The sequence below is a fragment of the Salvia splendens genome, chromosome 16 (assembly GCF_004379255.2).
Source record: "Salvia splendens isolate huo1 chromosome 16, SspV2, whole genome shotgun sequence".
Lineage (NCBI taxonomy): Eukaryota > Viridiplantae > Streptophyta > Magnoliopsida > Lamiales > Lamiaceae > Salvia > Salvia splendens.
The window spans coordinates 10,102,041-10,171,806 of NC_056047.1; the positions used below are offsets into that span (position 1 = coordinate 10,102,041).

General features: G+C 38.7%; 7 protein-coding genes and 1 pseudogene across 10 annotated transcripts in view; 3 read left to right on the forward strand and 5 right to left on the reverse strand.

Annotated features, from left to right (window-relative positions):
- LOC121772062 (serine/threonine-protein phosphatase 2A 65 kDa regulatory subunit A beta isoform-like) overlaps positions 1–7,522 on the forward strand; it is a 7,534-nt gene extending 12 nt beyond the window's left edge. The window contains exons 1-14 of one of the 2 annotated variants that reach the window (XM_042169006.1): positions 1–103; positions 677–1,109; positions 1,978–2,224; positions 2,510–2,622; positions 2,957–3,036; positions 4,062–4,203; positions 4,311–4,391; positions 5,075–5,179; positions 5,253–5,435; positions 5,830–5,922; positions 6,290–6,397; positions 6,804–6,943; positions 7,031–7,097; positions 7,190–7,522. The exon at positions 1–103 is cut by the window's left edge and continues 12 nt beyond it. In XM_042169006.1, coding sequence (XP_042024940.1) covers positions 717–1,109; positions 1,978–2,224; positions 2,510–2,622; positions 2,957–3,036; positions 4,062–4,203; positions 4,311–4,391; positions 5,075–5,179; positions 5,253–5,435; positions 5,830–5,922; positions 6,290–6,397; positions 6,804–6,943; positions 7,031–7,097; positions 7,190–7,306 — 1,869 coding nt within the window. In that variant the 5' untranslated portion in view covers positions 1–103; positions 677–716 and the 3' untranslated portion in view covers positions 7,307–7,522. The remainder of the gene's footprint in view (positions 104–676; positions 1,110–1,977; positions 2,225–2,509; positions 2,623–2,956; positions 3,037–4,061; positions 4,204–4,310; positions 4,392–5,074; positions 5,180–5,252; positions 5,436–5,829; positions 5,923–6,289; positions 6,398–6,803; positions 6,944–7,030; positions 7,098–7,189) is intronic. The other variant, XM_042169007.1, reaches the window with a different exon arrangement.
- A 12,019-nt stretch (positions 7,523–19,541) lies between these two features.
- On the reverse strand, positions 19,542–20,269 carry LOC121770160. Its single transcript, XM_042166948.1, has 2 exons — positions 19,660–20,269; positions 19,542–19,564 (listed from the first exon to the last, which is right to left on the reverse strand). Exons 1-2 carry the CDS (start codon positions 20,267–20,269, stop codon positions 19,542–19,544), a joined length of 633 nt encoding a protein of 210 aa, XP_042022882.1.
- A 1,701-nt stretch (positions 20,270–21,970) lies between these two features.
- On the forward strand, positions 21,971–34,514 carry LOC121772168 (GDT1-like protein 5). Of its 2 annotated transcripts, XM_042169165.1 has the most exons (13): positions 21,971–22,125; positions 22,225–22,293; positions 31,995–32,054; positions 32,141–32,188; positions 32,444–32,529; positions 32,918–32,954; positions 33,027–33,074; positions 33,394–33,462; positions 33,547–33,591; positions 33,676–33,737; positions 33,823–33,895; positions 33,956–34,048; positions 34,149–34,514. In XM_042169165.1, the coding sequence occupies exons 1-12, from the start codon at positions 22,105–22,107 to the stop codon at positions 34,025–34,027; spliced, it is 690 nt and encodes a 229-aa protein (XP_042025099.1). In that variant the 5' UTR covers positions 21,971–22,104; the 3' UTR covers positions 34,028–34,048; positions 34,149–34,514. The 2 variants fall into 2 exon arrangements, with proteins under 2 accessions (XP_042025099.1, XP_042025100.1); XM_042169166.1 differs by lacking the exons at positions 21,971–22,125; positions 22,225–22,293 and adding an exon at positions 22,987–23,102.
- Positions 34,515–38,475: 3,961 nt separating this feature from the next.
- Positions 38,476–40,806, reverse strand: LOC121772576 (lysine histidine transporter-like 6). The gene is made up of 8 exons (XM_042169722.1): positions 40,660–40,806; positions 40,435–40,574; positions 39,820–40,203; positions 39,344–39,737; positions 39,173–39,278; positions 38,948–39,039; positions 38,792–38,860; positions 38,476–38,692 (listed from the first exon to the last, which is right to left on the reverse strand). The coding sequence occupies exons 1-8, from the start codon at positions 40,690–40,692 to the stop codon at positions 38,594–38,596; spliced, it is 1,317 nt and encodes a 438-aa protein (XP_042025656.1). The 5' UTR covers positions 40,693–40,806; the 3' UTR covers positions 38,476–38,593.
- A 2,020-nt stretch (positions 40,807–42,826) lies between these two features.
- On the reverse strand, positions 42,827–45,459 carry LOC121770796 (annotated as a pseudogene).
- A 2,176-nt stretch (positions 45,460–47,635) lies between these two features.
- On the forward strand, positions 47,636–50,044 carry LOC121772719 (BRO1 domain-containing protein BROX). Its single transcript, XM_042169917.1, has 6 exons — positions 47,636–48,012; positions 48,267–48,434; positions 48,563–48,824; positions 48,913–49,073; positions 49,193–49,342; positions 49,572–50,044. The coding sequence occupies exons 1-6, from the start codon at positions 47,968–47,970 to the stop codon at positions 49,920–49,922; spliced, it is 1,137 nt and encodes a 378-aa protein (XP_042025851.1). The 5' UTR covers positions 47,636–47,967; the 3' UTR covers positions 49,923–50,044.
- Positions 50,045–60,977: 10,933 nt separating this feature from the next.
- Positions 60,978–63,360, reverse strand: LOC121772454 (transcription factor HHO3-like). Of its 2 annotated transcripts, none has more exons than XM_042169573.1 (5): positions 62,868–63,360; positions 62,524–62,798; positions 62,150–62,438; positions 61,962–62,038; positions 60,978–61,464 (listed from the first exon to the last, which is right to left on the reverse strand). In XM_042169573.1, exons 1-5 carry the CDS (start codon positions 63,013–63,015, stop codon positions 61,102–61,104), a joined length of 1,152 nt encoding a protein of 383 aa, XP_042025507.1. In that variant the 5' UTR covers positions 63,016–63,360; the 3' UTR covers positions 60,978–61,101. The 2 variants fall into 2 exon arrangements, with proteins under 2 accessions (XP_042025507.1, XP_042025506.1); XM_042169572.1 differs by having other exon boundaries at positions 62,150–62,447; positions 62,868–63,358.
- A 4,007-nt stretch (positions 63,361–67,367) lies between these two features.
- On the reverse strand, positions 67,368–68,433 carry LOC121769720 (allene oxide cyclase, chloroplastic-like). Its single transcript, XM_042166459.1, has 2 exons — positions 68,133–68,433; positions 67,368–67,998 (listed from the first exon to the last, which is right to left on the reverse strand). The coding sequence occupies exons 1-2, from the start codon at positions 68,356–68,358 to the stop codon at positions 67,475–67,477; spliced, it is 750 nt and encodes a 249-aa protein (XP_042022393.1). The 5' UTR covers positions 68,359–68,433; the 3' UTR covers positions 67,368–67,474.
- Between the last annotated feature and the right edge of the window lie 1,333 nt (positions 68,434–69,766).

Consider the following 69,766-nt stretch of genomic DNA (forward strand, 5'->3'; position numbering starts at 1 on the left):
ATTAAGAGGCCCGCGATAACTACATTTGTTCCGAAAACACACACAGTCTCTCACAACCTTCGAATCTGCGGGAAGCCGGCTGGAACTCATTTCTCCGGTAGCGGTAACTCTCTCACCTTACCCATCCCTTCTACGCATGGATGTATACATTCTGTACACGCACAGTAAATGTTTCTCTATCCTTCTTATCTTTTTTCTCTTTTTCATTTTGCCCTTGTCCGGATTTACATTTTCCAGATCTTCGATTTTCTCGATTTTCCTTTTCCTTCTGTTTTGCCTTTGATTCTCTTTACATGGAGGATGAGGCGACAGTAATTATCTTTACCGATTCACAGATTGCGGCGAGCTGAAATTTTATGGAAATTTTAAATCATAATCAGAAATAAAATGTGGTGTTCTGCATTCGGGAACGTTTCATTATCCTCTGCTACGTAGTGTTACATCTTCATTTAAATTATGGCAATGAGTGTAATCGGAAATTTACGATCAATTATCATAAATCATGTATTTCTCTCTCTGTAACATTTATTGTAGGAGTAGATCTTGTGCATGGCTTACAGGTTTCCTTTCATTTTCTAGTTTTTGTGGACAAAATTCAATGATTCTAAAGGCTTTCATGTCATCCCTTGGTTATGAAGCAGCTCTTTTAAACATTTATTATTTCACGATGCTTCAGTGAAGCTTTTAATTTCAAGGAAGATTAATATTTTGGTTGGATGGCGATGGTGGAGGAGCCTCTGTATCCAATAGCGGTGCTCATAGATGAGCTCAAGAATGATGACATTCAACTCCGACTGAACTCTATACGAAGACTATCCACCATTGCACGTGCACTGGGGGAGGCAAGGACTCGAAAAGAGTTGATACCATTTCTGAGCGAGAACAATGACGATGATGATGAGGTGCTCCTTGCTATGGCTGAAGAATTGGGTGTTTTCGTTCCATACGTTGGAGGGGTGGAGCATGCACACGTTTTGCTCCTCCCACTGGAAACCCTTTGTACTGTGGAGGAGACCTGTGTGAGGGATAAAGCTGTAGAGTCATTGTGCAGAATCGGAACACAGATGAAAGCAAGTGATTTGGTTGATTCTTTTGTTCCACTCGTGAAGGTTAGAAATAATCTGCTTAGCTATGTTAGTTTGTAGCCAAATGTCATAACTTCATTCTTGATATTATCGTTCTTCAGACATATATGATGCCTGATTGCAAAATTTTGTTTCCTTTCTTATATACCTTGTCTGCATTTTATTTAATTTTAAGCTGAGATGTATAATCACTAGAAGCTTATTAGTACTCCCTCCGTCCCAAGATAAGTGAGTCGTATTCCTTTTTTGGGATGTCCCAATATAAGTGAGCCATTTCCATTTTTAGCAAAAAGTCATCTCTCTTACTTTATTCTCCACCTACTTTATTCTCTCTTTATCTCCTCTACTTTTCCCTCTCACATACTTTACTCTCTCCACTTTAACTTATTTAAATACCATTCCTTAAATCCCGTGCCCAAAAGAAGCGCTTCGCTTATCTTGGGATGGAGGGAGTATTTTTTATTACATTTGTTTGCAAGTTTGAAATCCATTTTATGGTTTCCTAGGGGACTTTTGAGCTTAACATTTGAGTAGATCTTGGTTTATTTGATTAATTTTCTTATAATAATCAGCCTTGTCTTCATCATGTATCCAAATTTACTAATTATTTAACTTTTCTTTATAGCTTAATGTATAGTATATTGGAAGCACAACTGAAATCGCTTTGATCATTAATTCTTGATTATCGCCTAAAATGGCTTGCAATGTGAGTTGGGTTTGGTGTTTGAATTTGGATTTTTATTTACAAGTATGCTAGTCCTATGTTGTTTGTATCATCTTATTCTTCTTCCTTGCACGTGCACTTTTATAGAACTTGTTTTTCTGGTAGTGAAGCATTCAAGAATGTGCAATTTCTTCATTTCATTTTTATCTTGCTCTGTTTTGGTAACAGAGGCTGGCAGCTGGTGAGTGGTTTACAGCTCGTGTTTCGGCTTGTGGACTATTTCATATTGCTTACCGTAGTGCCTCAGAGATGCTAAAGACAGAATTAAGATCAATTTATAGCCAGTTGTGTCAAGATGATATGCCTATGGTCAGAAGGGCTGCTGCGGGAAATTTGGGAAAATTTGCTGCCACTGTGGAAGCTTCATATCTCAAAAGCGACATCATGTCCATGTTCGAGGATCTTACGCAGGATGGTAAAATCATACGTCCAGCTAATATTAATCATCTCACAGAACTCGTAGATTGTTAGTGATTGATGGTACAATCATACAACTTGCCCTGGCATAATCTCTAAAGATTCAGAATTTGGTGCTTGGTAGATTGCAGGGTTTAGATATTTGCAGATATTAGTGCTATAATTTTGTTCAGCAAAAATAATATTTTATATCAAAACCTATTAAAAAATTAAAATGTAGTCTTCTTTTTAATATCTGAGTGTTGCATGGTGAAGTAAATTTGAACTTAGTTCATATTTTCAGATCAGGATTCTGTTCGCTTGCTAGCTGTTGAGGGCTGTGCTGCTCTCGGGAAATTGTTGGACCCTCAAGATTGTGTTGGGCACATTCTCCCCGTGATTGTCAACTTCTCCCAGGTACTTACTGAATTGTATTCATTTTACTAGCTATGACGTATGATCTAATAGTAGATATGCTGTGATATTGTTGGTATATTTTCATTAGCTCTTATCTACTTGCTTCATTACATATATGTTGGATTGTTTATTACTAATGCTTCAAATATTGTCTAGAACTTAAGTTTGAATAATCTGTTGGAACCCTTATAATCTTTTATGACTCATCATCCTACTGTTATTCAAATGCTGCATTGTAGGTTACTTTATTTTGGCTAAGCATCAATTATGATTTTTCTGCAAGTGGATGTTGCTCGATTACTTCTGTTGATCTATTTTTTTCTGTATTAATTAGGATAAGTCATGGCGTGTCCGCTACATGGTTGCCAACCAATTGTATGAGCTTTGTGAGGCTGTGGGACCTGAACCTACTAGGTTTGTTCAATATCTGGCTTCTATTTTTTCAATCTTCTGCATCTGATTAAACACTCTATTTTTAGTTCCTTTTAATGTGGATGCTTTATGGATATCTGACGAAGAAATATGTATTCTTACCCTTAGACTTTTTCTTAAAAGTACTATTCGCCCCCCTTTTATGCGAGAAGCCGAGAACACTGTCATAATCTTGAATAATTGTCGGGATGACAAATGTACCTTTTGTGGTTTCCACAAGAAACAAAAAGATAGAATTCACAATATAGTTTAATGGTGGATATAAGGGGTGATTACAAATTTCCTGTTAATATATGACTGCTTTTCTGGCACCTACGTTCCTGGGTAGGGGAGGGGGGTTGCCTTTTGTAAACACCCACTATACCACTCTGGTGGCGGTCTAATCTGTTGAAATTCCCTCATTCAGCCTCAGCCAAAACATTCTGTTTTTTTTTTCAGTGGAATATTCCATAAATATTAATCCATCCGTTTCCTTAAAATATGAACTTTGGAAACAACAAAAGGTTTTAATGCAAAATTGGTAACGTAAGAGAGAGGAAGAGAAAAAATGGGTAAAGTAAGAGATAAGATGAGAAAAAGTAGTGGAATTAGTGTTAGTGGATTGTGGGTCCATTTCCTAAAATGGAGAGTTTCTATTTTTAGGAAACAGACCAAAAAGGAAAAAAAATATTCATTTTTAGGAAACGGAGGGAGTATAACTTGCAGCCATCACACAAAGCTGACCTTTTTTGTGTAGACATAGTAAAGTTAATGATTTGACAAAAACAATTATATGCACAAATACTAATTTGTAGCACTTTGGTGGTGTTGTAATTATCTCATCAACCTGACTGAACTTTTTATTTTTGCCACTTTTGAGGAGTACGAGGTACCAGCTTCTTAAATGTAATGAGATCGTTACTAATGACAATGATCAATCTTTGTTGGCGTATAAGTGTAGACATTAGTTTTCTTATGTGTTTTTTGGAATACAAAATTTGCACAACTGAACTATATGATGTTTCAAGGACGGATTTGGTTCCTGCATATGTCCGAATACTTCGAGATAATGAAGCAGAAGTCCGAATTGCAGCTGCGGGAAAAGTGACTAAGTTTTGTCGAATTGTTAGCCCCAATCTGGCTGTCCAACATATTCTTCCCTGTGTAAAGGTAACTACCAATCTACCATGATGCTAAAATCAAGTTTGATCTTTTTGCTATGTGTATACAAACCTGTCTTTTTGCACCGTCTTACAAGAGGAGGATAATGCTTGCAGGAGTTGTCATCCGATTCTTCACAGCATGTAAGGTCTGCTTTGGCATCCGTCATTATGGGGATGGCTCCCGTTTTAGGGAAGGTAAAACATATATATCAAATTTAAGTTGACAGTGGTATCATATTTATGTTTACTCATGGATGCATTGCTGGGGCATGTTAAGATGCCTTCATAATTGTGCTTTATAAGAATCACAGTTTCAAATAATGGCACATAGGAGGATCTGTTCAATTGACAGTACCTAGTCATCCATTTTACTGATGTAGTATAGTTTTAGCTGTCTTCGTCATAAACTTCTATTTGTAACTACCTCTGTTAGTGATATTTCCTAAAACATTTCTCTGGTTCTCATGACTTGCTGGATCCTTGCATCTCCTCTCATTTTCCCGTGTCTGGTACACAGAATATCAACTCTTTTATTGATGCCATAAGTTTGTTGGATACAGCAGAAGCCTTTCACGAGGAACTAGTAGCTTCTTGTTTCACATAGCAAAAATATTGAAGCTTGTTTGCATTACCGAATCGGTTGTAAATATGTGTAGATGGTATACTGTATTGCTAATGGTGCTGTATTGTAATTATTGGTAATATAAATAGTAGGCTCACAAGTCACTAACCCTTCAGTTGTTTGGTTAAATGCTTAAAAGTGATATCATCTTCACTTCCTTCTCCTGTCCATAGATTATGCATGTCATGATCTAGTGCATGAAGACATAATTTCAGTAGATTTTAATAGAGATTGTGTTGTTAATGTCATAATGCAGGATGCAACAATTGATCAACTTCTTCCCATATTTCTTTCACTTTTGAAAGATGAATTTCCTGATGTTCGCCTTAATATCATCAGCAAGCTAGATCAAGTCAATCAGGTGTGTGGTGCTCGACTCATTGTTGTATTGTGAGGTTACTTTGTCAAATTAATCGTTTTTTCGGCACTTGCAGGTTATTGGAATTGATTTACTCTCACAATCTCTATTACCAGCTATTGTTGAGCTGGCAGAGGATAGGCACTGGAGAGTTCGGCTCGCTATCATAGAATATATACCTTTATTGGCTAGTCAACTGGGTGTAGGATTTTTTGATGAAAAGCTCGGTGCCCTATGCATGCAGTGGCTACAGGACAAGGTTGAAGTTTCTTGACAAAAAGTTTAAATGTTATATTGTCTTACCATATATTGATTGCTACTCTCGTTTTAGATGCCATATAGTGGAGAACACTTGAAAAGGTATATAATGCATATGTATTTGAGCTTTGGAGTTTTAACTTGACTCTGATGAGACATCCAAGAATACCCAGCTCTTTGCATTTCTCTATTCTGCCCAGAAGTATGATTAGCGACTGTTCTTTTGCATTCTAGCCAATTGCAAAATGAAGATTCCTTTTTTCACATGTTCCATATTTATTCGTTTTTTCATGCATATGCACACCCTTTTCTGCTCTTCCATTCACTTTTTTTCCTGGTGGGTGGGGTTTCTTTAGAAATTATTAGTCCATTCATAACCTTTGGCGTTTGTTCAGGTGTACTCCATTAGAGATGCTGCAGCTAATAATCTGAAACGTCTGGCAGAAGAATTTGGTCCAGAGTGGGCAATGCAGCATATCATTCCTCAGGTTGTGGAAAACTTTTTTAAAAAGCTACCAGTTGGGTTATGCTCCAACCTTTCATACAAACTCTTCTGCTCTGGCTATTTATTTGCCTATGAGGATTTTGGATTATAAGTTTTTCTTATGTGTTGCAGAAGTCTTAGAAAATCACATGATATATTATCTTCTGCTTTTGCACTGACCTGAAGTAGGGGGGAATAAAGAGTTTGAGTTTTTGAGAAAACAGGGTGAAAACGGCCATACAATGTTTGCTTTTATTGTGCCTTATTATCCAACCCACTTATCATAATCATGTTTCTTACACTAATAAATGAAAAGGCTGTTGCTAACCTCGGGATTGGTAAACTAAGGGGTTGCTTATGTTTTGTTGCAGTATATGCACCTTTTAATGTTGCAAGTTACATGCTATCTTACGAATTTAGATATATGGCTTTGTATTGCCTCTTTGCTCTACAAACTGTACCAAAGATGTGACAATCAGGTATATTTTGTAAAGTAACTTAGTTTAACTTCAATACTTATTGCTTGTCTCCAGCAGTTGACTTTTATGTTAGGAACCTAGTTGTTCTTACTTCTTATGCCTTACCTTTTAATATTTGGCACGGTTGCATTTTAATTATCTGAAGATTAGAAAAGGTTTTACATTGTTGGAATACAATGCAACTCTTATTCTGCAAGTTCCTACTTGAACTTTGCTTGGTAAGTTTGTAACCTTAATTTATGTTCCTCCAGGATTCCTACATTACCTCAATTCCCTTCCCCACATATATGATATGTATCCATGATTTTGTCTGATGGCTGTTCCTTGTTTGATTTTACAATACCTCATTGTCTATGTATATGCCATCGATCAGATTGGCTAATGAGCTGAATTCATTTTCATTCAGGTTCTAGATATGGTAAAAAATCCCCATTATTTGTACCGGATGACTGTTCTTCGTTCAATTGCCTTGCTTGCTCCTGTTATGGGTTCTGAGATCACATGCTCTCACTTGCTGCCTGTTATGGTCACCGCATCAAAGGACAGGTAGTTGTCTATCCACCCCACCCATGGAGATTAATAGCACACGTTCTGGTTCTGATGACTAAAATGCTCGATTCTAATATTATCCAGAGTACCCAACATTAAGTTTAACGTTGCAAAGGTGCTGCAGTCAATGATCCCCATCGTTGATCATTCTGTGAGTTGCCTCATCCTTCGCTGCCTAGTGCCTTCTTTAGCTTACCTTACTCTCTTTCCTCCCTCCAGCTGAGTTATTTTCATACTATTTAGGTGGTGGAGAAATCGATACGCCCCAGCTTAGTAGAGCTTGCTGAGGACCCCGATGTAGATGTCCGTTTTTTCGCCAATCAAGCGCTTCAGTCAATTGATCATGTGATGATGAGCTAAACGAGTGTGTGATATGCAATGCCACTGCATGAAGGTATGCAATTCAATTCTAGTTGCTGTCTCGGATAATAGAAAGGAACATGTTTTTGTTTCATTTCTCTGTATCTTAAATTTTTGTTTGCCCCTCTACTCTCACATAATCTGTCATCTTACTAATTTTTAACAATATTGTGCATACCAAAATTTATGCAATGTTCTTTCCTGACGGTTTTATCAGTTGTGCTGTCTTATTCTTCAAATTTTAAGTTGTTGTAAGCAAGTGGTAGATGTTGAAACAAGATTTGAAGCGGAAATCTAAAATTTGGTGGAGTTTTAATTGCAAAAATTTGGCGAAATTATATGCGGCGGCTATTTATTTGTCCTTATTTAATTATTCTTATTTCAGTAAAGAAATTAAGACTGGATTACATTTACAGACATTTGACAAAGGAGGTCGATAAAGTAGTTGTTTGACGTTTGCTATGAAAGAGAAAAGTTCAATGACAAATTGAATTAAATTTTATAAAATGAGAGTAATAATTTCTTAAAGTATTCAATTAAAAATAAATGAGTATATAGATGCATGGGGGCCCGGCCACGATGTGCACTGTGCGGTGGTCCAACTCAACATTTAATTCAACTTTTCGCATAGCTTTCCAATTTCCATATATAGATTTTGGCTTGTGTTGAAAACATCTTCATTAGGGTTAAGTATGAGCTATACTAAAGAAGTCTCTAAGGCTTTACTTGTCAGATATGTTTCTTGTTACTGCAACTTAGTTACCTAACTATGGGTATGGGTTGGATGAGACTTTCACATTTTGAGATTGTTTCGATTAAAAAGCGATTTAATCGTAGTTTTGAATATGAATCGAGCTATCGTAAATAAATTTATAGATCGTCATTAGGGATGAACTAATCGGATTATGTAGCAGTCCCTTCGTTCAATCTCAAGTGATTGACTGCTTTACGACATGTATTTGGGGAAAATGAAAATAAATAGTTAAAGTGGAGAGGAAGTAAAGTAAGTAAGAGAATAATGTAGATACGGCTCTCTTATATATTATCTCTCTCTTACTTTACTTTCTTTTCATTTTAACTATGTATTACATCTTCACTAAACAATGACCAAAAAGAAATCAATCATTTGAGTTGGGACGTAGGGAGTATTTGATTATGTACAAGAAAAAGAAGTTATCTAATCTTGAATATGTGTTTTATCATATAATTTTCTTATCTCATCTTTTCAATCAAAAGGCTAGTAAATCTAAAAAAGTAATGTTACTACTCCCTCCATCCCCAAAGAATATGCACTTTGGATTCGACCTGGGTTTTAATGCAAAATTGGTAAAGTAATAGAGATATAGAGAGAAAAAAGTAATTAAACTTGTTAGTGGGGAATGTGTCTCACCTCATTAGAAAGAATAAAGTTTCCAAAATTAGAAAGTGCATATTTTTGTAGAACGAACTAAAAATGAAAGAGTGCATATTCTTGTGAGACGGAGGGATTATTAATTATTACGTGGTGGGGGAAGATAAATGAATGGCGTAGGGTTTGATCCATTTACTTCTCTGATCTTTCTAGGGTTTACTACAAGCTTTTAAATCATGATTAATCTTTAAAAAATTATTACTCCATTTTAAACTAATTAATTTATATAGGCATTTGTCTAATATCCAAGATTCCAAAGCAGATATTCAGAGGCAACTTATGTGATGAATAGGTTCTATCTTTGACAAAATCATTTACCTTAATGAAAATAATTAAGAGCTAAAGGAGGAAAAAAAATTCTCTTACTGATAGCTCACAAACCACACCAAGAAAATAGATTATTTCATATAAGCAACTAGCGTGATAGTATAAGAAATATTAATAAGATCTGAATTCGTGAATAATAAGTGATAATTATAACATTTAAATAAATAATGTTCACATAACATGAAACAAACAAAACACATACCAAATAATCAATATACACCACACAATTATCATTTAAAACAAATTACATCAATCAGAAGATACCACTTGATTGGCCATTTTCTTTTCGTTATATTCAAACTTAGACATTTAATTAAAGAGTATATGAAGCATAAGCACCCAATCTTCCTAAACCTCAGGATTGTGATGTTAATTCTATTTACGATAAAGTTTCGTAAAATACATTAAAATAAAGAAAGATACACTTCTTAGCATCGTAAATCGACTTAGTAGCAGTTGTCAATTCAACGACATTATATTGAGTCAATTTCCCACTTATATAACTACACATTTATACGAGTGAAAATACCACGCATATATTCTAGGTGCCGACTTGAGCTTCCAACACCAAAATCAACAACGGTCTTAAATGGACTCTAGTCTAGTAGACATATTTAAAATATTTATGAACTAAAAGAGTATATTTTTATTTAATTTTGTTTATAAGAAAGGTCTATGAGTGGTCAAGTTGGGATTTGAGAGTGTGTTGGTAAACAGAAGGAAGGTGGCTGGTGCTGAAATCGTGTGATTCCAACAACCAAATTAAATACACCAATACATTCTGCTATAAATATAATACCATTCTTTTGTATTCACTATCTAAACAAACTCAACCCTAATTCCTCCCTTCTCTCTCTCTCTCTCTCTCACATACACACACACTTTGAAACTATGAAAGAGAAAAAACCCTCTATGCAACCTGCAGCATTGCTTAACACACAGCAAACTAACAAAGAAGAAGAAGAAGAAACGAGTGTATACTCTCATAAGGTACATATATTACAAAGTATTCTATTTTGAAAGAATGAAGTACTATATACAATCTTGCACAGATAAGTCTAATGGAAATGTTTTTCTTTTTTTTGGTAGAGATGTATGTAGCAGAAGTTGGTGGAATACTCATTTGAGCAAGATAAGTTGGGCAGCTAACATGAAGAGGGAACGACACTACAAAAATAAGGCTATTTACCGAGCACCAAAGTGCTCGGAATAAAGGGTGAAAGTGCTCGGTAAACGGGAAATACCGAGCACATTCCGAGCACTTTAGGTAGTCGGTATTTCGTTCATCGGAATATTTCTCCGAGCGATTGTAGGTGCTCGGCGAACTGGTCAACCATGCCTTAGGATAGGCGAGCACCTCCAAGTAATTTTGTTCCAAAACAAGGGCGGTGAATCTTATAATATTTGTAATTTTACAAATATCTTTTCATATTTTCCGACCACCTATATGGTGCTAGCAATATTCCAAGCACATGCCTGGTGCTCGTATTTAAAATAAAGACTTGTGCGTTTTTTCATTGATATAACCGAGCACTATATATGTGCTCAGGATAAAAAAAAATAGTACACTATTAAATAAATTAATTTCCAACACTTACCATGCATAGAGCTAGCTAGCAAATTAGTACATATCAATATTTTTAAGCAATATCTCGGAAAACTTGCATACAAAAATTTGCGGATCATTCACTATAAATATTAAAATTTATTTTGGATTTATAATATAAATATTTTTAATCAATAGTTGCGAGCACAATATATGTGCTTGGCAAATACCGACCACCATATAAGTGCTCGGAATTTATAAAAAAATATAATTAATAATTTTAAACATGTCAATATTTTTTATTAGTGCATAGAAATATCTCGGAAAACTTGCATATACATAAATTTGCTGATCATTCACCATAAATATTAAAATTTATTTTGAACATATTATATAAATATTTTTAATTAAGAGTTGCGAGCACAATATATGTGCTTGGCAAATACCGACCACCATATAAGTGCTCGGAATTCATAAAAGAATATAATTAATAATTATTTAACAACAATAATAAGTTAAAACATGTCAATATTTTTTATTAGTGAAATATCTCGGAAAACTTGCATATATAAAAATTTGAGAATCATTCACCATAAATATTAAAATTTGCTTTGACATATAATATAAATATTTTTAAACAATAATTCCGAGCACAATATATGTGCTTGGAAGAGGCCGAGCACTATATAAGTGCTCGGCAATCATACAGAAATGTATAATTTATAATTATTAAACAACAATAATAATTGAAAACATGTCAATATTTTTTATTAGTGAAATATCTCGGAAAACTTGCATATATAAAAATTCGAGGATCATTCACCATAAGAGCATCCACAATGGGGCGGACGATAGCGCGCCTGATGCTATCGTCCGCCACTGTGGGTGCGCGGACGACGGATAATGCGTCGTCCGCGCCCTAAGCTTAGTCCGCGGACGATAGGGCATCGTCCACACCATCGTCCTCCCACTGTGGGCGACTCGGACGATGGCGCGGACGATGCAACGCGTTTTAGTTTTTTTTTTAAATTAAAAAATTTTGTTTATATAAATACCCCACCCTCAGATTTCATTTGTAACTTTTCGATTCACTTTCAACTCTCAAATTACGCTATAAAATGGATTCTGGTGGATACTTAAGTCCTGGTAGCCCGATATTTGGAGATGGCGCACGGTGGCCGGGTACACAACCTGGCGAATATCGGTCGTTCGACGACAACACGCAGTACGACCCCGACTTCAGTACGGATTCATATGGTCTCTCTGACATGGAGCCGTCTCCAACTCGCCCTGCCGCCGCCCCTTCTCGTCGCGCCACCGCCCCCTCCGCCGCTGCCGCCCCTGCCAGAAAGAAGCGGACCAAGCACCGCACGTACAAGTTGCCACCTCTGGCAACGAATGAAGAGTACGCCCCCAGCCGTACAAACTACCAGCCGGATGAAACCCTAGACTTGGTGAGGTGTTGGGTGGATATATCGGAGGACCCAATATTCGCGAACAACCAAAAGCAGCTCGCGTACTGGGAGCGCATCGCCGAGCGCTACAATGAGGTGAAGCCGCCGAGCTCGTACAAGCACCAAAGGGAGCAGCTCCGCAAGCACTGTGATCAGGTGAAGAAGTAAATCAACCTGTTCGCGGCGGAGTACGAGGAGTGCTCGAGGGATCAGGGAAGCGGCGAGAGCTTGAGTGACGTGCGCGATAGAGCGTTGTTGTCGTACCAGTCCATGTACGACGACTTCAAGCATTTCAGCATCTGGGCGCTGTTGAGGGACAAGCAGAAGTTTGAAGGCGGGATTCTGCACACCGGTACGACAAAGAGGACGGAGACCACCGACACTGGTGGTTACACGACCAGCGAAAGCGAAACTCGTTCGGTGGACCTCAACCGGATGTGCACGAAGGAAGAGAGTTCCGGCACACCGATGTCCTCCCGACAGCGTCCCATAGGCGTCAAGGCTGCGAAGAACAAGGGGAAGGCGAAGGCGACATCCTCCTCGGCCGCCGCCCCCCCATCGCTGATCCCGATCCCGACCCCGACCCCTACCCCGACCCCGGCGACAATTGCCTACTCAGATTTGGCAACGGCCTCGATGACGTGGACGTTGTTGGATACGCACAACGCCCTTATGAAGTGTACAGATCTGACCAGAGCCAAATACCTCCAGGGGTTGATCGATGAGTTGCGCCGGAAGTTGGGGCTTTTGTAGAATAGTCAAATTTTTTTAATTTATAACCATTGTAACTTTTTTTTAATCAATGTATTATTTGTCGTTTCTATTTAATCGTTGTGTTTTTTAATTAGTTTGCATTTATATATTTGAAAACATTTAAATTAATTAACAAAACAATATTAAAACCTATAAGGTGCCCCATAGGGCGCCCCACTGCAGGTGGAAGGACATGAGGATAAAATGCTGACGTGGCGGTGCATAGGAAGGGGCGCCCCACTGTGGATGCCCTAAATATTAAAATTTATTTTGACATATAATGTAAATATTTTTAAACAATAATTCCGAGCACAATATATGTGCTTGGAAAATGCTGAGCACTTATAGTGCCCGACAATCATAAAAAATGTATAATTTTTAATTATAAATCAACAATAATAATTGAAAACATATCAATATTTTTTATTAGTCCATAGAAATATCTCGGAAAACTTGCATATATAAAAATATTGTTTAAAATTATTTATATTTTATGTTCAAATAAATTTTAATATTTATTGTGAATGATCCGCAAATTTTTATATATGCAAATTTTTTGAGATATTTCTATGCACTAATAAAAAATATTGACATGTTTTAAACCATTATTGTTGTTTTTGAATATTATTAATTATATATTTTTTAATATTTTCGAGCACATATATTGGCTCAGCATTTTCCAAGCACATATACTATGCTCGGAATTATTGTTTAAAAATATTTATATTATATGTCAAAATAAATTTTAATATTGATGGTGAATGATCCTCAAATTTTTATATATGCAAGTTTTCCGAGATATTTCACTAATAAAAAATATTGACATGTTTTAAATTCTTGTTGTTAAATAAATGGAAAATGTATATATTCTATGAATAATTAATTTCATAAGTCTTTATTTTAATATATCCTGAGCACTTCTTTTGTGCTCGCCATTCTCCGAGCAAATAAATGGTGCTTGACATTGTTGATTGATTGTCAGGCCGAGCACGTTGACATGCTCCGAAATTGCTCAAAGTTAACACTCCCGTTTCTGATATTGCCGAGCACCTTCATTTGTGCTCGGTATGTAGCCGAGCATAGTTGAAGGTGCTCGCTATTTTTCGAGCACATTTAACTGTGCTTGGTAACGGTGCTCGGTAAATAACCTTTTTTTTGTACTGCGAGGATTTTGAGTAGTTGTGCAACCTTGACCTCGGACCTTCATCACGTTAATTAATTAATTTCCTATGTACATAAATATGTATAACTAGAACATATTATATTCTCAATTACGTAACTTAATACTATCATTAGTATTTATGTAGTACATTGATTTTAGATTCTCACTGGTTTCAAGAAAAAGGTTGGAAAGGACAATGGTGGCTTTTTTTGAGTCGGAGATGGGGCATTATTTCGTGTAGTCTTTGATCCTTACAAAATGAAAGATTTTTAATGAGTTAAGACGTTTGTGATAATCAATTCAGTATTAGCTCTTTTTTTTAATGAAAGCAGGCTAAGCCTGAGTTAAAATTAAACTAACGACAATATGAATTTATCATGAGAAACCTAACACTTTATGGTGGTTGATCCAAAGCATGCACCCCCATCAAAGTTGTAGGCATGGTGTGAAAAGAAGTCCGCCACGAAATTCCCCTCACGATGCACATGGGCATGGCGCACCACTGCCGAGTTCAAACTTTGAAATTAATTTATAAATCGTTCCCACTACAATCTTGCAATTGATAGATACCTCAGAATTTTCTCAAGATCATAGCAACTACTACAAAGTTATTATTCTCCACCTCCGGAACTCTTATTCCAAGTGTCTTCGCAAGCTCCAAACCATGAAAAATACACCAAATTTCAGCCAAGCGAATAGAGCATGCCCCGATATTCACGACAAATCCATTTCCATTGCCCTATATCATCCCAAAACACGCCACCACCATATGCTTGTTGTTATTCATTCAATGACGCATCAGTGTTTGGTTTCAATATAATTATGGAGGGGGCTGCCAGAAGACTGATATGGGCAATCTAGGCTCTCTCGCATCTACTATTGTAGCACGTCAAGAATACGCAATATTTTTTGCCATGATTAGTCGTTCATCAATCAAGACAAATCAACATCTCCTCTTCTAAATATGGCAACATCCAGCTCCAAAGATCCTGCACCATCGGACCCCATTTTTCGTCCTAAGCTTGGAGATAATGTTACGCTCTAACCAATCATTAAATTGCATTGAAGTATCAATTTTTATTTACTTTTATTTGTAAAAATATACCATCATATTTATTCTTCACATGAATTTTAGATCGTATAAACCTCACTAACAACTCTATTACTTGGTTAACACACGTACATGACATTGGTAAATTTTTGGAACTCACATTAGAGCGTATAAGGTTATTCCACCACCAAATTTTGAAAATCTCTGAAATTGAAATTTTATTGCCATACCAACTCGGGATCGTTCAATAGTATAATTTAAAAATCTGGATCAGTTCGGTAATTCGAAGATTTAGGATTAAACAAGAAAAAGAAATTGCTACTTAACCGTTTCATTGACAGAGAAACAATTTTTTTCAACACAATTTCATACAAAGAGATGATAAAGTATGAGCATTCGAGAAATAGATAAAGTGGTGCTTAGGAATTAAAGAAAATGACTAAGAGGGCAAGTGGTAAGAAGAGTTGACCTCGTTTCTATTGGGATGGTCCATGCCATGGTAATTATTTGGATGCTGGATCCAAAATTCAAAATAGAGCGGGGCACAAAAAATTGTACATATGTTACTATTTTCACTTAAGTTGTGTGTGGTATGTGTGGGTGATACGGCCCTACGTCGTATCCCGTTCTCCGGCGTCCTAGCGAAGGATCGGCGGTAGCAAAGAACCGGCTGTGCGCGGGAATTCCTCTCCGTCGGGCAGCGCGAGATCTTAGTAAAAGAGAGTTTCTCAACACGTAGTTGGGCAAAAGATTAATTTTCATTCATTGATTGCATAAAATGATAATAATCTATCCTATATATAATACTAAATCCTAACTAACAAGAAAGATTTGGTGAATCAAAGATTACTAAATAATTGTTATATCCTAAGATATGAGATCGTATCAACTCCCCCACGGTTGAAATCCGCCTTGTCCTCAAGGTGGAAACCACGAAGCAACGACAACAGTTGAAAGCAAAAGCTTTGGCGAGGCGCCTCCTCCTGGATCAAACACACCAAAGTTGTTGTTTTTTACCCCAACAACTTTTTAATTTGAACGAGCAAGTCCTTGCATTGGGAAGGGACCAACACACAAGGTTGCGCCCTCGTTGTCAATATTTCCATCGTATTGCCGATTGGACTACCTTTCACAACCAAACCTCCAGTTTGTACTCGAAGCTCATCCGCATACAACTGTCTCATCTCTTGCTCTCCTACTTCAAGCTTCTGCTTCTTCATCTCAAACACCACTTTGTGCTCCCCAACAAGGATATCTCCTCCCATGCCGCCACCACTGCCGCCCATTGTTGGTCCGACCTTCTCCTCTGATGGTTGCTCCACCACAATGGCTTCGGTTGTTGTCATCAGCGAAGACGCACTAGCAGCATCAACAAGGGCAGTTCTAATGACCTTCAATGGATCAATGATACCAGCCTTAACCATATCAACATATTCAGCTTTAGTTGCATCATATCCGAGGTCGGGATTTTCAGATTCCAACAATTTACCAACTACAACGGCACCCTCCACACCAGCGTTTGCTGCAATTGTGAAAACTGGCGTCTTTAAAGCATTTTGAAGAATTTGGATACCGATCTTCTGGTCGAAGTTGGCTGATGGCAGCTTCTCCAATTCTTTGGCTGCATAGAGGAGAGCAACACCTCCACCAGGCACAATCCCTTCCTCAACAGCTGCTTTTGTGGCATTAAGAGCATCAGTCACTCTATCTTTCTTCTCAAACACATCATCTTCGTCCGCATAACATAGGAGACGATGGTTACACACGTGCCCCATTACCCATTTTTCGGGGCAATGCCAACACAATCCCAAACGGGAACGCTCCGCCTTTTCAGCCTGAGAAACCCGAATTAAAGGGACGCGCTGCTGCTCCGGAGCCCGTCCTGAACTCTCCTGTGACGGCCCTGTACCCGGTGTAGACCGAGTCGGAGGGTGTTTGCTGGAGGCCACCGTCGTGCCACGGTTTTCCCTGCTCGGCCACGGTCGACGAGGATCAGCGGTCGGCTGGGGTTGAGGAGCCCTATCTGCTTGAGAGTCAGCAAATTCCAATGTGAGAGCCATTGCTGCGGCTAGGGACGACGGGAGATGAAGCTGCAGCAACTCCTGCAAATCTGGCCTAAGACCTCCCACAAATAAAGTGAAGAGGTCCGATTCGGAGACTCCCCTAACCTTGTTTAGATATTTGTCGAATGTGTCATGGTACTCCTCTACCGTTCCTGTTTGTGTGAGCTTGGCGATCAGGCCGTAATAATTCTTGAAACTCTGCCGATCAAAACGGTGGCGCACATCTTCCAAAAATTCTTGCCACGTGACGAATTCAATATTTGCACAATAATTAAACACCCACTCCGAAGCCGGGGGGTCAAATAACATCACCGCATAGTGTAGTCGTTGTACCTCCGGTATCATCAAGTGATCAAAATAGTAATGAACCCTGGATACCCAATTCATCGCATCCGATCCATCGAAACGGGGTGCCTGCATCTTCACCCGCTCTGTGTTGTCGTACCCAGACGCGTGTGATTGGAATCGCTGGGGGGAATCCCAACAAGAAATTGGTCTGTCAAATTGCTGCTCAAAACCTCCCCCTCTGCCTCGGTGATTTAGAGTGCCCGACGGGTTCCAGCCACCACCAGCACAGCCTCGCCCGTCACGGCGACCACGATCCATCAATGGGCTCTCGCGAGAAAACTGGTTAGGGCTTCGTGTCAGATACCCTCTCGCCCATGAAATTCGCCTGCGAAAACCCTCGTCCACCCAGCCATCGCCGTCAGCACACCCTAAGGGAGGTTCCACCTCGCGAGCGATTGCGGGTTCTATATAATCAACCCGTCGATCTGCCTCATCCGTCCAAACTTCAAACTTGTCAAATTTATCCATCAAGCAATCCAGTGTGTGGCCAACTGAATCGTCGGGACGCGTTTCGTCCACGGGTCTACTCTCGAATTCACGTTCCTCAAACTTCGGCCGTCGGTAATTGGCAGAATCGCGGCGGACATTAGGCTGTTGTCGACGCGAAGATCCATTCGGAATAGTATCAAGGCGATAAGCACCCCATGTCGCCATTCTGTTGGTGTTAAGGCGTTGCATGAGTTACACAAGATGAAAGCACCAGATGATACGACCCTACGTCGTATCCCGTTCTCCGGCGTCCTAGCGAAGGATCAGCGGTAGCAAAGAACCGGCTGTGCGCGGGAATTCCTCTCCGTCGGGCAGCGCGAGATCTTAGTAAAAGAGAGTTTCTCAACACGTTGTTGGGCAAAAGATTAATTTTCATTCATTGATTGCATAAAATGATAATAATCTATCCTATATATAATACTAAACCCTAACTAACAAGAAAGATTTGGTGAATCAAAGATTACTAAATAATTGTTATATCCTAAGATATGGGATCGTATCAGTGGGACTTTCATATCTTCAACAAAATCTGTCATTGTGGATTGGCTTAATTTTGGTTTTCTGTTTGTGTAAATATAGTATAAAATAAAGAAAGATATTGCAAGTCCATGAAATAGAAAAATGCAAAAAAATAAAATAAAGTTATCGCATAATATAAAATGAAATAGAAAAGTGCAAAAAAATTATCGCATAATATAACATGAAATAGGAAAGTACAAAAAAATAGTATGACATATATGAGTGGTATGAATAGACATAATTATTTACTCTAACAATGGGTATATATGATGGCTAGGGTTGCGACTGAGCCCAGTTGATATCGAGTCAAGCCCAAGCGATATGCAGGCCCGTTTGTAACCATGTTGGTTACAGATCGATAGAGTAAAATAAATAAAATAAAAACATTGATAAATACTGTAATTGATTGAAGCTCACTGTGGCAGCCTCTAATAAAATTCAGAGACAAGTAGGGTCATTCAACTTTACAACCACAGGTCATGATCAACTTTGGATGGTACTATTGGCCACAAACCAATTATATCTTTCTAAAACATTTTATTACTAGTATCATACTCTATTGCTAATTATGTTCATCACCAATGCTTTCATCATGGAGTGACTTAAACGAATTGATTTTTATCTGTTTCTTGATTTAATACTTTTCTATTAGTTACCTCTCTTTGATAAAATGATGTTATTTGTCCCTATTCAATGTGATTGAGACGTGCTGCTCAATTGTTATTTGTTTTCTTTGTTGACTTGGTTTATGCATTTTTTTTCTTATTAATTAAATTATTAGTTTACGTAGCACGACTATACCAGCATCAACAAGCATTAATAAAAATATGATGAGAAACCATGAAATGAGTTTGACCAAATATTATTTGAATGAATATGCGAACCATAATTATGTTACTCTAAAATTTGTCTTCATTTTCTTCCAACACCCACTTCCTTTGCACCTATCAAAATCATTTTAACCAAGATATTTTTTAAATAATATTGACAGTGGCGGAGCCAGAGATTTTATAATGGGGGTCCAAAATTAAACTTCAAAAAAAATTACATAAATTAAATTATAAGGTTCAAAATGTAAAAGTCAAATGCAATCACATCATAACATTTGTCTTCTATTCTTCATCTTCTGAAACCGCTGCATAATAGTTTCATTGGTAACTTTAACAAACACATCCTTTTCGATGTAAGGAACTAAGCAATCATTCAATAGTTGGTCTCCCATGCTATTACGTAGAGAAGTCTTGATGATCTTCATTGCTGAAAAGACTCTTTCTACTGATGCAGTGGCAACTGGTAAGATCAATGACAACTTAACTAATGAATAAACCATTGGAAAAACTTCATGTTTCCTTGTAGAAACCATCTTTTGAGCAAGACCACTGATTCCTGATATTTGTGAAAACTTTTCATCTATGCGCACATTGAAAATAAAGTTCTCAAGTTGACTTTTAAGCTCGGACAAAGCAACTTCAGAAAATTCAGAAGGATAATACCGTGCAAGACAAAGCAGCTTCTCCAAATCAAATGCAAAAAATAAATCCCTAGGATCAAAACATGACATGCATAAAACTAAGTCTGTGTTGACTTCATCAAAACGTTGATTCAACTCTTGAGCTTGCAAGTCAATAACAGAACAAAAGAGCTCAACTCGATAATAGTGGAGATTCTTCATTTTCTCAGCTCTACTTCTTCCTTTTTTTCGAGCTACAAACTCATCTTCCATGTCAAGCACATCCAGTTCATATTTGCTACAAAACTTAGAAACATCAGCAAGCAATACATCCCAATCTTTTTCCCTCATTATTTGCAGACATGATTTTGCTACCTTGACAAGATTCATCGCATTAACAATGTCTTGATCTTTCTTTTGTAGCACTTGGGAGAGTTCATGTGTGATTCCCAAGATTTGCTTCATAAGATGTAACACAAAGACAAACTCAAAACTATTTATAATTTCTAGCACATCATCAGCTTCAGCCCTTATTGAATCGTCATGACCATTCTCCCCAACATACTCAAGAACATCAACAATAGAAGAATATAAATGTATCAAGTTGACAAAAATTAATTGAATTATATTTGAGTTTTGAATATACCTAGTTCTAGTTTACCGGATTTCAGACTTGGAACGGCAGAATGAATACGCTAAATTCAGACTTGGATTGGAACGACAGAATGAATACGCTGAATTAAGAGGCACGATTCATATATATTTTGTTGACACCTATCTCTAATATTATATTTATTATAAATTATAATTGTGAAATTACTAAAATACCCCTAAGTTTTTTAAGAATTAGTGGGGGGACCATGTGCCCCCGGCCCCACCCTCCCTCCGCCCCTGAATATTGACTACCCATATTGTATTCTTTTAAATATTTTTGACTAATCATTCACAAGCAAAGGCTGATGAGGGATATATAAGAAAATCAATGAATATAGACAAACATGTTTGATGGACGGAAAATTAACATTTTTCCATATATTTTTGTTCATGATGAATTCTTGCTATTTCCAACCCTACACAAAACCTACCCTCAGTTATCACCTCTCCTTTTTCATTCCCTCGTTTCATAATAAGTTGTGAAATACTATTAAACCTTACAATATCTTTATACCACAAATTGAAGCTTAATTGGTAAGACGCTTCCATTTCAATTAATAGATTGGAGGTTTAAGTCATCACGAGATAGATGGAGAACCATTATCGATTCTATTTAAAAAAAAAAACTTACATGTCTTTAATAAGAATATAAACTATACAAATTGTTTGGTGAGACGTTTACTTTGTACAATGAGAGAGATTGATAACTTTAAAAGATTGCTTACTTGAATATTAAAATAATTAAGTGAAAAATGTATTAACTTGGAATTAGTTTTATCAATGTATCATCCACTCAAAGATTGCATCAAAATGAACAATATATTACATCAAAGTGAACAATGCTTATACACGCTTGTTGTTAAATTCTCTAAATTCTATCCCACGTCGACTTGGTGAAGATCCCATCTAATCTATATAAGTGTGGATAACCCTCCCCCTTATGAGGCCTTTTAAGGGGTGAGTGGCCCATTTCTAATATGGTATCAGAGCGGGCCCAAGTCGATGATGGTTTTCTCTTTATCTCTTATCTACCTCAGGAGTGGAAGACCGATGTCCTTTCCGGCCCACATCGATGATGGTTTCTCTTGCATTGCCTACCTACCCACGTGATGGAAGACCGATGTCCTTTCCGGCCCACACGTGAGGGGGCGTGTTAAATTCTCTAAATTCTATCCCATATCGACTTGGTGAAGATCCCATCTAATCTATATAAGTGTGGATAACCCTCCCCCTTATGAGGCCTTTTAAGGGGTGAGTGGCCCATTTCTAATACTTGTATTAATAGTTTGGCATGAAATCTACAATCATGATCATTAACACTAAATATAATTTATAATGATAATGCTAATACTATGTAACAATTGTTCATCTTATATTCTAATCAAGAGTATTATTACATGAAAAAAAATACTTAATTCGATTTACCCTATATTTGGAGTAAATTGCATTTTAGACCCCGTATAAATCCAACAACATCTTCACCAGAAAAGAGTGCCTCGACCTCTCCGGAAATCTAGGCTCCGCTCCTTCAATTTGTCGACGCGGCCTTCTCAGTAGGCATAGGGCGAGAAATGGATCTCTCTGTTCTTCAAGTAAAGCATTGTGCTCTTTCATTTCAGATAGTGTCTATTTTTTTTGCTTGATTTTTGTGTTTTTTGATGGCTGATTTGCTTGTTTTGTGAATCAAACAGGGGTTCACGAAGTCGCTCGCGATGACGGTGTTATCAGAAATCGGCGACAAAACCTTTTTCGCAGCTGCTGTAAGATTTATTCATGTGTTCACGCCAATTTTAATTCGGTGCTTATTGTTGATCAATTTTGTATGCTTGACTGCTGTTGTTTGTTGTATTGTTAGTTTGACCTCTTCGTTCTGTTGAGCTTGTTGGAAATGCTCTGAGCTTCTGACTTAGCAGTCCCTCTCCACACCACTCGAAAAAAGGAAAAAAACAAAAACAAAACAGAGAAACGATTTATCTAAAAATAAGAGTATTGTTGATAATTGCACTCATTATGATATTTGATTTCGGATGATTTTGGTGGCGGGTGGTGTTATGTGTGTATTGGCTACTTCGATCTGTGCCATTCTGGATTTGTTATATAGGAAAATTCTTGTTTTCTTTCGACTGAAGTAGTTCTCGCATATTTAGGAGCTTCTTTGTGTTATCAAATTTGTTCTGCCAAAGTTTTGGAGCCTGAGAGATTCCTATTGATTTTCTAGCGAGTTTGTTTTGTGGTGGTTGATTGAAAAGTTATTACATTCCTGCCACATTCCTCTCTGTATGTGTGCTGTTTGTACTTTGTGAAGTATGTATGCTCATGTTCTCTCTTTATGAAAATTTTAATTACTTTACTTGGCCAGATAAACTCGATCACTGAAGAGAGTTTGGATTGATTTTGTAAATAGTATACTTTTTTACGGAAGTTCAAATATTATCCTTTGTGTCGACTTTCAGTTTGGGAGGGGGTGTTCTAGATAGCGTGTCTTGGATTTTTCAAATGGCAGATGCTGTAGTAAATCATATCAGAGTGGGAGAAGATGTGCATTCATGCCACGATGAACTTTATCGATGTATGTAATCGTTTCCAGTAATGACTTAACAGAATTATATAAAGGCTTCAGCAGATTGTTTTTTGCTTTTTAAATGTCTTAAAAGCTATGAGTGTTGTTCTCGGTCCCTAATGAGTACCAAGTAATAAAAACTATATTTGCTGTTTACACCAAGTAGGACATGGAAAAGGTATTTTCGATTACCAAGAAGACTGAACTTGAGGAGATCAGGTCAAAATAGGTTGCGGATCTTGACCACTTTCTTTTATCTAAATCTCCTTGGCTGGTTTGGAAGTCTAGTTTTCAATTTTGGGCGGGATTTGCATTCCATTTGCATGTACAATATTTGTATTTCTTGGATCTTCATAGTATGATAGCATTAGTTGATTTGTAACTGTAGGATTGGGATGAAAGATGTTATGTCTCCCATACCACCTTATTTACCTACCAAAAGACAAGTAGAATCGTTTATACTACTACATTATTTTGTTCCAGTATTTTATTAAGACATCTGATACGGATAGCGGGTGGAAAGTTTACAAGCGAGGAAAAAGGGAAATTGTTTGGCCAGAAGAATCCGTCAACGGGAGAGAATCCTAACGGATGGAGAAGAATCAGGGATGGAGAAGAATCAGGGAGGCGTTTGTTTGGCCAAACATAAAGGAGAATCATAACTGATGGAGAATAATCAGGGAGGAGCAAATCTCGGCATTTGTAATTCAATTCCTATCTTTTAGCAGTTATTATTATATTGTTATTTCCTAGTTTAGTGTTTGGAATCGTCTATTTATAGGGAGATACATAGATGATACAATCATCTTTGGGGAGATCAAGCATAGGACGATTTATATCGTTAGGCCTCCTGCGTGAGGAATTCAGTTGTCATTTCTTATTGTTCTTTCATTCCAAATTCAATAAAGCCGAGTTCCATTCCCAAAAACTTTGAGAGTCTCTTTGCGATGTTTTATCAAACAAGTGGCGTGTGAGTTTACGAGTGTCATTTCGTCGAGCATATCCCGTGCTCGCATCGGATCGGCGGTTTTATCTCCTAACAATTGGTGCGGTGAACGATGGTTAGCTCCAGGGGCGATTCACGCCTTGACGGTTTGGAGAAGACTACCGATGCACTCAACGCCCAGTTCCAGCAGACGGATGAAAGGGTCTCGGCGTTGGAGTCAAAACTCGACTCCCTGATCGGAGAAGTGCGAGCAGGCTTCGCGTCCCTCAATATGATAAGAGTAAAGGTACCAGCAATAAGAGGAGCACAAGAAGTGCTCTTATAAAATATGCAGAAGAAGAAATAAAAACTCACTCAATTGAAAGAACTCGGCTTTATTGATATGAGAGATGAAATGACACTTAACGGAAATCCCCACAAGGAGGCCTACGATACTACGATCGTCCAATACTAAATTCCCAAGATACTTTTCTGTATTTTGGAACTTCAATATATAGACTTACAATTAGAGAAAAATCAGCAATCACTAACAGAAACTGTAACAACTTAATTTGAATTTGAAAATTCCTAACTACAGCCGAGATTTGTGCTCCTGTTGCTTCTTCATTCTTCCTCTTTTTCCTCTGACTCGGTTGGCCAAACAACCTGGCGGTTTCCCCTCTTGTAGACCCGCCAACTCCTATCAACTGCCCGGATCGGCGAAACAGCCTTGTCCGCAAGGCGGAAGTAAGGGAATTGTTCTGTAAAGTCCGCCGTATCCATCCATGTGGCCTCGTCGACTGACTGGCCCGACCACTTGATTAGTAATTGAGGTGTCTGGCTCCCGTCCCGTGTGACCATTCGTTCTCCCAGGACCTCCTCGGGTAGAAACGGTGGCTTAGCATCCAGCAAGACCTCCGGAAGTTCGCCGTCCGGCGTTGCAGAGCCAATCGCCCGCTTTAACAATGAGACGTGAAATACCGGGTGTATGCGAGAGCCTTCGGGTAGTTTAAGGCGATAGGCTGCTTCGCCTATGCGAGCTTCCACCGGATTGGGTCCATAGTAGCGGGGAGCTAGCTTTCGGTTAGGAGCTGGGAAGAGGGATGACTGGCGGTAAGGACGAAACTTTAGATAGACTAGGTCGCCCACTGCGTACTCCACGTCTCTACGGTGTTTGTTTGCTGATGCAGCCATTCGCTGTTGTGCGCGGAGCAGATGTCGCCTGAGCAAGGACAGCGCCTCGTCGCGAGACCGGAGGGAGTCCACTACTGCTTGGGCACGAATTTCTCCAGGTAAAAAACTGTGCAGCGTGGGCGGGGGTCTGCCATAGACTACCTCAAAAGGGGTGGTTCCCGACGCGGAGTGGGCACTCGTGTTATAGCAATATTCTGCCCATGCAAGCCACTTGTGCCATTGTTTGGGGCGCTCGGATGCAAAGCAACGCAGGTAAATTTGTAGACATCGATTTAGCACCTCGGTTTGGCCATCCGTCTCCGGGTGATACGCTGAACTCATCCTCAATCTGGTACCAGTCGCCCGGAATAATTCGCGCCAAAACAAACTCAGAAAAATAGGGTCGCGATCCGAAACAATGGAACTTGGGATTCCATGCAGACGAACAACCTCTTTAGTGAAAAGTTCAGCGACTTGCTTGGCCGAGAATGGGTGGCGAAGGGCGATGAAATGGGCGTACTTCGAGAGACGATCCACGATGACGAAAATGCAGTCGACGCCGCCGGACTTAGGGAGGCCCGACAGGAAGTCCATGCTCAGATCCTCCCAAACGCGCTCTGGAACAGGAAGCGGGACGAGGAGGCCTGCGGGCGCTTAGGTATCAATTTTATTTTTCTGACAAGTTGCACAAGCAGCCACAAAGTGTGTGATATGCTTTATCATTCCCGGCCAGTACACGTTCGAGGCAAGGCGTCGGTAGGTACGGTATGCCCCTGCATGACCGCCGGCGGGGGTGGTGTGGAACTCTGCAATTAACTGTGGAATCCAAGGTGAGTTGGCTGGTACCGCGATGCGCCCTTTATAGAAGAGTATGCCATGGATTAATTCATAGTGGGCCGGTCCCTACTTGCCTAGTTCGAGATCAGTCTTGATCTTGGACAGAGCTGGGTCTGTGGCTAGGGACGACTGGACCTGCGACCAATCAGGCCATGTCGGTCGGGAAATAGCCGAGAATTCTACCCCATCGTCGTCCCGCCGAGATAGAGCATCTGCCGCCCGGTTCGTCTTTCCCTCTTTGTAGACGATGGAGAAGTCATATCCGAGCAATTTCGCAGCCCAATTCTGTTGAGCCGGTGTGGATAAAGGTTGCGCCAGGAGGTGTTTTAAGCTCCTTTGGTCGGTGTGGACTATGAAGCGACGACCCAACAGGTAAGGACGCCAGTGATGAATAGCGAGCACCAAAGCCATCAACTCCTTCTCGTATGCCGACTTTGCAAGCCAACACCCCGATAAGGTCTTGCTAAAGTAGGCAACGGGCTGCCGATCTTGCATAAGGACCGCCCCCAACCCATGACCCGATGCATCACATTCAATAACGAAGTCCTTGGAGAAATCAGGCATCCTCAGCAACGGGGCTGATGTCAAGGCCGTTTTTAAGATGTGGAAAGCCTGATCCGCTTCGGGGGGGCCATGTCCATTTCGTCTTGCTGGTGGAGTCAATCGGCTTCTTGAGGAGCTGAGTCAGGGGTGCTGCGATCTTGCCATAGTCACGGACGAAACGCCGATAGTACCCTGTTAAACCGAGGAAACCCCGAACTCCTTTTAAACTGGTGGGTGTTGGCCAACGAAGTACTGCAGAGACCTTGGAGGGGTCCATGCTCACCCCTGCCGCTGACACCACATGACCGAGATACTCCACTTGGCGCCGCCCAAGGAGGCACTTCTTTGGGTTAATTATCAAAGAGTGGTCCTCGAGGACGGTGAAAACCAGCCGAAGGTGAGATAAGTGCACGTCCCAAGAGTCGTTGTAGATCAAAATGTCATCGAAGAAAACCAGGACGAACTTACGGAGAAAAGGTCTGAAGATTTCATTCATTAGACTTTGGAAGGTGGCGGGGGCGTTTGTTAGGCCGAATGGCATTACGAGGAATTCGTAGTGGCCTGAGTGCGTACGGAAGGCGGTCTTGTGCACATCGGGGGCGGCCACCCGGATCTGATGGTACCCGGCCTTCAGATCGAGCTTGCTAAATCAGCAGGAACCATGTAGCTCGTCAAGGAGTTCTTGGATAATTGGGATCGGGTATTTATTTGGCACGGTGCGCTTATTTAATTCCCTGTAATCGACACAGAATCTCCACGACCCATCCTTCTTTTTCACTAGCAACACCGGGCTGGAGTAGGGGCTGGTGCTTGGTTGTATAACGCCCGAGTCGAGCATTTCCGCAACCAAACGCTCCATTTCATCTTTCTGATTGTGATTGTAACGGTAAGGCCGCACGGAGACTGGCTGTGAGCCTGGTTTCAGCGGTATCTGGTGGTCGGTTTGGCGATGCAGTGTCGACGTTGGGCGGGTGGCACGCGGAAACTCGTCCACCACTGATCGCAGCTGATCCCGCTCGGCCAGTGATAGTGAAGGTTCTACCCCGAATTCTGTCGTGAGGCTTGGGGCTTCCAAAGAGCGCAGGACCCAACACGAGTCACCATCCTCTAGCCTATTAATGTAAGAGGAAGAGCACGCCCGCCGAGTAAGGGATGGATCGCCCTCCATCAGCACCCACTGATCGCCGACACGAAACTGCATAGTTGACTGTTTCCAATTCGCGATCACGTAGCCCAGTGTTTCCAGCCAAGAGACTCCCAAAATAACATCAATATTTCTCAATGGAAATACGTAACAGGATAAGGAAAAGTTTTCAGATGTCAACCGAAGAGGCACGGCGTGGCAGATGCCAGAAGCGCCGACTGACGAGCCATTTCCCAGCGTGACCGAGTAGGGTGCCGTGGGCGTGATCGGAAGTTGCAGACGTCTGACCAGCTGATCTGAGATGAAACAGTGACTCGCCCCGCTGTCGACCATGACTAGGATCTTATTGGACTCGATGTCGCCGTACAGCTTCATAGTGCGGGAGGTATCCAAACCGTTGCAAGATTGTTCCGAAAGCTGGAGCTCCAGATCGGTCCCATGATCCATCTGGTTCTCGGGCTCCACAGCGTCGTAAATAGGATCATCGTCGTCGATGACAAGAACGTTGAGAGTCTTCGGGGGGCAGCGATGAGTGGGGCCAAATTTGAGGCCGCATTTGAAACAGGTGCCCGCGGCTATGTGCTTTTTATATTCCTCGGAGGATATATTCCAGAAACGGTTGGGGCGGTTAGATCCCGAAGAAGAAAACGATGCCGGCGTCGGGGAGAAACCTTTCGAGTTTGGGCGAGACATGCCCTGAGGCGGCAGAACCGCGGTTGAAAGAGGTTTACTCGCCTGATGAGTACCGGAGAGCTGGTCCAGTTGTAAAGCCATTTGCACTGCATCCGAATAAGAAGTAAGTTGCGCTGCCTTCAGGTGCATCCGAATCTCTGGGCGAAGAGCTGCCAAGAAGAATCCCAGGTATTGGTGATCTGCTAGGTCCGGTATTTGGGCAAGACGGGCCTCGAACGTTGCTACAAACTCGACTAGAGACCCTTCCTGTCGGGTTGAGGCGAAAGCCTCGTAGCCATCCAGAGCCATTTTATCACCGAAAGGCTTCATTATCTCCCGTTTGAATTGTTCCCAATTGAGCGCCGGAAGACGGCGTCGCAGAAGTAGGAACCATGGCAAGGCTGGCCCGGCCAAAGCCACCATTGCAATGTCCAGCCGCTTCTCCGGAGAGGTTTTTGACACCAAGAAATATTGCAGTTCCGTCAAACGTAGGCATAGACAGGTTCGAGTTGTCCCCTGTTGCTGTCGTGCTTCCGGTGGAGTCACCATCCGTAGGTGGATCTGTTGATTTGGAAGAAGACCCCGTGCCGAGGGCGGCTCGGACCTCCGCCATAAAGGTCTCGAGTTGAGCTCCAATCGTTGTAACTTGCGCACCCGTGTTGGAACACTGGAGATTGAGTTCATCAACCATGGCAGTCAATGTCTCGGTCTTTTTCTCCAGATCTCCGGTGACCTTCTCTAATCCCTCCAGCCGCGTGTCCGTATTTCGAGTGCTAACCATCGTCACCGCACCAATTGATAAGAGTAAAGGTACCGGCAATAAGAGGAGCACAAGAAGTGCTCTTATAAAATATGCAGAAGAAGAAATAAACTCCCAAACTCACTCAATTGAAAGAACTCGGCTTTATTGATATGAGAGATGAAATGACACTTAACGGAAATCCCCACAAGGAGGCCTACGATACTACGATCGTCCAATACTAAATTCCCAAGATACTTTTCTGTATTTTGGAACTTCAATATATAGACTTACAATTAGAGAAAAATCAGCAATCACTAACAGAAACTGTAACAACTTAATTTGAATTTGAAAATTCCTAACTACAGCCAAGATTTGTGCTCCTGTTGCTTCTTCATTCTTCCTCTTTTTCCTCTGACTCGGTTGGCCAAACAACCTGGCGGTTTCCCCTCTTGTAGACCCGCCAACTCCTATCGCAATCACGGCTCCAAGAAGCCACCGGAGGACGACGTCTCCTCTGAAAATCGCGAAATCCGCCTATGATAAAGAGTTAATGGCCCTGGTCCTAGCAATTCACCATTGGCGACCCTACTTACTTGGCTGCCACTTTATAGTCCGAACTGACCAGCGGAGCTTGCGGCAGCTCCTGGCCCACCCCCTCTCCACTCCAGCGCAGCAGAATTGGGCTGCAAAGTTACTTGGTTATGAATTCACCATAATCTATAAGGAGGGAAGGCTAAATAGAGCGGCGGATGCTCTTTCGCGAAGGGACGAAGACGGTTTGGAATTGTCGGCAATTTCAATTCCCACTTGGCCAGAATGGTCCACCGTTCAGACATCGCTCGAGTCGGACCCGATGTTGGCAAAAATCAGATCTGAGTTAGCGGGGGGAAACACATCGGCCCCCCACTATGAATTAATTCACGGCACCCTTTTCTATAAATGCCGCATCGTGATTCCTTCGCATTCTCCGTGGATACAGAAATTGTTGGCGGAATTCCATCTCACGCCAAGCGGGGGCCATGCCGGAGCATATCGAACCTATCGGCGTCTCGCAGCGAACGTTTATTGGCCAGGTATGATGAAACACGTAACTACTTTTGTCGCAGCCTGCTCTACGTGCCAAAGGAACAAGGCAGAAACTAAGTCCCCGGCTGGTCTTTTGAGCCCGTTACCGGTTCCGGACAGAATTTGGGAGGATATTAGTATGGATTTTATCTCAGGACTTCCCAAGGCAGGCGGTTTTGATTGCATATTTGTGGTTGTCGATCGACTATCCAAATACGCCCATTTCATCGGCCTTAAGCACCCCTTCTCTGCGAAGCAGGTGGCCGACGTTTTCACCAGCGAAGTCGTACGTCTCCATGGTATTCCGCGTTCCATTGTCTCGGACCGAGACCCATTATTTCTCAGCTCGTTCTGGCGGGAGCTGTTCCGCGCGACTGGAACCAAGCTGAGAATGAGCTCAGCTTATCATCCCGAAACGGATGGCCAAACCGAGGTCTTGAACCGCTGCCTTCAGACATACCTCCGTTGTTTCTCATCTGACCGGCCCAAGCAGTGGCATAAATGGCTCGCGTGGGCCGAGTATTGCTATAACACAAGTACCCATTCGGCCTCTGGCACATCTCCTTTCGAGGTAGTCTATGGGCGGCCTCCACCAACTATCCACACTTTCCTTCCCGGCGAGATCAGATCGCAGGCCACCATCGACACTCTCCGGTCAAGGGACGACGCATTGGCTATGCTTCGTCATCACCTCCTTCGTGCCCAAAGCAGGATGGCCAGCGCTGCAAACAAACGGCGTCGCGACGTGGAGTACAGCGTGGGTGACTTGGTGTTCCTCAAATTCCGCCCACACAGGCAAAACACCTTGTTCGCAGCCACCAACCGGAAGTTAGCCCCTCGTTTCTTTGGTCCGTTTCGCGTCGAGGCGCGGATTGGGAAGACGGCATACCGCCTGAAACTGCCAGCCGAGTCGCGCATTCACCCAGTGTTCCACGTCTCCCTATTGAAGAAGGCCATTGGGTCCGACGAGGCTGAAGCTACCTTACCCGACGAGCTGGTCCATGCCGACCCCCCCTTTTTACCAGAAGCGGTGTTGGATCGCCGCTCCATTTCTCGCGAAGGAAGGACAGTGGAGCAAGTGTTGATCAAGTGGGACGGAATGGAAAAAGAGGACGCCTCTTGGATGGACGTTGCCGATGTCAAGGGCCAATTTCCTTATTTCAGCCTTGCGGACAAGGCTGTTTTGGCGGGTGAGGCAGTTGATACGGATAGCGGGTGGAAAGTTTACAAGCGAGGAAAAAGGGAAATTGTTTGGCCAGAAGAATCCGTCAACGGGAGAGAATCCTAACGGATGGAGAAGAATCAGGGATGGAGAAGAATCAGGGAGGCGTTTGTTTGGCCAAACATAAAGGAGAATCGTAACTGATGGAGAATAATCAGGGAGGAGCAAATCTCGGCATTTGTAATTCAATTCCTATCTTTTAGCAGTTATTATTATATTGTTATTTCCTAGTTTAGTGTTTGGAATCGTCTATTTATAGGGAGATACATAGATGATACAATCATCTTTGGGGAGATCAAGCATAGGACGATTTATATCGTTAGGCCTCCTGCGTGATACAATCAGTTGTCATTTCTTATTGTTCTTTCATTCCAAATTCAATAAAGCCGAGTTCCATTCCCACAAACTTTGAGAGTCTCTTTGCGACGTTTTATCAAACAAGTGGCGTGTGAGTTTACGAGTGTCATTTCGTCGAGCATATCCCGTGCTCGCATCGGATCGGCGGTTTTATCTCCTAACAACATCCATGGCTTTGCTTGGGAATAATGATGAAATCTAATGTGTTAGCATTTCATCAGATCTTGGCAATGCGTCACCCTAGAAGACTTGTATTGTCAGGCTGCCTTGGAGCACTGATTGTAAGATATATTTCTCTCTGAGTTAATCCTCTTATATTTTGTTCATACACCATGTCCTTTTAAAATAAATGTTTTTTAATATATAGGTTATGACTATTTTATCAGTTGTTGTTGGTTGGGCTACCCCAAATCTGGTAAGTAATTTCAACTATGTATACTGCTTCTATTTGAGATACAATCAATTTTGGTATCAGACTTTGAATTACTGATAATACTCACTCAGCTCTATTATACATATTCATATATATATAAGCAATACATACCACTTTGCTATAATGGTTGCTTTAGTGCCAAAAAAATAAATGTTTCCTTTGTATATTCAGCAACGATGATCGAGTTTTTAAGTATGTAACACAATATGACTTGTTACTAAGCAAAATTTCTTACAGATCTCACGTAAGTGGACTCATCACATCACAACATTGTTGTTTCTCGGTTTTGGCCTGTGGTCTCTGTGGGATGCATTTAAGGACGGGTAATGAAATGCTGTCCTTCTTTACTTGCTCTGTTCCTTATAAAATATACTCCCTCCGTCCCGCAATAGGAGTCCTATTTAGTTATGGCACAGGTTTTAAGAAATGTAAAAAAAGTCGGTTGAATAAGTTAGTGGAATATGGGTCCCACTTATATATATTAATTTTATAATAAAATGTGAGTGGGATAAGTTGGTGGAATGTGGGGATACTTACCATTTATGGCAAAAGTGAAATAGGACTCTTATTGTGAGACGGGCAAAAATGGCAAAATAGGACTCTTATTGTGGGACGGACCAAAATGGCAAAATAGGACTCTTATTGTGGGACGGAGGGAGTAGTTCACTTCAGTTCCTTATTAAGATTCTCAAATCGCCCTTTCTTATACAGAGAAGCTGAAGAATTTGCTGAAGTTGAAAAAGAACTGGTTGGTTTTTCATGTTTTACAACTTGGACATACTGTGACTCAGTTCACTTATTTCGCTTTTATGATTTCTAGAATGCTGATTTAAAAAGTAACAGTGGAGCAACCAAAGGGAATAACAAGGTGAGATTTTTCACTGCTATACTTTTTAGCCTACCTTGGGTTTATGTTCAATTTTAAAACGCAATACCAATTATTTTTAGATGATGGAGTACATCTCTTCAGTTGTGTTCGAGAGAAGTACATATTGTTATTTAAGGGTTCATATTCTTTTTATGGTTGTCTGGCATTACTATTTAGTATTTACTCCTACTATTTATCGAAATTGGTCGCATTCAAATGATAGTTTCAACATTATTGTTGCCTGCCATAGTGCCATTTCACAATTGACTATAACCCACTTGAATGGTTCCCCCCCCCCCCCCATGGAATGGTGTTGTAGGATGCAGATGACATGAAAAAGCAATACCGGCCCTTTCTTACTCAATTCTTTTCACCCATCTTGCTTAAGGTTCGAAAAAACACTCTCAATGAATGTTCTTTAGGAACCTCTACTTATTTTTCAGAAAAACTCATTGTTCCCTTTCTCACGCAGGCCTTTTCAATTACTTTCTTTGGAGAATGGGGTGACAAGAGTCAAGTAAATCTTTTGGAAACACTTAATTGTTATCCCCTGTTCATGTTTGCTTCATACTCCTTAAACAGTATTCTCAATCTTTTACAGATCGCCACAGTAGGATTGGCTGCAGACGAGAATCCTTTGGGTGTTGTTCTTGGTGGAATCCTGTAAGTCTTTCAGGACCAAATATGATATTTGGATTCCCCAATGCCGTGTAATAAAATTGTGTTCCACTGGTTTGCCTTGTATTAGTGGACAAGCTTTGTGTACTACGGCTGCAGTCCTGGGAGGAAAAAGTCTAGCAACTCAAATATCTGAAAAAATAGTAAGTTTCTGTATGTATAATTCCTCTCCTAATGAAACATCTAACCCGCGGTTGATACAGGTCACACTCTCTGGGGGAGCTCTTTTCATTGTTTTCGGGATTCAGTCTCTTCTTTCAACAGTGGATTCGTAAAGGCTCCAAAATTACTTAAAGGCAAGCCCAAACTGCCAGAAGTTTTCAAAATTATTACTCATATAGCAGACATAATCTTACGTTGTGCTAAAATATTGTTGCTACTGGTGTTCCTATGCAGAAGATGAAGGTAACTCATTCTGGCTAAAGACACATTTAGGCATTATAGGTGGTTTTATTGTTCAACAGTTTAGGAAATGAAATGCTAGCAGTGCTACCAACTTAGTCTAAGATCTAACTGATCAGAAGAGAAGTTGGAAATTATTCAAAAGTTGGAGATTGTTCCATTTTTCTCCATTTTATGAATTTTACCGATTCATCTTTCAGTGTCACCAGGATCTGCATTAGTATGACCCGATAAACATTTGATTTAGTTCGCTGCAGTGTATCATTTTCATAGAAGTTTGAGAAAAGGAGCTTATAAGATGTGTGAATTTCGTGACTTTTCTGAGTTGGGATATTTTCTTTGGTTTCTTACTTTCTTTAACCTCATTATTGTCTCTTATAATGTTTGATAAGTTTTTTAATTTTTATTTTCTTTTCTCAGCCAACGAGTTTGTGCGTCAGTATGTGTGTGTGTGTGCATATTAATTTCGGAGAAACCATCATTACCACCAGTTTCGACTAATAATGTATATTGTGTTATTGGAGAGTTAGGTAAGAGAGAGTAAGTGTTTGTTTGTACTTTTGTGGGTCGAGGGAGCCATGGCATGTTAGTTGTGCTTTAGTGCAAGTCAGTCACAGTTCCACTCTCTTTAAACAGGTCTAGTGTTGCAATATCGTGTTTTATTTAGTGAATGAATGTTATGTCTATGATAGGACTTGAGACCTGAAAACTCTATGGTTGTGCTAAACTTCATGTTACTTTTGGCTTCTTTCGCTTTTGTTTTACCAAATGGACCATCTGTTTTTCGTAATTCCACTTTTTATCTTTTATCCCATGTAATTTGAATTTGATCTCCTCCTTCCATTGCTTCTTTTTACGTTTTATTACTACTTTTTACCTAGCTTTATTTGTTTCCTTTTGTAAAACAACAAAATAACTAATGAAGGTTAAAGTTATGAGTGATGATAAACAACCAAATTTTGTACCATCAAAATAGGGTTATATTAGTAAATTTGATGTATTAATTATATATAAAAATAATAAATGTAGTTAGTAGACAAAGTTATAAAGACTTGATTAGTCTTTGGTCTCATTTTCAATTTTTTATTTTATATTTGAATTACCTCTTTATTGCTTTTAAAATTTGAATTAAAATATGCATTAATTACATTTTATGGTTCCAAAAAAGTAAAAAAAAATTATACACAAAGTATTAATATATGACCATAATATTATACACGTTTCATATACTATGTATATATGTGTCCATGTATATTAATTAAATGCATAAATAAATTAGTTTTTTTCTCAAATAAATCAGTTTTTAGTTGTTCAGAATTTGGTCACATAGATTTATTGTAAAGTTAAACAGCCTTGGAATGCGGCTGCAATGGGGTGGCCGGATAAAATCGAGGCCTGCAAATGCAAGCTTTAAAGAAGACTTAGAAATTGTAATTTGTATTCTTACCTCCGAAACGTTACCCATTTATAGGGTAGAAAAAAGGACATGAAAATCATGTATCACCTCTTAAAAGAATTGAAAGCTACCTAGATGACATGCCAAAGGTCTAAGTCATAAGACATACCAAAACATTTTTCCATGATATCCCACATTTCCAACATACAGTATACTAGTAGATGATTAAAATTGAGCAATACAAAACCGGATTTTTCGATCCGAACTTTGATCTCCGTTTAACGTATTGAAATGCATGTCCCGGAATTTTATGTACTAAACATCCCTAAAAATTTATATTCACATAGATGTTACATCTTGGGTTGCTTTCCTATTCACAAGGGTTTGGATCTCTGGCTATGCTTCTCTCTATTGCAGGGGATTTTGTCTCTCACATTTCACTATTTTAATCATAAACTATTGTTAGAAATCAGGATCGGAGCAAGATCAAAACGAATCATAATTCCCTATTAATCCTCGGAATTCGCTTCGATTAGGTTTCGAATATGGTTTGTGGTATGATCGATTTGAACACTGTGAACAATGAATGTTGGAAATCAAGATCGGAGCAAGATCAAAACGATTCAAGAACACGAGGATATAACGTGGTTCGGCGTAAGCCTATGTCCACGGGCAAAATGAGAAAGAATTCATTGATGATCAACTATGGATACAATGTAGAAGAACACTCTCATATCGAATACAAACGGAAACTATGAACACTCATTTTCTCTCCCTCAATCTCGCTCGAAACACGACCCGGTTTCGAGAGCACATAGCACAGATTGCAATTATATTCTCTCTGATATGAAGCTACTCTCTCTCCCGTTCCCACAGAATCTGGAGATTCTTCTCTCTCACGATGATCTGCGGCTCGCAGCAATACTTATAGGAATCGTATCACTTCATGCAGTTGAAACCATTGAAGTCCATGAAACAACATCTTTCTCAGGCATTTCATCGAACACGCTCAGCTCCATGGCCAAATCGCCACACTTGACGTATCCCCACAACAAGGAGTTCCAAGAAACCACATTTCTCTCCCGAATTTCATCACCAGGCACCTAGCAACTTCCCCTGCCTCCTCAAGATCAGAGACTCCACAATGAGATACATTCCCATCAAGAAAAGACTCACCATCAGTGTCAAGTAAATTTCCCCAGGTTTCTTTACCACCAACACCATCCTTCTTCATTCTAACAGCCTTTCCTGAGTGCGAACGGCGCACGTGCCTCACCGCCATGCCACCACCTGCGGCAGAATGTCCTCCTACAGGCGCCTTAACATGGTTGTGCTCGAACACCAGAGACGAGTTCTGACCGGGAGACTTCGACCCGGGAGATTTAGGCGACGAAGCCATAGACAATGACGACATCACCTCCGCATTCTGAGACGTTATTTTCAGCATTTCCCTCTGCTCCTCCGTCAAAAACTCTTTGTGGCTTCCACTTTTCTATTCTTCATCTCCTTTATTGTTGTAGCCAAGATCTTGCGCCTTTCTTCCCTTCGAAACTCATCTTCCCACAGACGGCGCCAATTTGTAATTCGAGGCTCAACGTAATCAGATCTCAAACACAGCCAAGATCAAATCGGAACAAACAAGAAGACTATGCAATCGATTGAAATGAGTAAAACTAAGAACAAGAAATACACGTGGAGAAACAATGGAGATCTTTATTCAATATTTGAGAGAAACTCTTAGCTGACAGATGAAAATCCTTTCTCTCTTGCTCAGCTCGAAAAATCAAACCTAATCTCTAACTAACTTCCCTCACTTTTCATACTTCAAATATTGAGAGGGAAATTAAAAAGAGAAAGTTACAAGAATTGCATATCAGTCCCTAAACTTTATAAGTTGTTCAGTTTTGCCCCAATTCTATAACAACTATAATACTAAACTATTAATTTATTTTTTATAGAATAATTTGGTGTGAGAAACAACATCTTTACTGTGCTTCTCTTCATAGCAGGGATCCAAATCCCTAGATTTTGTGGTTGGTCTTCCCTCATGACTGTGTGACAGTAACATAGTCCCATTATATTAAATTACAGAAAAATGTTTGAACTCATAATACAACTCTTACGTTATGTGACAGTAACATAGTCCCACTTCAAGAAAAAAAGAAGATCCTTGAGACGTTATCTCTCTGATCAAAATGACAAGAAACTTGCATAGTGACAATCCAAGTGTCTCTCTCTAGGAATCGTTATACTTCTAAGTCATCAAGAATATCATCTTTTTTTTGTGAGTGGATCAATAGTATCATCTTTTCAATGCATTTTAACTGTAGCATTTTAGTTATCGAAAATATAAAAGAAATCACAGTTCCAATTCATTTGATAATGATTTGTAAAATATTTTATTTTATTTAGAAATTATAAAATTTTTATTTCGCCTCTAGTAAAAGTAATCTACAGCTAATATCACAGAAAAATCCTTGTATAATGGGAAAAGACAGTAAAAAGAGAGCATCTTTACTACAGGGAAAAGACAGTAAAAAGAGAGCATCTTTACTACGGGGAAAAGACAGTAACTTACTACGGGGAAAGACAAGTATAATGTAAACTCGATACGTTTTCAATTCCTTGATAATGAACGAAAAAGTCTCTCTCTTTTCTTTTTGGGTCTTTTTAGCTCAATTTGTACCAAAGTTGGGTTAAGAAAATGACCATTTACCAAATAAGAATTGAAGTGTGATTTATATTACTACTCCTCATATCCGGGTTAATGGGTGATGATTGCAAATGTGTGTGTGATTGTAGTTGGTGTGGGAAAATATTGGTGAATTGGATAATGATGACATCCGATCATGTCTCGTGGGATGATGTTTTATTTTGATTGTGGTCTTCTTGTTTCAAAATAGTATAAAATAGTGTACGACATAGTAGCTACAAATGCCCTCTTTATAGTACTTACTAACTTGCAAGGATAAATTCATAGAGAGGATTGTGCTAGTAATATCTCAACCAGCTTTGCAATACATAACAACCACATTTTTTTAATTTATGAGTAAAATTCATAAGTTGAGGAATCAACTACAATATTTCGCAGACCGCCTACAGTTGATGCCACCATGATGAACACTCCCAAAAATATGCATGCCTAAAATCCACAAGATTTAATTAGTTTTAGTAGTTTGTACAGTAATTGTAAGCTAATCAAATATAGAAATTAAAAGATTGTTATATTTAATTAGTATACCCAATTGATAAACCAGGAGATGCTGAATCTCGGAGGTTTCATAATTTTGAGCCATATCACGCTAGGTAGCTGCGGATAATACTCCAGTAAAGTTAAAATATAGAACCATCGTTAACGTGTATCAATGAAATAAAACACGAGATTGAAACAACTCACGAAATAAGAAGTTGGAGCAAAGCCAAATCCACCAAAGAAACCAAGCAAATCCCCAAAGAAAGGGAATGTCACACCAATAAATAGAGTTAAAGCTGCAAGAATTACTCTCGATTATTAGACATTAAATAATAAGAGTCTTGCGTAAGATAGTTTCACCTTTAAAAAAAAAGTGTTTAGATAAAAATAATCTCTGAGACTGAGACTGAAACTGAAAAAGTCACTCACCAACATAACCAGAACGAACAATAAGCCTGAGCATGAGCCCGCGTGAGATGCTTAATCTCTTCATCGTAGTTCTCTCAATGATGTCGAAAACTGGCATTGCATAAACCTACAACCCCAAATTTATATTTACCTCCAATATAAATCATACCCATTATTAGCAAGGCATAATACCTGATAGCTTCCAATGACATGAATAACAACCATAAGATTGGCAGTGGCAATGAGCCATGCAGGCCTATTCAGAGCAACTAGAACATTGTCAGGAACATCCTGTCCAAACGCCCAATAACCAATTAGGGCTACCGGAAAGTAGCATATTCCGTTAATGAAATACGCCAGCACGGCCCCTTTCCACATTGGCACCCTCGACGGCATCTCTGGCGTAGACGGAATGGTTGCTTGAATCTCCAGCGCCACCGCATGCCCAGCGTACGCGAATGTGACCTGCCCCAAAGCATTGAACACCCGAAACATACAATCCACCCCGCTCGTATTCTTGTACCCGTAGCTCACATCCGGGGCCCGCCCCTTGCTCAGGCTCCCCACCCACGCTATACTTGAGTAGCTGCATAGGTACCACGCGTTACAACAATTTAATACTCGGATCAAACAGCAGAACTCATCCCGAATGTTATACTAGGAATTACCAAATTGACATGATGGCGGCTGCGAGTGAGACACCGGAGACAGAGTTGAAGTCAGGGAGCTGAGAGAGGAAGAAATGGAGGCCTCCAAAGATGCAAATCCAGTAAGATTGTCTAATTGGGGTGCAGTTGGTGCAGATAATTTCCATGAAATTCTTGAGGCATTTGCCACCTGTCACCATGTACACAATGTCACACCCGACCTGGACGATCAGCTGCTGGGGGAGCACTATCCACGGCCCCAGCCTCGGCCCGAACGCGTGGCGCCCCAGGTCATAGTACCGGTCGAATCGCACCCCAGGGACGCACTCATGGAGCTGCGTCATCTGCCACATAGTGTGCAGTGTCACGCACCACGATAGCGCCATCACAAAGGTTCCTGGTCCCCTGCATCTCTCCCATCCAAAAATAAGTAAAATTGCAAGCAAAATATATAAAGCCACCCTAACTCCATTAGCTTAAGTGTTCCAAAAAAACTGTGAGGACTCTGCTTAAAGTAGACATTATCATACTAACATGGAGTTTAGATGTGTATCGACATAATCAAATAAGCCAAAGGAACATGAAACATTAAAACTACATCTAGTTATTGTGAGAAGTAAAAAAAGTGTAGTGTACCATCCTAAGTAGGCCATGGCGTACGGCAGGCTGAGAACGCCGGCGCCGACCATGGCGGTGACGGTGTGGAAAGTGGAGTACCACCATTTTGCCTTACGGCGGGTGCCCTCTTCTGCCCATTTATCATCTGATGGAATTTCCTGTGAAGTGAAAAATCCAACTAATTAGCCATTGACAATTTTCTCGGACAAATAAAACAGAGGAACATCATTGAAAAAGAATTACTTTAGGTTGTGGGGGAGAAGAAGAAGAACTCATTATTGCAATGAAATTAAGCAGTGAAGACAGCAAGAATGCAGGAGTGAAGTGCCAATCATCATCATGTATTTGTAGCGGTTCATCACTTATAATAGAGCATCCACAGTGGAGAGGACGATAGTCCGCCCGATGCATCGGGCGGTCTATCATCCGCCACTGTAACCATGCGGACGATGCCCGATGCATCGTCCGCGCCCTATACATCGTCCGCGATATCGTCCGCCCCAATGTGGGTCACGCGGACGATACCGCTGACGATGCAACGCGTTTTCCTTTTTTTCGAAATTTTTATCTATTTAAACCCACATTTCTCTTCCATTTCCCACACCAATAATTCTCTCCCATCTCTCACTTTCCCCACACGACAGCCCCACCCCACGTTCAAGGATTACTGAGGGGCTTCAATGAGGTTTTATCTAGACATGCCTCAATGCGCAAATCAACAAGACCATGCTCAGCTCATAAACGATATGATTGAAGAAGTTTAGGACCGTAACCGCAATTGAGAATTTGTAGTTTTTTTATTTCGTAGTGTAATGTTTGAATTTTAATGAAATGAAGTTTTTTTCTAATTTTTGTAGTGTTTTAAATATTCAAATAAATAAAATGCTTAGGGCGGACTATAAGGCATCCCGCTACAGGTGAAAGGGTAAGAGGATGAAATGCTGATGTAGCGGAGCATAGGCATGCTGCACTATAAGGCGGACCATATGGCGTCCCATCGTGGATGGGCTATGGCTAAAAGTAGACACAACCTACTTTTTGTGGTTGATGAAAAGATGAAGTTTTTTCTTTGTGGTTATAATAATGAAAAGACAGAAAAAGGGGCAGATACCAACGCATATAACATTTTGCTATTTTACTTTTTGCCAACTTACAAGAGAGTAAAGGCAATTTCAGTCTTTATTTGGCCTCAAAACCGTATAATATACATTAACTAACTTTTCTTGAATGTTTACCATCATGATATGTGTGAACCTTGGGATAATAATGTATAGATAACCTGATTATGATTATATAAAGTATTGTACGTAATGATTAGTTTAGCACCGTCAGTGGTACAAAATTGACTAAAGATACAGTGTATTACTAATTTTATTACAGTTTAAAATACAAAGTATGCTTATCTTACACTGAAAGGAATAATATAATTAGATAGATATATCAAAATTACTAATTATTAAGTGAAATATATAATAGTTTCTGATCTTTCATAATTGAACAAAAATAGTCCCGGTTCTTTTTTTATAGTTAAATTTTCGGTACCTCCCAACGGTAAGGTACCAAACATTTTATTTTTAGGTCATAGAGGGTATTTTTGGAAATTTTGATTAAATAGTACTTCCACAACATGTGGTTTTTTTCCCCTTTCTTCTTAGTTTCTTTTCTACATTTTCTTCTTTCTTAGTGTTTTATATATACACCTAATTGACATTCACATAATTAAGGACAAACACCTAACTAAATCAATTGTTTAAATTAATTAAATCAATTGTATATTTTTAATTTAATTCTTTCTTTTTAGTCATTTAGGACTGAAACACCTAATTAAAAATATTCAATCGCTTTATATCATTATGAATATAAATCATAATTTTAAATTTTTATTAAGACTATATTGATTGGTTATTAATTTAAATAAAATAATTATTATTGTTATTATTATTTAATACTATTATATGATTAATATTTTAAATAATTATATCATAGTTATTTATTAATCACTAGTTATTAGTATTATAATAATAATTATATATAATTAAAAGTATAACTATAATTAAGTATGAGTCATAATTTAAACTATATTTAAAAAAAATATTAAATATTATTTTATAAATCATAATAATAATAATAATAATAATTATTATTATTATTATTATTAGTATAGAATAGGAGAAAGAGGGAGAAGATATATATAATTATCATTTTAGGTTCTTTTTCGTGTATACTCAAAAATGTCCTTCGAGGCAAAAATGTGAAAATGAGTTTTTAGAGGGGATTTTGTGGCAAAAAACAGCATTGTGTACTAAAAATGTGAATTTTAGGTAATATCAACATTTTTTCAACTGAATATATTTGTAGGAAAAATAACTTTTATTATACTAAAATTTAATAATTATATATGTAATAAATATTGATCCGCATATACATCTGATTATATTTCTTGTAAAATGGAGGCTTTGTCCGGTGAAAAGCTAGAGCAGATCGACCATATATATCACTGCAAAATCATACTACTACTTATTAGACAAAGTATTACTCTTGGCTAACAAAAAGAGTTTTCAGTACTTCAGTTGTCTTTTAATTACGTGACACATTTGAAGTCTTGAAGATCTTCAAATTTCAATATTTTATGAGTAGAAGTCATAAGTTGAAGAATCGACGACGACATTTCGCACTCCGCCGATTGTTGATGTGAACAAGATGGACACTCCAAAAAATATGCATCCCTGAAAATTCCCACAAAAATCAAATATTAGCATGCCAATATATAGTGCCTCTTTAATACTCATATAGAAGTAGTACTTAATAATCTGTACCAATATTTCAGAACTCTCTTGCATAATAGAGATATATGTAACTCTATCACAATATTCGTGTACAATTATAATGAAATGATATTCTGGATAAAGATAGAAAAAAATATAAATATGTAACAAAACAAGCTTTTGGAGTTACCCAATTGAATGTCCACGACAAGCTGAACCTCTGTGGCTTTTTAATTTTCAACCAAATTATGCAGGGCAACTGCATCAAACCCCACAAAAGTTAGATTGCAAATTAAGGATGAATATTAACAAATATTCAAGAAAGTGAATAAAAAATATGCTTAAACTCACTATATAAGTAGTTGAAGAAAAACCAAAGCCACCAAACAAACCGAGAAGGTCGCCAAAAAATGGGAAAGTCACAGCAACAAACGTAGTAAAAGCTGCACACCATGAGAAAAAATAATGTATACTACTACGGATTTGATCATGTTTGTTATATGAACTATACTTTGAAGTTAAATGAATTATAAATATTTAATGAATAAATTGGTTAAAAATTCCCTTACCAACATAAGTAGAACGAACAAAGATCCTGAGCCCTAGCCCATGTGTTACTTTAAATCTTGCAACCAATGTCTTCTCCACGACCTCAAAAAATGGCATTGCATATATCTACAAAGGTTAGCGGATTTGAAGTTAATATCTAGTCAAAATTAAATTATACTCTCTTCGTCCCGCTGTAATTGAATTATAATAAATGTTGGACTAGGAAATATTGACCTGATAGCTGCCAATAACATGGACAAAAACCATCAAATTGGCGGCTGCGATAAGCCACGCCGGCTTTTCTAGGGCGACGAGCACATTGTCTGCGACATCCTGTCCAAAGGCCCAGTACCCGACGAGGGCCACCGGAAAATAACAGATGGCATTGACAAAATAAGCCCACACGGCGCCCCGCCACATCGCGATGCTCGAGGGCTTCTCAGGGGCTGATGGAATGGTGGACTGGATCTCTAAAATCACCGCATGGCCGGCGAAAGGCGTCGTGATCTGCCCCAACGCATTGAACACTCGAAACATGCTATCCACATCGCTCGTTTTCTTGTACTCGTAGCTCACGTCCGGGGCCCGCCCCTGGCTCAGGCTCCCCACCCAGGCAATGGTTGAGTAGCTGCCAAAGCCAGAAGTTTCCAAATAATAATATAATCACTACAAAAACTTGCTATCTTTTAGGACACAAAAATAAGACGTAAGAACAATGATTTAGGACGCAAAAGAAAGCGTCTTTTGAATTGAAGATAAATTATGTTAATCTTTTGTGTCCCCTAATTTTTGTTCGGACACCAACAATAAGAACACTGTATTGAGCATTGATTGTATAGTTAGAAACATTTTAGTTAGGACCCCAACAATAAGAATACTTTATTGAACATTGATGGTATAGTTAGAAACACAAATTAACGATTTTAATAGTATTAAAAGTGTCATCAGCCGTTCTTGAAGGGTTGAATTAAACCTTAGTGACATGATTGCTGCAGCCAATGAAACACCAGAGATGGAATTGATGTCTGGCATCTGAGATAGGAAGAAGTGGATACTTCCAAAGTTGCAATCCAATAAGATTGTTTGATTGGGGTGCAATTGTTGCATGCAATCTCCATGAATTTCTTGAGACATTTTCCTCCTGTGACCAAGTACACCACGTTGCACCCGACTTGGACGATCAACTGCTGCGGGAGCACAATCCATTTCCCGAGCCTCTGCCCGAACGCGTGTCGTCCCAGATCGTAGTACCGGTCGAACCGGACGCCAGGGACGCACTCGTGGAGCTGGATCAGCTGCCTCATTGTGTTGAGCGTTATGCACCACGAAAATACCATCACCAGTGTCCCCGGACCCCTAAAATTAAATTAAATAAATTACCTGTATACTAAATTTTTTAAAATAATTACTACTACTATATAATAATAATAATAATAATAATAATAATAATAATAATAATAATAATCGTTATTATAGTACCAGCCTAAGTAAGCCATGGCGTAGGGTAGGCTTAGAACTCCAGCGCCGATCATGGCCGTGACGGTGTGAAAAGTCGAGTACCACCATTTCGCCTGTCGAACTCGATGATTTTCACCACTTTTTTCGCTATATGGAGCCTCCTAAAACATATGAAAATTCTGGCAATTTAGATTTTCACCATGTAACAATTTAAATGGGGTATAATTGTAATTATTATTACCTTGGGCTGAGGAGGAGAAGTAGAAACCATAACTGCAAACATAAAAAATAAGGTGAGTTGGAGAATGAGTGAACATGAGCACAAACTTATAGTGACAGATTTTTCACTGAGATTCTTGGTGGAGTAAAGATGACTGCTATCCCTTTTGAAATTATTCGCGCCTTTTGATTATTTTTGTATAAAACAAAGATTACATAACCTAAAAAGGTGATTAACAATTGTTAGTGAGCATTGCAGTTAGAAAGACTAATGGACTTTTAGACTTAATGCGCTAATTATTAAAGTTGACTAACGAGATTCTTAATTCTTGTCTATACATAGGTCAGAATTTAGCCACTAACAACTATATGAAAGTTGTAACGACGCTTCGAGGCTTCATTTAGGCCTCAAAATCACATTTTAATCATTGGAAATTTTCCTTAATTTCTAATCAATTCAATTTTTAAAAAAAATAAATTACTGAAAATAATAAGAACGGACTTTACATAGTATGTCACTAACCAATAAGTTAGGTCATGGACTCATCATGATTGATTATGCACCGTTAGTGGTTGAAAACTGTCCAATTATAGCAAAAGTGGTGTGCCCCTTTGCTCAAGTTGCATGGTGGTCTCGTTAATTAATGACTGATGGCAAAATAACTCCGTTTGTTTTAACTATTTACGGCATTAACTCCATTCAAACCTTGATCATTACACGTGTTAGCATACGATTTTGTGCAGCACATGTGCCGTACACTTTGTATAGGAGTGGATTCCGTTATTATTGAAGTTTATACTAATTAATTAAATTTTTTAAAAGCGAGTATCAAATAAAGACCATTACAACAGTATTATTGTGACAAGGGTTTATTTTGCTAGTATAATTTTGAGCAGTTTGGAAAGTTAACAAAATTATGCTTATCTGGATCAGGGATTAGATTTCGAGTTGATGGAACAATTCATATCGGTTTTAGTATCTGTTTTCGAGAGTGAGCGTTTGTATGTGTTGAGGGGATTTATTCCTTTGTTAGAATTTTGTTTTGTTGTTTAGTTGGGGCCGTGACCAAATTGAGATTCTTGATTACTAACTTTTACAGACGATATCTTGAAATTTCAGTAATGAAAAGTGCGAAAACCAAATATGAAGGGAATATCCCAATCATAAAAAATACTCCACGATCCCAACGAAGATGGCCATTCCTTGATTGCACGAGATTTTATACAATTTTATTTTCTATGTTAGATGAAGAGAATAAAATAAAATTTATGAAATAAAGTAAAAATAAATGAATTTCTATTTTTAATAATGGATCATTTTGGATATGACAAACTAAAAAGAAAAATGAACGAGGGAGTACTGTTAATTGGTCTCCCAGCAGAAATTCACATAATGTCAATTAGTCCGTCCCCCAGCAGAAATTCACGCTATGCCAATTGGGTCTAGGCCCAAATAATTTCACATAAGGCCACTTCTTATTTAAATGAACATAAACAAGCAGAAATTCAAATTAGGACAATTGGGCCTAGACCCATATAATTTCACTTGGGTATTTCCACTTCTTATTTAAAATGAACGTAAACAAATACATTTATAGATCCACACGTTTGTAGCCTTCTGCGCTCAAAATTAATTCGAGATACAAGTGACATGTGAATTGAAATACAAATACTCAAATTGAATACCTATATCAACTCTTTATGTAATTAACAAGGACAGAGCTAATATGATTGTGTTAATCTAGTGGTAGAAATATTAATATCTGAAATTAAACGTGTCGGATTTAAGTCCATTAAGACTGATTATTTATCAGTTTGTTTTTTAAACATAAAATGTGTACTTTTGATTGAAAAATCAACTAGTAACATGCAGATAAATCGTTCCAATTATACAGAATACGTGTGTAATAAGCTTGTAATTATCTTACAATTTGTATGTTGGATATGTATAGATCTAGGATCCATAAAATATTGCTATAAACATCTCATCTCATGTGTATATTTACGACAAAATTATAGTACCTATATAAAGCAAGCATTTATATAGCACAAGGTGAAATGGGCCACGAATCTAAGCCCAATAAGATCAGAATACGAGTCAACTTAGAACCCAACGCCTCACCCTATAAATATCCATATTCTCCTAACTCTTAGCTGAGAAGGAAAATAAATCAGCGTTTGAATTGATAACGACCGAAATCCATAATAATCATCTCAATATATGATTAAAATATGTGGTACTAATATATGGTTCAATTTCAAAGATATGTTTATCAATATTTTTCTAGGGCGTTTCCTGTAAACTGCCGCTCCGTTCTTGTCTCAACTGCCAACCAGAATTGCTGATGATCTGATTCTTTAAACCCCTTCATACGGCGTCGTATTGCGTTTGGATTTGTTGACCTTTATTATCAACGCCTTTTCTCCCGCTATTTTATTGTACTGAATCTGAGTGATAAATCTGAATCGGGATCGTCCGAGGAATCAGCACTGTCTCTCTTCCTTTGCGGAGAAAATTTGTTCTCCTTGGAATTTGTGATTGTTAATTTTGTCGGTGAAGATGATGATCAGTTATCCAGGCCTTTCAAAGCTGAAAACCAAGCCGGTATGTACAATAACATCTTTATATACTTGAGTTTAATTAGGCTGTTGTGGATAATTCTTGTTGCAAATTAAAGGTATAAAGGACGTTTCAAGCTATTAGGATAATGTATTTTGATAGTATTAGAGTATTCATGAAACTCGTTTTGTCCTGATCAAACTCGTTTGGGGAAAAGACTGTTAATAGGCTGAGTTGGTGTTTCGAAGTTAAAAACCGAATCAATTGATGATTGATACATACATCTTGTAATTGGCTAGGTGGTATATGAAGATGTGATTGCGGCTAGCGATTCTGGCACACTAGAACAACTTAAAGAGTTGAGCTCCAAGCGTAAAGCAATCGAGGACTCCATCAATGCTAGCACCTTCATTACAGAGGCCATTGCTAGGGAAATGTCGGGAGGCCTGACATCCCGTTGTGAACAGGTATAATAGATTTTAAGTATTTTGAAGAAGCTTCATATGCCTCAGCTCCGTGTTTCATGTATGCCCTAAAGCAATTTGTTTATATTTTTCAAATTTCATGATTTGTTTATTTGTTGGCAACTCTCTAGGACATTCAAAAGCTGGAAAAGTATTTACCTCTGTTGAATAACCTCATTCATCACATCATTGTGAATGCCAAAAGCCGTCAAGTTATGTACTGGATTACTGAGTTTAAGCTGAGATGGAGTAGTGTGCTTTCCACACCATCTCTTTTTCCCTTTCAGGGTCCAAAGTTATATCAGGTTAACGATATATATTTTGAGCTTGGGATGTCCCTTTTCCTTTATGGTTCATTGCTTCGTGAGCAGGCTCTTGAAGTTCTATCATCAGGTAAGCATACCTCTTCCACATAGAGCTGACTCTATCATTCTACATCATAAGTAATGAAACTCTACTAATTCCTTGTTCGTTCCTGTAGATCTAGTCCAATCTGCCACCCTCTTCAGGAAAGCCGCTGGAGTATATAGCTATGCAGCTCACGAACTTAATACAAATTTATCTTGGACCCAAGAAAGGCCACCGGAAGCTATATCTGGCGTGTTGTCTGTTATGAGTCTTGTTTGCTTGGCAGATGCCCAGGTAATGAAAGTTATGTCTCCAAATTATCTCCTCTACTGCTGAACTAAGCAGCCTCTGATATGAATGGTGTGCACGTAAAGTCTTAGTCTTGTATTATAACTTCATCTTGAATTTCATAGGCTGTCTCTGCTAGGAAGGCTCAAGAAAATGGAAGTACGGGGGGTTTATTGGCAAAATTACACTATGGCGTGGCAGACTTTTTGGTTGAAGCTATTAATATCTTGCAAGGTGCAGCCAAAGAATGCAAGGATATTTCGCCACGATTTCTGGTAAGGATGCCCTTTGCTTGAGACAAATCATACATTTTGTATATTATTAAGCAATATATTGGCATGCTTAGCTCTTAACATTTTTTTTCCATGATAAGTTCAAAAATTGAATGATAAATTGCCTCAGGTTAATGATATAGATGTCACTATAAGTGTTTATGAATATTTGCCGCCTTTCACCTAGTTGGTGATATTGAGAAGATATGTAATTTTGGTGCTCCCCCTGCAGGATTTTTTGTTATGTTGCAAAACAGTGCACGAGTTGACGAGTTACAAATACCACGTGCAAGGTCTAAGAACCAATGGTAACATTGGCATAGGAATTGGAATTCTTCGTTGGGCTTTAGCAAAAGCAAAGAAAATCATTCCAAAAGAAGAGTCATGGAGATTAGTGTATCATCAAGTGATTGGTGAGTTGGACGGGTTGCTTCAGAAATACGAGCATGAGAATGGTTTCGTCTGGCACGAAAAAATTCCTTTTGTAGATGATGAGCTGCCTCTGCCTCAGGCTGTTAGAATTGTTAGTCCACTTCCTTATCATCCCCAAAAATGGGAAAGAGCACTTATGTTTAAGTTGTAGGAGCATGCAAATCTGTTAAGCAGTTGGCATGTGGTGTCAAAAGATATGGTATAGTAAGGTGATTTTTGGACTCAGCTATTTGTTTGGTGATTAACTGATTATGATGTTGGTTTGTTCGCTTTCTTGCATGGAATGGGCATATTTGTGGAACATGTAAGTATTTGGAAATTAGTAAAATAATTTTAAAAAAAGTAATGCTGTAACTGAGAGAATAAAATCAGATGTACTATTATTGGTGAAGAAGCTTTATTCGAATGGTTATGGAACTAACTTTTGCATTCTTTTCATCTCTTTTTTTTATGCATCCACATCCGTGCTCATTGGCAAGAGCACGGATGTGGGCCCGGATCCACTTTTACTCCCTGCTCTTAGGCAAGAGCACAACACCCACATCCGTACTCTTCCGCAAGGACAAGCTCAAAGGTCCCACCATTCTATTATTCAATTTAAATAAAAACATTTCCACAAAATTAAAATGCATTAAAATACCCGAAATAATATTACAAATTACAAAAAAAATTAAAAATTACATAATTAAAATACTAAAAATTTCAAATTACATAATTAAAATCCTAAAAATTAAAAATTACATAATTAAACACCTAAAAAATAAAATTTACATAATTAAAGGCTAAAATTACCCCCGTGGATGACTATTCATCCGGCTCTACCCCCACTGTTCTTTGGAGACCCCGTATCATTGCCACATGCGATCGAAGTTGCTTGGGGGTGATAGTTGACCTATCTGCCAAATTGAGTTGGGCCAAAATCCCCCACAACGAGTTGGTGGGGGATTGAGGTGGCACATAGGGAGCGGGGGCGGATGGAGTCGCGGCGCGACGGTGGTTGGCAGCCGCGTTCTTCCTTCCTTGCGGCCGGCGTTGGGAACTGCTCGGGCCGGTGTCGGGGCTACCCAAGTTAGCTAGCCACATCCTCGGAGCCGGCGTCGGATATGGATACCGACCTCGACCGTTTGGAGGAGGAGCTAGAGGAAGATGATACGCCTCCCCTATACTTCGGATGCGCATGCGTCTCCTGCCAAATGTTGAGGTACTTGAACGGCTTGTAGTTCATGGATTGGCAGGTCGCCAAGGCGGAACTGATGATGTCAAGCTCGCTCTGGCCGCTCCCCTCCGATCGCTCTCCCTGGAAGTAATACCCTTGGAACTTTTGGATTTCTTCGTTGGCTCTGTATATGACATTGCGCACCATACTCTTCGTGGGGGTATTTATAGATGAAAATGTGTATTTTTGGGGAAAAAATTTAAAAATAAATTAAAAGTGGGTAGAAAATGGATATACTTTTTTGGGAAGTGAGAAATTATTTTTTTTATTTTTAATCGAATTTTTTAATTAAAATCTGATTAAAAAAAAAACAAATTGCCAACGGCATTGCCGTTGGCCAATCACAGGCTAACACGTAGGCTGCTCACTAGCACGGACGTGCTCGATGCATCGAGCAGCGCCGTGCCAGCGGCGAGCAGCGGTTGTCGTGCCGCTGACACGGACGGACGGACGGCGGATTTCAACCGCTGTGGATGCTCTTACTCATGTAAATGGGCTGGAAGCTATTAGTTGCAAATAATGTGATCTATTATAATCGGGTTACATAAAGTAATTGGTCTATTATTTGGGCTTCATTTAGAAATATAGAAGATAATTTCAAGAAATAATCCTTATTCCTGAACGCAACCAATCCATAGGTGTATGGCCCGTTCAACGAAAGTATGCAATACTAAGTATATATTATCTATGATTACAACATTGACAAGAAAAATTTATGTGAGATATTGATTTTATATGTATCTAGATATTGGGTACTAGTCCCAATATTCAAAATGAGAAAAATGTTGGTTGTGGAAATTGCTATAAGAAAAAGCACGTACTACAAAAGCCAAAATACTTCCTTAATTCAACTCTGAAAAGGTATGTATATCTCTGTGTGTGTATCAGTGTATGTGTGTTTGTTTCCTTACTACAAAAGGAAATTGGTCCCTAAAACCATAAATTGTTGTTAAAATTTGGTATTTTCATGAACTTTAAAATTGATATACAATATCACGAACTTTGCACTTTGTTTGGTATTTCACACAAACATGTCTATTACTATATTTGTCTAACTTACGAGCAGAGACGGAACCACGTAGAGACAAACCCCCGCGCCAGTGGGGGCTTTGCCGGCACCAGACCTCGATCCCCCCTTATACAGCCCAACTCCGACCAGTCTCCACCCCAGACCAAGCCGGCACTGCAAATCTCCAACTCCAGCCATGCCGCCGCACCACTGTTCTATGGAATTGAAGTTTGACGAAGACTATGGCTTACTAGTTTTGGGCTATTAATTTTATTATTGGACTGCTTTTTAATTTTGGCCTTTTGATATAATTAGCCCAATTCCCAAATCATTAATCACGGCTGGAGTTATTAAATTGCTCCTCACAAGTTCACGCTTGGGGGAAGAGTACGGCCTGCCACCGGATCTTTAAAGATGTGCTCCGTCGCCGATTAAGGTAATTATTTTGATGGATAGCAGGATATGTAAATGTTCACTATTTTATAAAATTATAAAATTGATTTTATCATACTCCCTCCGTCCCATGCTACTCGCACTTTTCATTTTAGGCCGTAAATTTGGGATTGATTTTTTTGTGTAATTAAAAAAGAATTTTAGGTGTAATGAGACCTCACTTAATAAAAGAGCTCTTAACTTAAACTAACATATTAATTAAATGCATTAATTCTAACTTAAATTATAAATAGTGTAAGGACTTTGTGACGAGCCGAAAAGCAAACGTGCGAGTAGCACGGGACGGAGGGAGTATAAAATAATCTTATTTTTGGCAGTAGTTCATCTCTATCTCATGTTTCTTAATTGTATTTTCCTCAATTCGTCTTAATTTGTTTAGTACTTGGATTTGGCCCACTTGGTAGTTTGGTAAATTAGAATTAGTATAAAATTATTTGTATTGTGCAAGTTGTAGTTAGTAAATTTAGTAGTACATGTATATATATTATCTAAGAAATTTTGTTGTTGTTGGTTATAGTTATGTACATGTATTTTTTCAAAAATCTAAGGTATGATTAAATTGTAAGTGCTTCAAATAATAGTACTAGTATTCTTATTAAGAAAGATAGATCTTGGATAGAATGGAAGACGAATGGATGAATGATATCTTAGTTATATACACTGAGAGAGAAATTTTCATAAAAGAATTGGAAATGAGACTATTCTTCGGCATTTCAATGTAGGGTAACTTGTCGAAAATAGTAGTTTGTCATAAAAGTTGTACAGACAATGCATGTAAAATTAAATAATACTATTATTTATTTTACTTTTAAATTTCAGCCCCGGCTTATTTGATTTTCTGGTTCCGTCACTGCTTACGAGGCTTTTTTTATCATACTTGACACAATTAAATCAACGTGGTTTTCAACGTGACTTTTTATTCTACATGTTATGAACTTAAAAAAATGGTTTAAAATATCATAAAACGTATCACGGTTGTCTACGTAAAATAAAATTTTGATGAAAATATCTTATTCATTGGCGGACACAGTAAGGCAAGACAAGGGGCTTAAGCCCCTCCCAAGAAGCTTTTTTGTTGATTTTTCTATTTCTAATTTTTTTAAAAAAATTTCAAAACCTATGTATCAAGCCCATGCCATTTGAGTGATGTTAGAGACTAAATCCTAGAAAGTTTAATGGTTGGAAGGGCTGAACTATATTGCTAATAAAGCAAAAATTGCAGAGGAAGTCAAAGACAAATTAATGGCAGCCGCTGCTGCGAAGAAGATGAAGAAAAGGAACTAGTATAATACTAATAATAAAGCAACCATTTAATAAGTAGTGCATCAAAAATTGAGCCCAAACTAACAAGTCTAAACTAATTTTGATAAATGTGTTATGTTAATTTTTAAATGTGATTTATATATGAAACATAACCAAAATTCTAAATTTACAGCTTAATTTTCAACCAATTCTATATCTTATAATAGGGTTACTTCTTCATCGCAATGTTCATCTAAATTATATAATTCTCAAAACATTTCGATTTATATATTAATTTATTTTTATCTATAAAATATTTATGCATTGTACATTATATTTGCATGCGGAAAAATGTCATGTTTTTTTTATTTTTATTCGTTCCTCAAAATTATTCTCTATGATAAGTTTTTCTTTCTTAAGGTGGAACATAATTTCCACTAACACTATTTCGAACACTTTTATCTCTATCTTTTTTCTTATTTTACCGATTGTATCAAACCTAGTACCATCCACGATAAAAAAAACTATTTATCGTAGATGAAGGAAGTATACAGTGCAGCCCTTGCTAAAATAATTTTCTGCGTCCGCCACTGATCTTATTTGAGTGAGGTTGGGAAATACCAAACAAAATAAAAAGTTTGTGATATTATAGACCAATTTCAAAGTTCATGAGAAATATCAAAATTTAGGCAAAGTTCATGGTTTTAGAGATCAATATCCCTACTACAAAAGCCAAAGTACTTAATTAATTCAACTCTGAAATAGTATGTAAAACTACTAGTACTACATGTGTATGAGTTGTGTGTATGTTTTCGTACAGCGACTGTAGGAGTTATCAAAAGCCATACTAATCACGTACTAATAAGCCATACTAATTGCAAGAACTGAGCACGGTTAACACTTGCGATTTTAAAAAATGAAAAACAAATGAAGCACAGACAACAACAAGAATGTGTACGGATGTGCTAGTAAAGGTCTATTCATGTAATAAGTCATACTATGTGCTAGAACAAAGTTAACACTATTTAATGACTCCTTAATTAGCTGTCTGTCGATCATATGTTAGAACTAATCCTTGGTTAGCTAAGATATTTAGATCCTAAATCTTGACAACCAATAATTTATTATCATCGAGTTAATAGCATGACACGTCTGTCAGAATATATAGAGCGATATAGTCAATAATAACTATTTTAGATGGTGTCAAACTTTTATATGGATATGGTGAAGGTCTTACTTTAAAAATATATAATGTCAAACCAACCCAATACATAAAATATACATATACAACAGTTGTCTGGCAACCAGATAGTATTAAATACTTCATTGATTCAATCTTTGAGTTCAAAATATGTCGTTGTATGAGAAAGAAAATAAGCCGACTCGCACAATGTAAACCCATTATGTAAGCATATTCCCAAGCATCTCCGTAGCAGTCATTGCTATTTAATGTTATCATAAAAAGTTGGATGCAACGTGAAATGTTTGGTTTGAAAAGAATGGAGAGGGATTAAGCCATCAAGGTACTAATAGATATCTAGGAATGTAGAAATGAAATCCATTTTAATAGGAAAATGTTGACCCCGGGGAGATAAACACCGATACATGGGAAGCTTAGTCGAATTAAATTAGTGTTAAAATAAATTGTCCTAAAATAGCTTTGAATTATCAGACATGCATTCCAAACTTTGGCGTTTTAGTAATTGTCCTTTTCACAATATATTGTTGTTTCGATGGCAGCAAGGGACATATGTCTCAACCACCACTCCAAAGGCCACTTATAGTTGGACTCTCTCTCTCTCTCTCTCTCTCTCACACACACACACACACACACGCGCGCGCGCGTTGTAGTGTCTAATTATTTAATTACTCATGGGCTTGTATTTATCCAGCTAATGTGACATAAATTTAATCATTAGGTGATTTCGGATACAATCATAATTATTTTGAAATTTTAAGCTACAGTTTTGAAATGAAATTCTACTATATTTTTCATATAGAACTCGAGTAATTAATTACTAATGGATGGTTGAATGAAACGTGGCATGTCTAGTGATACACTAATTTAATTATGAGTGCACGTTAGCATCGCCGATTGTAATGGAGCAAGGCCTGACATGGAATGTCAATATGATTTAGCACTCTTGAGATCTTGAAAATATTTTTTTTAAATATGCATCTCAATATGGAAATTCTGGCTTTTATTCGATTCTTTCTACATTTGGAAGGGTACTAATGTACACTTGACAAATTTGGCCAACATGTATCGCATTAGTGCATTACCAGAGAAGATTAAATGATAAAAATACTTGGAAAAGTTCATTATTATTGTTTTACCTTTTTCATTCTTTAAATAACGCTTTTATCAGAAAATTTTATACTCCCTCCGTCCCGGGCTACTCGCTCATTTCCTTTTCGGCTCGGAGATTAAGGAATGAGTGTATAGGAAAGTCAAAAATGACGGCTGTAGGTGAATTTTTTTACTAAAAATGGAAAGAGTGCAAGTAACTTGGGACGCCCAAAAAGGAAATAAGTGCGAGTAGTGCGGAACGGAGGGAGTATGTTTTACGTAAACGAATTTTAATAGATGTAAAAGTCTACATATATTGATTAAAGTAAAAGGAGGAAACGATTTTGCATTAAAGGTCTCATAAATTTATGATCTACTTTGATTTATACTGGCAAATAATTCAATATATCATAGCCAGCATTGTTTCTACATTATTAAACTGTTTTGTGTGTGGGTGTGTAGAAATTTTAAAAAATTCCTTTTGAAAAAATTAGGTCGAATATTAATGAACACGGTAGTTGACGCACAGTTGCAAAGTTAATAAGCAGACAATAAATAATAGTAGTAATACTACTACTACTACTATTAAATTAATGGTATCTTAGGGAAGGAAAGATTCCCTTGGGATCAGAATATCTTTTTTTCTCTTAGCAACAAGATAATATAAACAAATGATGAATACAGCCTCCAATCAAATCATCGCTCACTAATATCACACTAACAACAGTTTAACCAATTAATTATTTAATTAAAGATTATTTAGGGATAGCTTCTACTGCAGCCAGAATATTCTTGGGTGGGCCCCCATCACCAATATACAACAAACTTCGTCTTTTTATGTTGCCTTCAAATATTTGTCTTCACGAAGGTGAAATGAAATCTAGCTTCCATGCCTCAATTTATTTATTTCCAATTATTTCAATATTTATTAGTCTATATATATAGTTTTTCACCTTTTCTTTTAGGTGTGCAACGACCGTCCTGGTATTTTGCTTAGTGTTTAATCAGAAAATATTTTAACAACATTCTCAAATAGATTATCAAATTAAATCAATCCCAATTTAAACTATATTCGAAAGAAATTACTCGTATTTTCAATCCGACTTAACTAATTAATCTCCGATAACAACTAAACCAAACCACCCGTTCCTCTAAAATTTTTCAACATCCCCCTCCCCCCCCCCCCCAAAAAAAAAGAAGAAGAAAAGAGGGATTAAATAAAATTAAAATCAAGGTTTCGATTTCATTTTTTGTTCAAGTAGCGCATCTAGACATAAAATGCAAATAAATTCGTTGCGTTATTGTTAATCCGGACACTTTGCTTTCTCCAGAGAGAGAGAGAGACTATATTATAATATGATAAGAAATTCGTCAAGTAATAGATTCCACAAAGTGGGAATGGCATTAGCAGCATTGACCTAACAAATTATACAAAAATAATTATGATTTTTGCTATTTGCTGACCGGTTTGTGTTATAGATGTACATTGCATTATCTCTTATGCCGTGACGGTGAAATTAATGTGAATATTCCTTGTGTTAATTAAGTATATATAGGCCAGGGGTTTGGTTGTTGATCCATCGAATACAGCTAATGTCGCACTTAACAATTAATACGTGAAATTTTATAAATTGACGTGTCACGCTTTTAATTTATTCAAAAGAAATTAATTGTTTAGGAATTGAAGCCGATATTTATACAGGCGAATTCAGCTTGGGTTATAACTGGTGTAGTGTTTAACTGAATAATTGAAAATATGCAAATTCGATAAGATGAAAATGAATAAAATAGCATGCACTGATTGTCTCCTCTGATTAGATTTTCAAAAGCATAAAATATGCTAAAATAATTAGGTGAAGCTTCCAAAAACGCACAACAGATAGTATCTCATTCTAGTAACTGTTTCCATAACTAGTTAAGAGCATCATCAATGGAGGCGTCAAAATCGCGACGACGATTTTTCGCCGACTCCGGTTCTGATGCCGAACCATTGAGACTGGCGTCGGCAAAATCGGCGTCAACTTCGGCGTGGCCATGCTTATTCGTGTGATGACGCCGGTTCTAACGCCGATCCTCAGGCGCCATAGTAGGCCCCGGATCGGGGTCAGATTTAAATTTTTAATTTTTTTTTGAAAACACTATATATACGCGCTTTGAACGTCATTTTCATTCGCACCACTTGTTTTAACGAGTACTCTTTCTATCTTTTTAATTTTTGTACTTTTTTTAAATTATTGTACTTTTTTTAAAAATTAATGTACTTTTTAAATTTTAATAGTATTATTCGAATTTCCCGTATTTGTCTCGTAAATTAAATTCCGTATGTTGATACGATTATAATTAAATTATATAATTGTTATTAGTGATGTGGATAGGTAGTGGGAAGGCTATGTGAGACTATTTGATGAACAGTTGATGTGGCAAGCTGATGTGGCAGGAGAATTTTAGTGCTGATGATGTGGCAGTGTGAAAGCTATGTGAGGGCTATGTGAAGTCCAATCTCATTGTGGATGCTCTGAAAGAGTAGACCCTGATTTGGGGCAAATCGTCAGAGCATCAGCAATGGAGGCGTCAAAACCGCGACGCCGATTTTTCGCCGACGCCGGTTCTGACGCCGAACCATTGAGACCGGCGTCGGCGAAATCGGCGTCAACTTCGGCGTGGCCATGCCGATTCGTGTGATGACGCCGGTTCTAACGCCGATCCTCACGGCGCCATTGTAGGCCCCGGATCGGCGTCAGACCGGCGTCAGATTTTAATTTTTAATTTTTTTTTCGAAAACACTATATATACGCGCTTTGAACGTCATTTTCATTCGCACCACTTGTTTTAACGAATACTCTCTCTATCTTTTTAATTTTTGTACTTTTTTTAAATTATTGTACTTTTTTTTAAAATTAATGTACTTTTTAAATTTTAATAGTATTATTCGAATTTCCCGTATTTGTCTCGTAAATTAAATTTCGTATGTTGATACGATTGTAAATTAAATTATATAATTGTTATTAGTGATGTGGATAGGTAGTGGGAAGGCTATGTGAGGGCTATTTGATGTCCAGTTGATGTGGCAGGAGAATTTTAGTGCTGATGATGTGGCAGTGTGAAAGCTATGTGAGGGCTATGTGAAGTCCAGTCTCATTGTGGATGCTCTAAGAGCATCCACAATGGTTATAGCCCAGCAATAGCCCAGCCACAAACTCCTCCTGCCACATCATCAATACTAAAAATCCTCCTGCCACATCAGAAATAGCCCAGCCATAGCCTAGCCATATCATAAATAGCCCAGCCACATCAATAGCCACATCACTAATAACACAATATACGGAATTTAATTTACGAGACATATACGAGAAACATTAATAATACTATTTTAATTTTTAAAAAAAAGTACAATAAATTTAAAAAGTACAAAAATTTTAAAAAAGTACATTAATAAAAAAAATTACATTCATAATCGAAAAAGTACATTGCTTAAAAAAAATCACACGTCGGCTCCCTCGCCTCCGTCGTCGCCGTCTCCACCGCCACCGCCGCCTCCGTCGTCGCCGTCGCCACCGCCGCATCGCCGGAAACCCCCCCGGCGGACTCCCTCCGGTCGGCATCCCGGGTAGCATCTGCTGCCACGGGTACATGTTGTATTACCCGGGCATATGATTCCATCCGCCTCCAACGGGGATTGGGGGAGTTTGAGAACCGCTCGTCCCTGAACTAGGCTCGTTGTTCAGATCCATTTCTCGGTGTTGATCTTATACAGAAATTAAGATAGACAGAGTACTCGTTAATACAAGTGGTGCGAATGAAAATGAAGTGCAAATCACGTATATATAGTGTTTCGAAAATAAAAAAAATCCGTTGGGCTATGCGCGGGGCGATCCGGGCGCTGCAATGGAGCCGAGCGGATCGCCCAGCGGTTTTCGACCGCCTAGCGCTAGGCGAAATTGATTTCCGAAAAACCGCTCGGCGGTTTTCGGATTCTCCAATGGTTCACCTAGCGACGGCGCTCGACTAGGCTGTGCGCTAGGCGCCATTGTGGATGCTCTAAGTACCTACACAATTATCAATTAAAAAAGCTGACCTGGCATTTCCAGTCAATTTACTACTAGTATTTTTTCTCCACCACCAAAATTTCATCCTAGTATTTAGAGCTATTAAATTCATCTAATCTAATACAACATCTCATTTGCCAAACCACGAGGACTAGGAGTATTTTGTTAGACGGATCCATTCATTATCAATCACAAAATATTAAATTAGTATATTTTAAGTTTTTAATTAGTGAATACATCTAATTAAGCTCTCTAGCTATATTGTTGTGAACTATTTGTGACGGATGGATCGGAGTTCCTTTTTTTGTCACGTAATGAAGTTTGAATCATAAATTTCGTTTTATTTTAGTTAAGTCATATTAAGTTTTTGGTCGTTCCACTATCGATGAATTATTTTCTTATATAAAATTAAATGCAATTAAATTTTCTTACTTTACTTTCTCTTTGATGATTTATTTTATCTTTCTCCTACTATATTCTCTTTTATTATTATATTTTATTATCATTATATTTAATGTTACTAAATATTTATTTTTTAAAGTCCATACACCAACAGGAATACCTCAACTGTATTCTCTTTTATAATAGGGACTAAATTCTTATTTAATTAATTTATCTAGGAATCATAATTTATTTATTGTGAATTTGATGAATTTAAACTCCTTTGTTGAAAAAGGTATTTCACGCCCACAAGATGTTAACTTTCAAGCACTCACAATTGATGAAAAGCACACAGAATTGATGAAAAGGCATGGCACTAACACATACCCAATACTTCAATTTGATTTGTTTTACATAGGCCACTTGATTTATTAACAATCCTTATTTAATTAAGGTCCAGCACAATGGGAAACTATATCCATAATTAATCAAATTAACTGGACTGTCTGTCGCTATCAAGTGCATGCCTCCACAACCTCTATCAACCAAAATTATGGACGAAACGAAAGTGACCCAAAAATCGACTCATTTTCTTCCCCTCTATAGTTCACCGAAATTACACGACCATCGCTGTAACATATTTCTACAATTACACAGATTCTTCACAAACTTGGAGTACTATAAAAAAAAGGATCAGTAAGCTGGCGAGGCAGTAGTTGTATGCGTGGAGGAGGAGGTTGCAGGCGAATGCGACTGCCCTCCGCCTTCGCTAAGGCAACCGCCGGATGGGCCGTCATCCGACGGCAATGGCCATTGCCTCACCTTCGGGGAGGCCGACGTCTCCCGGAATGGCGCCGGAAGCGCTGCGACCGGCGCGTAGATCCCGTTCGACGTGGCCACCCCCGATGCCTCCCCGGAGCCCGACGTGGCGGTTGCTGCCATCGCGGCGTACTCAGGCGGCACCCAAATCCCTCCCACCACCACAAATTGAGTGGCTTGTGAGCTGTTGTTGTTTTGGATTGAAGGACTAGGTCTCCTCGAGTGCAAACGATATTTCTGCACAAATTGACCCAAAATATTTAATTTAGGCACAATTGTGTAGTTAGTAATTCTAAAAATAAAATTCTTGCTCATTAAGAATCTTGAAAGCATTGGATGCTAGAATATAGGAGAGAACAATCTTGATTGTGAAGCTTAGTTCTAGGGAACTAATTAAAGATTATTGATATGTCGATTATTATTTCAAATTGGAAATATTCGAGTATATATTGATTCCCCACCATTATGAATTTGACAAGCAATTTTCTCGTGGTATATCACATCTATATCTAGCTAGGACCCCCAATGAAGATAGACCAAATCTAATAAGATTATCTTTTAGCCAGCCACGGACAATTTGTAGTACAACCATCCACTTTTTTCCCATTTTTCTCTTGCATAATAGTACAAAGATAAATTCAAATCAAAAAAAATTAATTATCTGAATTATCCCATATTTTTTCTTACATACTATACTAGTGCAAAAAATAAATTTAAATCGCAAAATTAATTACCTGTAAATGGCTTTTAACCTCATCATTAGTGAGCCCATCCACCTTCATCAACTCCCTAATCTGCTTCGGCGTTGCAACTGCACAAAATTGAGAAGCAAAAAAATTAATTAAAAATATAATCATGATTAGAGAAAATTAACAAATATTTATACACGTATAAAATGGAATTGGAAGCTTCTAGTACATACGATGAGAACCACCAAGTTGTTGAAGGGCATGTAAGAATTTTCTATGCAATTCAGTTGACCAACACCTCCTCGCCTTTCTTTGAGACTGCCCTTCCTTATCCACCTTCTTTTCCCCACCCCCGCAGCCGCCTGTCTCCGCCGAGGAGCTCGTGGAAGGCGGCGCCACCGACCTATTCACCGGAGCCGGAGCAACAGCAGCCGCCGCCTTGGTAGCCTCAGCCTGGCTTTTCTCTTTCTTAAACGGATGAAAAGCACCGCCGCTCCTATTTCTATTCACCTCCACTTTTGCCTGAGAATCCTAAAACCCACCCAATTTAAAAAACTCAAATCACTGCAATTTTGCATAAAATTGAGATTAATAATATGAAAATCACCTCTACTGAGAGCAGATCTGGCGTTTGATTCCATAGCTGAACAGATCTAAGCCAGTCCGATTTCTGGCAAATGTTGCCATCTTTAGCAATGTTATGCGCTGGCTTCTTAGATTCAAGCTCTTCGCCGTCGGTTTGCGAAGAAGAGCCCCTCTTCAAAGGGATGAACTCTTCGAGAACTGGAGCGTCGCTTGAGGTCTCCTCCGAACATTCCGATTGGCCGTTTAGATTGTACTCCGTCGTCGTATCGGATAACTGCTGCTTGCATGCCTCAATCGCTGCTCCATCCCCCCAAAATTAAAATCAGAAATTTCCGAATAAGCAAAATTAGGGTTTGGCGGAAATACCTTGTGTGACGAGGTCGAGGCAGAGGGGGAGTTCGCGGCTGAAGACTTGAATCTTGCGACGCTCTTCTTCCAGGGCGTGGATGTGATCTTGGCACTGCTGCATGTTTTCAGGGAAATGGTGATTATGATTGTGGGTGTTGATCGTCATGTTTAATTTGTGATTTTGATTTTGATTAATTGGGAGAGGGAAATATTAATGGGATTTGGGGTGAGTTTGGGAGAAGGGAGCTGGGGACCCAGATTTTATTGGGGGAGAGAGCTTTGGTTTTGTCTGAACATGGAGAGATCCGAATGAAAATTCGAGAATAAAGGTATCTAAGTAGAATCACCTAAATGAATATAAATTTGTTTGGTTTGAAAAGAGAGAAGGCAATTTTTATGAACGAATTTATTTCTTTTTCTTTTTTTTTTTCATTTTCTTTGTGTTTTTGGTTTTGAAGGGAAGAGGAAAACGAGGGGTGCGTGAGTTGTCGAGGTCGGGCCGTCGCGTACAAACGAATCTTTGAATGATAGCATTTGTTAGAGAGGCGCGTGTGAAAGAGAGAGGGTGATGAATATTCGAGGAGTGATTCTCATGTGTGGGGCTGCCATTGATGTAACGCTTTGTAATTTAGATAAGGCCGAGGGCCCTTTTCTCTCTGCGTCCATTAGGCCATCCACGGTAGGAATAACCCAGCCATAGCCCAGCCACTGCCACATCAGCAGCACTAAAAATCCTCCTGCCACATCATCAAAACAAGCAAATAGCCCAGCAATAGCCCAGCCATAGCCTAGCCACTAATATCCACATCACTATTAACAAATATATACAAAATGAAATAATTAACAATCACACAATATGCGAAATTTAATTTACGAGACATATACGGGAAAAATTTAATAATACTATTAAAATTTTAAAAAGTACAATAATTTAAAAAGTACATTAATTAAAAAAAATACAATAATAAAAAAAAGTACATAAATTTTAAAAAAAATACAATAATAAAAAGTACGTTAAAACAAGTGGTGCGAATAAAAATGACGAACAAAGCGCGTATATATAGTGTTTCGAAAAAAAAAATTTATTTTTTCGCGCTAGGCGGTGCGCTGGGCGATCCGGGCGCTGCAATAGCGCCAAACGGACAGCCCAGCGCACCGCCCAGCTCCACGCGACCGCCCAGCGCTGCGCGGTTTCTCTCTCCAATCGCCCGCTGGGCGGCTGCAATAGATCGCCCAGCGAACCGCCCAGCGCCGGCGCTCGGCTGGGCGGTCGCTGGGCGCCTATTGTGGATGGCCTTAGGGCTAAATTGTTTTTTAGTCCTTCAACTTCTCTGTTCCTCGACTTTTGCTTCCTTTTTCCGTGGTCAATTCAAAAGTATTAAGTAATCTCTTTGTTTCAAGATAGATATTACACTTTTTTAATAAATACTCTCTCAGCTTCAAAGTATCTGAGTCGTTTTATTTTTAGATTATAATTTAGTCATCCTCCTCTAATTAACATAATCTCACAACTTAATCCTGATTGGTTTATCATATGATAATCGAACGAACGACGCCTTAAGCACCCTTTCTCTCTTTTCATTATTTTATTATTTTTTATCTCTATTAATGCATTTAACTACTTTTTATCTCGATATTCAACTCATTAAATAACATTTTCTCAAATTCTATGCAATTATTCAAGTGTGAGATCTACCTAAGAAAAAAAGGAAATATCTGTTACTTTGATTGCTAAAAATACTTTACTATTTTAATAATGAAAATGATACAAATATTATTATTGATAATTTTGTAAATTCTAAATTTGTTCTCGGACTGATTATTATAAAAAATAAAAAAAATATGTAGTACTACTATATTTACGTTTATAATGGTTGAATCCACTAAATTAAAAAAAACGCTGTAGAATTATTAAAAAAATATTTAAGTGAAATTTCTGAATAAGTATACATATTTATAGTAGAACTGAGGGAGTTCAATTTATCGAAAGTATTCGAATTGATCACAAGAATTATGAATTTGAAACTATTGAAAGACATTGTTTAATTGAATTGACGCCAACCAACCAACTCAATTAGATATTCAGATGTGAAATAAATCGTTAAAATTATTAGTGTAGTCTTTAATAAAATTCTCTTATAACAAACTTTTGGCAAAAGTAATAAAAGCGAATAAGGGAAAATTCACATACTTATTCACTACGAAGGAGAAGTTGGAAATGTCAACCTTGCTTCTTCTATTTCATGTAGCATAAAATATTTTCCTATAATGTCCAATAAAACAGATTTTCAACAAGATTAGTGGAGTAATTCTTTATCACCCTATATTTTCGCCTAATAATAATTATTATTATTAAACCACACTCTTTCTCTCTCTTTCGCTCTCTAAAATTAATTCTATGGTCGGAATATTCTTGTAGAGGATGGAAGAATCAGAGGGGTTGGAGGAATCTTTCCCGAGAGCGTGAGTTGACACGTCTTTGGCTTCGGAAAACTGAGTGGCTTTTCATTCTCTCTAAGGGCCAGTTCCCATTTGCTATACTCGCCTTCCTATGGCGTGAGATCCACGGCCCAATAACAGATGTCCATCCAAATGTGGGGTGAGGTTGAATACGGGAATATTCTCTTTTGGGAACTGAAGTGGCTTGGACTGGACTGGACCGGATCAGCTGTGGGTGAGCCCAGAAAAGACATGTTTATCATTTTATTTTATTTTTTGTTATAATTATTTATTTAGTCATTCTATTTAAGGGGTTCTTTTGTTTGTTTTTGTGGTTGGAAGGATTTTTGCTGTTTTTATCTGAGTGACGAGTGCATGAGCATATTCGAATGTGGCATTTTGAAAGTAGCAACGTTTTTTATTTAAAAAGAGTAATTTCGTTTATTCCAAATTGAATGGCTGGAATAAAAAGAGACTTAAGAAGAAATCGAAGTTGGAGTATAAAATTGTGAAAGGAGGAATCGAAGTATATATATTGCATAAAAATACAAATTTTACTTTTGGCCAATCACAAAATTTACTTATTTATTTGCTTTTGTACTTCCATTTCTTTGACTTCAGATTCCTGGTTAATAAAAAGAAGAGAGCGGGACTGTTAGGACATGTGAGAAAAGGTAAGGAATATATTTAAAAGTTTATATAAGTGCAAAGTTTTTGCATATATCCATATAAACATTTATATATGCAGCGGGTCAATAATTATGTATGCATGTTTGTTAAATCAAATTTGTATTGTATACTCAATACAGATATATTTAGGTAATTTTATTTATTGTTTTTAGCAGACGATATTAAAGAATTTGACTTGCAAACAGTTGGCAGAACTCTTTTAACTCATTATCTTCTAGTTATGAGAGCAAAAGACAAAATGACCGTATTCCCAGGTACGAACTTTTTTTTGGAATAAATATCGACAACTATAATTTATTAAATTATATTTCTAATCATTCTCTAAAATAAAATTAGACAAAAGGCTTATATGCTATATATAGATAATTTGACTAAGACTAGGGTTTCATCACTATCACTACTATATGGGCTTTTACCAGCCTAAACATTAACGAGCTGAACACATTCAAAAGCCTTCACCAGGTCCAATAACTATTCTGGACAGTAGGCCCATTACAAATAGGCTTTATACTTAGTATCGAAATATGTACTCCATAATATATAAAACCATCATAATTTATAGTAGGAGTATAATTTAATTTAATACTCCGTATGATACATGATCATTATTTTTTTCTATTATATCGTTATTATCTCTAGTTAATTAGCTTCGAATTAAACCGTCTTTACGAGTCAATCTAGCCATACACCATCAACATTACAAATACAATTTTTTCGGGTGAATATCAATCGTTACCATTTTCCAAATTGACTTCCATAAAATTTACTCCTATCTCTCTTGTTAATATAAAATGGATTACTTATTAGGAAACCTTCTAGTAACGGTCCATTATACATTTATTTTTGAATTTCTTCTTTATGTGATGTGAAAATTATCATGTTAAATCTACTGGAGAAATTATACGACAATGTCCCAGATATTAATACTTTTCTTAAAGAAAAAATTACTCCATAAATAAACTACTTCTACAATATTTGATACGCAATCTTTGAAGAATTCTTTGAATTGTTTAATTGTGTCAAGCAAAAATTGTTTAATGTCCTACCTCGAATTATTTAGTTTGAACTTTGAATAACATGCCCAATGCATTGAATTCTTTTACTTTTAGAACTTAGGAATACACGTCCATTTTCAGCGTTCGAAAAAGTCCAATTTAGGATATTTTTGTTACATAGTTCAAATATAGATGGTACTTAAATTTTACGATTTAAAAGGTGGGGCATTTTTAGCCTAGTCTCCTTTTTTTCCAACGTAAACTAGGAAATCTCATTTCCCTTCTTCATATTGTTCTCGATTTCTCGTACTTATTTATTCATATGAACATCATCATGCCACTCTCAAGGATCATATCATACAATGATACTGCAACTACTCTTTCTAAAGCAAAATCACGTAAATATGAATCTTCATTAATGCATAACAAATTCCAACAATCATACTACAACAAAAAACCCCAGCTCAAAACACCAACACCACAAACTAATCCCCAAAAACCTCAATTTGTGAAGTTAGCAATTGCGGCGTGAGGCTCAGCGGCCTTCGCAGCTGGCGACGGCTCGACCGAGGGCGTCGGCGCCACCGGGGTCACCACCAGCTCCACCGGCAAATCCTTGATCCCCTTCAAATAAAACGTATAGAAGAGCTTAAACGGGAACACTATCTGCTGCAGTTTGACCGTGCCGGAAACGCCCTCAAATACGCCGGAGCCGCCCGTGACGGCCAGGTAAGTGTCGGAGCTTGTGAGGTACGCACCTTGCACCGAAATGTGGCCGTAGTCGCCGAAGTAGAAGCTGTAGATCGCCTCGTAGCGGTCGGCATTCTGCTCGGGGAAGTGCTGGATGAGCACGCAGATGCCGGCCGTGATCCCCAATCTCTTCTGCAGGTCGCCGGAGTAGAGCTTGTTGGAGAAGGGGACGAGATCGCCGAGAGTGTTCTGCTCCTTCTGGCTCAGCCGCAGGTAGGCCGGGCTGCCGCGATCGCGCTCGTTCATCTCGTACACGTACAGCTCCTGAACCCTAGCTGAGACATCAAATCAACGCACAAATTCAGAAATAATCGCAGATCTGAATCGGTCAGATCTGTTTCCACACTTCCTCTGTTTCCAATTCGTGATCAATTCAATGAAATCAAGCAGAAATCTAGGTTATTCTTACGAGGAGGTGAGGGATCTGGCTTCGGTTTGCTAGAGAAGGGCCAGAATGCTTGAGGCGATCTAGGTTTGGAAGATCTGGCGCAGGAAATGGATCTCTGATTCGGAGCATTAAAAATTTTGGTTGAAACGGAGCTGGAGAAACGAAGATCGGAGATCCGATTTCCGGTGGATGGGAGAGCAGCTTCAGCGTTGAGATTGACTGCTTTAATGGAGTTGGTGAAAGCCATTGATTAGAAATGAAGATGTGTGTATGGTTGTGCTTATTGGAGTAGAAACTGGAGTCCATGATTCCGTTACGGCTGTCTATAATATACTAGAGCACAAGCTGGGCAAGAAACGTGAAGAGTTAAGACCAACCGCAAAGCTGTCTCTTATCCGTCTCTTAACCGTTTAATCTCTTAATTATTCATGGGCCCCACTGTACTTTTTACTCCATCTCTTAACTAAGAGACAATACCTGCAACCCTCCATCTCTTATCCGTCTCTAAACCATCTCATCCCTTAACTATTCATTCCATTTCATTTTTTATTTTTATTTCCAAGAAATTCAATTAATAAAAACACACTTCATTAAATAAAATAAAATTATAATTTAAAATCCTAAAAAAAATACATAATTAAATTCGTGGCAAAATAAATAAAAAAGACATAATTTAAAATACAATATTATAGAAATTATAAAAACTACTCCTCCGGCGAATCATCCCCCGAAGGCGGTGGCGGTGCACTCAAGCTACCTGGAGGCGGAATACCAATTTGTCTTGCCATACACTCAATTTCGGCAAGATGAGCTTGATATTGTGGAGGCGTCATGCGGGAAGTGTCTGCCGTCGTGGCGGTCAAGTATATGGACAATAGAGTGTTCGAGCCCGAGCCGGCCTGGCTTGATTCGCCTTGGCCCCTCCTCCCTCTAGCCGCCTTCGCCGCCTTGGTCCCTTGCGGTCGACAGCGCCCACGGGAGGAGCCCCCTGCATCAGTGGTCGTGCCCTCAACCTCTTGTGAGGCGTTGCCTGACCCGCCCTCACTAGACGAGTATTGGCCACCCTCCGTGTGCTTCGTGCGCTTCGAGCTCGAGCCCTGGCTAGACTAGACACCGCGGGCCCACCTTTCAACGTCTTTGACGGCCTCCCAAACATCGACATGTTTGAATTCTTTGTCGTTGTCGTCAAAGAAGACTCGCAAAGCCGCTCTCATAATGTCGGCTCCACTGGCTCCGCTTTGGTATTGAGCTGCTTCATTCTTGTAGATGCCGCAAAATTTTTTGACATCTCTGTCGACGCGATCAAAATGACTGCGGAGCATCTTCAGGGTGCAGCGGCGGGACCGAGCCGACTTGTTCTCGTTGTAGGCGGCAGTGACCTTTACCCAAAAACACTTGCGGGTTTGTTGATTTCCGACGATGGGATCGTACGAGACGCTGACCCAAGCGTTGAACAGAGTCATCGTGTCCGCCCGGCTGTATGGATGACGGCCTATATCCTCCACCTCCTCGGCCGCCTCCTCCTCTTCCTCCACGGCGTCGAATGCGCGACCCCTGGAGCTTCCACCGCCTCGTCCTCTTTCCGGATTGGGTTCATCCGGATAATCCTCCCTAATTAGGGATAATTCCTGGGAATACCTCGGGGCGGAGGGACA

What these genes read in the sequence shown, in the direction of transcription:
- LOC121770160 (XM_042166948.1), bottom strand. Translation starts at nt 20,269, where the DNA reads ATGAATCTTGTCAAGGTAGCAAAATCATGTCTGCAAATAATGAGGGAA. An exon ending in GATCATCAAGACTTCTCTAC is followed by an intron (nt 19,565 to 19,659) that starts GTAATAGCATGG and finishes ACTATTATGCAG; the next exon opens with CGGTTTCAGAAGATGAAGAA.
- LOC121772168 (XM_042169165.1), top strand. Translation starts at nt 22,105, where the DNA reads ATGGATCTCTCTGTTCTTCAA. An exon ending in GCTGCCTTGGAGCACTGATT is followed by an intron (nt 32,055 to 32,140) that starts GTAAGATATATT and finishes TTTAATATATAG; the next exon opens with GTTATGACTATTTTATCAGT. An exon ending in CAACCAAAGGGAATAACAAG is followed by an intron (nt 33,075 to 33,393) that starts GTGAGATTTTTC and finishes ATGGTGTTGTAG; the next exon opens with GATGCAGATGACATGAAAAA.
- LOC121772576 (XM_042169722.1), bottom strand. Translation starts at nt 40,692, where the DNA reads ATGAGTTCTTCTTCTTCTCCCCCACAACCTAAA. An exon ending in ATGTCATTGGAAGCTATCAG is followed by an intron (nt 39,279 to 39,343) that starts GTATTATGCCTT and finishes TTGGGGTTGTAG; the next exon opens with GTTTATGCAATGCCAGTTTT. An exon ending in TTGCTCCAACTTCTTATTTC is followed by an intron (nt 38,861 to 38,947) that starts GTGAGTTGTTTC and finishes TATTATCCGCAG; the next exon opens with CTACCTAGCGTGATATGGCT.
- LOC121772719 (XM_042169917.1), top strand. Translation starts at nt 47,968, where the DNA reads ATGATGATCAGTTATCCAGGCCTTTCAAAGCTGAAAACCAAGCCG. An exon ending in CAAAGCTGAAAACCAAGCCG is followed by an intron (nt 48,013 to 48,266) that starts GTATGTACAATA and finishes GTAATTGGCTAG; the next exon opens with GTGGTATATGAAGATGTGAT. An exon ending in TGACATCCCGTTGTGAACAG is followed by an intron (nt 48,435 to 48,562) that starts GTATAATAGATT and finishes GCAACTCTCTAG; the next exon opens with GACATTCAAAAGCTGGAAAA.
- LOC121772454 (XM_042169572.1), bottom strand. Translation starts at nt 63,015, where the DNA reads ATGACGATCAACACCCACAATCATAATCACCATTTCCCTGAAAACATG. An exon ending in CAGATCTGCTCTCAGTAGAG is followed by an intron (nt 62,448 to 62,523) that starts GTGATTTTCATA and finishes GGTGGGTTTTAG; the next exon opens with GATTCTCAGGCAAAAGTGGA. An exon ending in AGGTTAAAAGCCATTTACAG is followed by an intron (nt 61,465 to 61,961) that starts GTAATTAATTTT and finishes CAATTTGTGCAG; the next exon opens with AAATATCGTTTGCACTCGAG.
- LOC121769720 (XM_042166459.1), bottom strand. Translation starts at nt 68,358, where the DNA reads ATGGCTTTCACCAACTCCATTAAAGCAGTCAATCTCAACGCTGAAGCT. An exon ending in GCCAGATCCCTCACCTCCTC is followed by an intron (nt 67,999 to 68,132) that starts GTAAGAATAACC and finishes TTGATGTCTCAG; the next exon opens with CTAGGGTTCAGGAGCTGTAC.